Source organism: Erythrolamprus reginae, chromosome 2 (genome assembly GCF_031021105.1).
Source record: "Erythrolamprus reginae isolate rEryReg1 chromosome 2, rEryReg1.hap1, whole genome shotgun sequence".
In the NCBI taxonomy this organism is placed as follows: Eukaryota; Metazoa; Chordata; class Lepidosauria; order Squamata; family Dipsadidae; genus Erythrolamprus; species Erythrolamprus reginae.
Genome location: NC_091951.1, coordinates 181,713,706 through 181,774,653, shown reverse-complemented (window position 1 = coordinate 181,774,653; position 60,948 = coordinate 181,713,706). Strand labels below are relative to the sequence as shown.

Genomic DNA, 60,948 nt, shown 5'->3' with positions numbered 1-60,948 from the left:
GAATGTCAAGAATGCAAGAGATTTCAGAAATCATGACAACACACTAAATGTTTTCTTTGAAAACTAGCTTTTAAGTGGGGGAGTTTCTTTGATAGCGGTTCACACAGCACTGTGGCAATTTTATCTATCGACATACACTGTACTTTCACTGCATTAGTCAACTCCAGCTATGCCTAAAAATTGCAACATACAACCGCTATTCCAATTGTTGATCCAGTTTCAAAGAATCTAATGCAGATTCTTCATATGATATCTGGATCATTAATGAAGCACAACTATGGAATGTGAGTGATTCATAGCATGGGCTAAGAAGACAATTATAAATTATTTACTTAGTGTATGGCATGGACTAGCAATATATATTGAAATTCCATCTAGATTAAAACAGTAGTAAAACACAATAAAATATAAAAATTTTATAAAGATCTATGTTCAAATACTAATGCCTTGACCATCTCATTGAAATGCAGCATCATTTATATTTTTAAAAAATCAGATACTGGACCAATGTATGTCTTTCGTCATGATGTGATCTATAATTTGACGGGATTCCTCATAGTGAAGGGGGGATATGCCCCATATATACAGAGAGTCCCAGCAAACGCCATGGGAGGTGCAAATCCTATTGTCCAACACAGTGTATTGTTCAAAGCCTGGCATATATATGTGTTCCTAACCATCTCAAAAATAAAATCAGCGTTTACAGATTGAGACTCAAATCAATGACCATTCTTTTGCCCCTATGTATATTCTCTGTGCATAAAAGTTTTGTCATTGATTTCCAAAATACCACATTATTTTGAATTATCTACAATATAAAATCTACAAAAAGACTATCAAATGCAAGCTACAGAATTCAAAGGAAATGTAAAACGGGTAGAAGAGATAACAATTTCAGATCACTCAATTCACTTCTCCCTTGGGGATGAAGGCTTTATCACACAATTATTTTAAAGAAAGCAATAACCTTAGGAAGCCATTGTAGATGCTCTCCAATTTCAGATTGGTTTTAATATGATTTGCAAAATAAGGTATTAAAAATGAGGATTTTTTAAAATGAAAAATGAAAAAAAAAACTGGATAAAAAGATCTCTTTTTTAAAAATTTCAGTTTAAGCACTATAGCAGTGGTTGATAAATAGGATCCACTTGCTCTAAAACGATCTGCATTTATGTTACCAGAACAGCATGTGACTTGCGTCACTGGATTTGATGCAATCACATGCACTTATAAACACTCAACCTGGAATGAAGGACTATGGCATAGTTTCTGGGATCAAGGTCTTGCAGCTAGCCCTCACCTTTGATTTCCAAAATACCACATTATTTTGAATTATCTACAATATAAAATCTACAAAAAGGCTATCAAATGCAAGCTACAGAATTCAAAAAAAGAGGCCAAAATTTTCTGTATCTCTGCTTCCATCTTCTGGCCATCAGGATTTTTGCAGTTTGGGTTGGTCTGTCCTACCATGTAGAAGTATTTTTGATCATGTAACTTTTCACACAATTACACAAACCCAGGAGTCTCATTTGAATGGAAAACTATGACTGGACTGCCACCGGACTGTTTTGCAGTCAATGTCTCAAGTCCCTATCTAATGCTAAGCCAAATTGCAGTTTAATACGAGGTGAAATGAAGCTGTGTGCAAGCAACTGTCACAAACGTTTTCATAGGAATTAAAGTATAGAATGCTTCTGACCAACAGTTGTGTTCATGGCCCAAAATGAACCCTATTCTATTCAGTTGGTCTTACTATTTTGGAAGCATGATTAATTTGCATTGTTATTTAATAAAACTGAAACAATACATCTGTTTATGTGCACTTTTAGTTTGGGGGTTGGTTTTTTTTGACTACAGTACTTTTGGGCTCTGCATCTGCTAAACCAGTGTTTCCCAATGTTGGCAACTTGAGAGTTGGGAGTTGAAGTCCAAATATCTTCAAGTTGCCAAGGTTGGGAAACACTGTGCTAAACCACCCACATATTGTGCTGAAAGGTTTATAAAACAGGAAGGGCTGTATTCCAACTACAAAAATCAGAACCTGAGGGTGACAGCCGCTATGATTTCCTCTTTCCCTTTGCTGCTATCTAGAAATACAGCTTAGATGTGGCATAGCACTTTTATTCCCACTTTTTGACATGTACAATAGAATTATTTTTCTATGCGCCTATACAATATCATGCATTCAGGATTTTTCAAATGGCACGTTTAATCATGTGCTTTGGGAATCATGAGTCCCTCTCAGGTGCAACTCAATCGCACCATTTTATAATAGAGCGGCCTTAAGTCAAACCAAGTGGGTATATCACTCTCGCCAACCCAAAACCGACAGGCGGTGGCCTGGCAAGTAAAACTGGAAATCTTTCTTTTCCGCGCATGCGCTGAAAATAGGGGTTAAAAACCCTCTAAACTAGGTCTAGAAAAAACGAGAACATGAGGGAAAGTTACAAACGCGCATGCGTCACTATCTGAATTGTGACGGCGGGCCGGGCAACAGAATGTGCGCGAAAGATAGCGTTGCGCATGGGTATTGGGAAGGTGAGGGGCAGAGAACGCGCATGCGCGGAATAAAACATCCGGCGGCTTTTGGTTAAGCACGCCGTTGAGGACGACCAAGCGGCAAGGTGGTGGCGAGTAGCGCGCATGCGTAGTTTAACATGACTGAAAGGGATAGTGACTGTGAGGCGAGGGGGTGAGTATTTTGCTGCGTCACCAAGCTGCCTGGGAGCCGCCGTTGCTGGAAGAAGGGGAGAGCGCGCGGGAGAGAGCGCGCGCACGCGCGGCATTGTGGGTAACAGGCCTTTCAGCCCCGAGGACGAGACGCCGCCGCTCCTACCGTCGCCGCCGCTCCCATCGCCACCCTGCCACCACCTCGTCCTAGCAGGGAGACCTTCCGTCCGGCCTTCGTTTTTTCCGGCCCAAGCCCTTTGAAGAGACGGAGAAAGAAGAAGGAACACGTAGGAGCCGCCGTAGCTGCTAACATCGCTCGCCATGTGAGTGAGTGAGACGGGCCGGGAACGGTCGAAGTGGCTTCCGAGGGTCCCCGGCGTGTGGCAGCCGGATGGGTTAATGTCTGGAAACGGCGAAAACCTTTCCCTCAGAGACCCGCCGGTGCCTTTGATTGAGCCTAGATCTGGTAGAGGAGCGTGTGTGTGTGTGTGTGTGTGTGTGTGTGTACAGTAGTATTTAATCATGGAGCGGTGAGAAAAAGGCGGCCTAAGGATGGGGTCCCCCCCCCCCGTTATTTCTATTACCTGGGCGTTGTTTTCTTTAAATCTGTCGGAAAAGAGTGCCTCTGTGCACGTGCGGAGCTCACTTTCTTCGCCGCTGCCTCGAAGAGCTCGCCACCATCATAGGCTCTAACTTTAACCGACCTTCCCTTTAATCTGTATCTAAATTACCGACTTAAGGTGTTTCTTGCTGAGGCGGTCAAAATCCTTGGGAAGGTGGCGAACTAAAACCTGGTTGTGTTACGTAATAACTTAGTACTGTATAGAGAAGTAAAAAAGCATGTGCCGGGCGAAATTGTGAGGAAAATGGTTACTTGTCTAAACCGGGGGCGGGGAGGGGGAGTTAGTCGTAGGGAAGAGAGCTTTAAAGCAGCTTTTACTTTAGAAGGCAAGAGAAGGTCATACAGGAGACGAGGTTTCTGTGAAGGGAGGGAATAAGGCAGCTAAGGAGATCAAAATGTGAATGAAAATAGCGTGGAGTTTTTATGGGTTAGATTTAGAACATAACTGGTCCCCCCCCCTCCCCGGTATTGTACTGAATTAAATTTAAATATTGAGAATAAGACTGGCGATCAGGCTGAAGAATGTGCTTGTACATATTGTACTAAAGGGGGGGGGGGGGCTCCCATGAGCAATAGTGAAAATGAGTAGTGAAACCAAAGGCAAATCCTATTCACTGTTGCCTGGAGTGTGCTAATGGGTAGACTTATAAGAAATGAGAATACTTGGGGCTGAGTTGCAGTGCTGGTAACAGTAATCTCAAAATAAATTGTGGATTCTTTTTTTAATGAGTTTTTATTTGTTTGTTTATTCATTTATTTATTAATTAGATTTGTATGCCGCCCTTCTCCGAAAAGGGATGGCTCACAGGAAGCTCTGGAAATAGTTTGTTCTGATATTAGGTGATGGAAATCCACCTGGCCTTTTAAGGTTCTTTAGAAAGTTTTAAAGGACTTGCCAATATAAGAATTTATGTTTTGCTCAGGTTATGGGCAGTATCTAGTTAACCTTACTTTATTTTAAAATTAAATAGAATCAAATCTGATTAGTCTCTTGATTCCAGGTGACCGCCTGGACCATTGAGATGTACCAGAATTGTATGCTAGATGGAAAAATCAGAAATCCTGGAAAAATGCAATTTGTATCATACTCCCAAGAAAATTACATAGATATATTCATGGAGTCAGCAAGAATTGTGCTATAGCTGAAGACTTAATCTTAATATCTTGAAGTTATATTACAGTTTTGGTTTTGCCTAAGGTTTGCTATAACAATCTTATGACTTGAACCTAACCATTTTCATTTTTCCTATAGTGTAAGGAGGAGGCCTGACCTTCCAAATACTCCAATGAAATTGCTTCGCATTAATGATTTAGGGACATTTTAAAATGTTCTTTTTAAATATGTTTTGGGGCTAAATACTTTTTAGAGGGGGGAATGAAGATTTTTGTATTTAGAATATATTGCTGTTGCTTGATTGGGAATGAAGCTCAGCTCAGTCAAGCCAGAAAGTGTTTTGAGAATGACATTTGACAACATAAATTAACATTAACAAGAATGCAAAATGCTGCTTGCTGTGCAGGTGTAATATGCAGTTAAACATACTGATTTAAAATAGTTCTGAAATTGTACCTGGAAGATCTATGATACTGAAGTATTTTGGCTTAGTACAATTGGTAGTGGCCTTGACCATTTTTTGTTTGCATCACTCTCAAATAATAAGATTAATATAAGAAATTTTATTGATCTTTGGTGAAAACAGGATCTACAGCAGTGATGGCGAATCTATGGCACATATGCCACAGGTGGTACGTGGAGCCATATTTGCTGGCATGGAAGCCATTGCCCTAGCTCCGCTCTGGTGCGCGTGTGCGGGCTGGCCAGCTGATTTTTGGTCTGCACTGAGGCTCTGAGAGGGTATCTTCAGCTTCCAGAGGGTCTCGGGTGATCAGGGAAGGTGTTTTTGCCCTCCTGTGGCTCCAGGGGAGCCTCCAGAGCCATTGGGGGGGTGGGGTGAAAAACGGGCCTACTGGGACCACCAGAAATTGGGAAAGAGGCCGTTTCTGGCCTCCAGAGGGCCTCTAGGGTGTCAGGGGAGGCCATTTTCATCATCTCCAGGCATTGACTTATGGGTGTGGGCAATCCCACATATGCAATGGTCCTCACTACAGTTAGTCCTTGACTTAAAACACTACAGTTAGTCCTTGACTTAGTGACCATTTGAAGTTACAACTGCTCTGAAAAAAGTTACTTATGACCATTGGGAACTGACTCATATTTATGACCCTTGCATTGTCCTGGAGTCATGTGATCTTTTGTGATCTTCTGATTAAGTCAATTGGGAAGCCAGATTCTCTTAACAGCCAAGTTACTAACTGAATAACTGCAGTGATTCATTTAACTGGCAAGAAATGTGATAAAATGGGGCACACCTTATTTAACAAATGTTTCACTTAGTAACAAAGTTTGAGGTCGATTATGGTAAAAAGTCAAAGATTACCTGTATTGTTTAAACATCTCTTGTCTGCAAGCTCATATACTCCTACTCTCCCCTCCCTGAAAATATAAGTGTGAAATTCAGCTCTCACTTCTTAGTAATATCCATGCTGAAATAGGATTTCTGGAAATTGAAGTTTGTGGGAGACCAAATTGGAAAAGTCTGCAATATTCACTTTTTGATTTGATAAACCAGTACATGGTATATTTGAGTCATTCTGTCTTCAAATAGAACTGGAAGCCATTTTCAAACTCTGGTCTTCATGTTTTATGGGTAAGATGTTACATAAACTATGGTCTGTGATTTAGATGCAGAGACAAATTACATATTCAGCATATCAAGAGATGAACTGTTCATTTGGGACTAACTGCAGTTCATACATAAGTTTTATATTAGTTATGCTTACACAGTTAAAGCCTCCCTTAAAGTTAAATTGCCATAATTGATAATTGAAATTACCAACAACTAAGTCCTATGTAGGATTTTTTTTATAGGAATATGGAGTCTTTATAATGGAAAATACATTGAATCAATATCTGCTGTCATATAATGTTAGAAACATAGTTGAGAAATAGGATGCTCCTGCATTGTTGTACATACTTGTGGCTTTAAGAACATGGAGTTTCTGTGACAAAATAACATCTCAATGTTAAACATCAAAAATTGGAAATGCATAACTAGTAAGGAAAATGGAACATGCTGGGGTGTCACACCTTCCCTAATTCACATGCATCACAAATTTAAGATTTACTGTTGCATTGAATTACGACTAACTATTTGCTGCTAGGTATTCCAAAATGAAATAGTAATACTGTACATAGCAGTTCAAATGATAAATTTAGGGCGATGAGAACTTAGTACCTTATAAAATGGCAGTTTGTCATTACATAAGAATTTTGCAGTAATCCTTACATTTAAAGTATTGTTCTTAAAACATAGGGTGAAAAGTAACTTCACTTTTTTGAGGTTTAACTATGGATAACACCTATTTCTTGCCATTTGCTTTTAAATAAGATTGTTGCTTGGTAGTTTGTTGAACTCTTCCTGTAACTGAATTTCTACTGACCAGATTTAATTTTATGTTTTATTCCAAGCAAAATTTGTGTTCTTTGGGATGTTCAGCAAACAGGAAAATCAGGGAATTCATGAAAAAAAAATGGAATAAATCGGGGGGAAACCAAACTGTATTAAAATGTTTAAAAATCAGGAAAAAACCGTTTAAAAAAGGAGGGGATCACGCTGCCTGGCAGAATCAAGCAAAAATGAGCAAAATTGTGGCAACAACTTGCTTCCTCAGCTACTGATATTTCTCCACGGGTTAGCCGTTTGGTATGATGTCATCTACGACTGCGCCTTAACTAGATTACAAGTTACAGAGAAATATCGGAATTTCAAAATGCTTTCCCCCTGGACACCCTGATTCTTGTTGTAAGGATAATTGTAATGATCATCTACTATTCTTAACCCTACTGAATGCAAGTCCAAGCATCTAAAAGTTGATTCTTAGCTATATAGAGTCTGGTGCTTTAAAGTCCAGGAAATGAGCTCAGTATATACCTTTTTTGTTATTTTATGATTAGATTTGTTACATTGAATTTTGAGGAGACAATAGATAAACTGTTTCCGAAACTACATAAAGCATAAACGAAAATAATGCCTTTCTGGCACAATGATGTTGAATTTGAATTGACTATCGGCACATACATTTCTGGAACTTGGTTAATATATTAAATTCTATTTTTGCCATGTACATCAATATCTACAGTGGGTTTCATTGTTTTATATTTTTTTAAATCTCATTTGAGTGCTTAAAAATATATATAAGAAAGTTATTTTGAACCATTTTGGAAAGTCCCTTCACTGAAGAATATCAGTAATGTTAGATAAGCTTTCAGAAAACCCCTTGTTATTAATGCTCTTCCTTGCAGTACAGGTAGTTCACAGTTACGATGACATAACAAAATGACTTATGACCATTGCATACTTGCAAACATTGCAGCATCCCCATGGTCACATGATTAAAATTCAGGCGCTTGGCAACTGACTCATTTGTGATAACTATAATGGGTCATGTGATCACTTTTTGCAATGTGACAAGCAAAGTCAATGGGGAAGCCAGATTCATTTTACAATCATGTTATTAACTTGACATCAGTGGTTCACTTAACAAATGTGGCAAGAAATATCATTAAATGGGGGCAAAATTCTTTTAACAAATGTCTCACTTAACAACATAAATTTTGGGCTCAATTATGATCCTGAGTCAAGGACTACATGTATACATCTAAAGGGTGCTATATAGGTGGGTCCTATGGCAACAGGGCCTAACAACTCAGAAAAAAATCCATATACTTTGACTATTTAATACCATAGTAGATATCAAAAACTAATATATTGCACAAATAATTTCATTGAGAAAAGGGGTAAAGGAAATTAATTGCATGATGCTGATGTCAAAAAACAAATTGTCTAACTATATGAGCATCTGATTGTTGATTGTAATCTGAATGGCTTCAGCTTTTAGAATATAAATCTTTGTCAAAATATGAAGGACCTGCTGCAACACCAACATCAGTCCCTACAAAACTTTGGCTAAGTCTCCTCACAATCTATCTACAGACATTTGTTTTATAGACTACCCTTGAAATCAACTAGGGTTGTATTTACACTATAATTTATAACATAATTTTACCATCTTTTACCATTTTTTATAACCCACAGATTGAATTTTTATTCAGTGGGGGTTTGGGATGGAGGCTTATATTTTAGCTGTAAGCTGCCTAGAGTCCTTAGGAAGTTGAGCGGCATACAATGGATTAGTATGCTAAAAATTTGTGATATTCTAGTTTTGCCTCCTATTCAGAATCTGTATGTATCAGCAGTGGGTTGTAAATAATTTTGCCACCAATTCACTCACACATGATGCGTCCCAGGCAGGTGAATGGAACTTTCCACTACCAGGGCTACCAATTCTAACAACCACTCCAAACCGAGAGCAACCCACTGCTGTATGTAATGGTATACTGTATTTTCTGGAGTATAAGATGCACCTTTTTACTCCCAAAAAAGAGGATTAAAAACTAGGGTACGTACTGATTGCTGGGAGGCACAGGCAGAATTTTTTTCCTTGTTTTCCTCCCCCAAAACTAAGGTATGCCTTATTACTCTGAAAAATACCACAATTTGTCTCCTGGGTAAAACTTAGGATCCCATTGTGAGTCCTTTATGAACATAGCAGTAATCCAGTCCTAAAAGTATTTGCATAGGTGTTCTTGGCTCGTATATTAATGCAAGGATTGTCCAAATAATTGCCATGCATTTGCTTCATTGTAGAGCCAAGAGGTTTTATTACCTTAATGTGAATCACAATAGCATAAATGTGAAGGAGTGCTTCATCTCTCACTAGTAGTAACTAACTTGGTAAGAATTGTGCTATAGTTCTGTAGCACTATCATTTTGAGTTTCCTGAATCAGAAATCTGAAGATACATGGAGGTTTTGGTGCTCTTTGATCTTGGCTGCTTTGTTATATTTCAATATCCTACTAGATAACATCATTAGTGCTGGTGAGTGTGGTGTTTGCTCCTTTCTTATATAAAGTTGCAGAGTGGTTTTCTCTGTGGTAGAATAATCTACTGTATTTTTTGGAGTATAAGACACACCTTAGTTTTGGGGAAAGAAAACAGGAAAAAAAGGCATCTGCCTCCCAGCTTTGCTGGCTGAGGAGCTCTGGGAGTTCCTCAGTCCACAAATCATAAAGTTGCCAAGGTTGGAGACCCCTGGTGTATAAGATGCATCCATGTTTTCACCCTCTTTTTTGTGGTACTTATACTCCAAAATTACGATATATCTACTTTGATTGTCTGGTGTTAGCTGCTGTAAATACAGTGATACCTTGTCTTATGAACTTAATTGGTTCCGGGACGAGGTTCGTAAGGTGAACAGTTCGTAAGACAAAACATTGTTTCCCATAGGAATCAATGTAAAAGCAAATAATGTGTGCAAACCCATTAGGAAAATCCAAGCTTTAAGGCTTAAAAAAAAAGCGACAGGCTGACAAAGTGAAGTGGAGACGGACAGCGAGGAGAAGCGAGGAATGGAGGTCCTAACAAAGGCTAACGCCACCCCAAGTCTCTCCCAAAATCGTCCCTTCAAAGCCTTCCTACGTTGCCCCAAATTCTTCTAAAAATTGCCACTCCAGCCACTTCCTACATTGCCCCAAATTCCTCCCAAAATTGCCCCTCCAGCCGCTTCCTAAGCCACCCAAATCGAAGACAAATGGAGTGAAGAAAGGCAACAAGGAGAAACGAGGCATTTTGAAAGGAGAGGTGATTTGGGGTGGCTTAGGAAGCTTTTGAAGTGGCGATTTTTGGGGGAATTTGGGGCAAGATAGGAAGCTTTTGGGGGAGCGATTTTGGGGGCAATTTGGAGCAGTGTAGGAAGCTTTGGAAGGGTGATTTTAGCAGCGAGATGGGGCGAAGAAAGCGGTAGGCTAGGGGGGGTTGGCAGCAGGATGGGGGGGCGGCTGCGCAGAGCGGAGGGCTAGAGGGGAAAGTGGCAGGGAAATGGGGCAGCTCCAGCGTTCCCCGCCTCCGGTGCAAGTAAAAGGGGGCGGGGAATTCCCATGCAAGCAAATGGGAAATCCCGGTGGTGACCGTCACAAGGCAGGGGAATCCCTTCGGCAGTCAGAGAGCGCATGTGCAGTACGAGACCATAGGCATTGTAAGAGACCCCACGGATCCAGGCTCAGGTTCGTAAGACGGAAAGTGTTTTTAAGACGAGGCAAAGAAATCTTAAACCCCAGGTTCGTATCTCGAAAAGTTCGTATGACGAGGGGTTCGTAAGACGAGGTATCACTGTACTGTATTCGGATCTTTTTGATTCCACCTTAGCTTTTGAAATATTTCCTCTTGAGATAGGTTCAACTATCAATCGACACATAAATCATATCCACACACTCTAAAAGAGACAACAAAAAGGTAAGAATGATTAACTAGATGGGTAATGAAACATCTGCAAGGAAACAAGCAAGTGCCAAGACCACCAAGTAACTCCACAATTCAGCCCTGAACTACATGTATTCTCTTATTGAATATGATGTTTAGAATAAGAAAAAAAATCTACCGTATCTATAGTTTAGAAGTTAGCATTTAGAGAAAGACACAGTGCTATGTGCCACTTAGGATAAATTGGCTATAGATTCTTGTATCTTCAAAATTCTGACAAATTGAAAATAATTGGATATATTCCTAACATTATAAGAATACTTGAAGCAAACCAGAAAGAGAATTCTAGATCTAGTAGAGAGAGGTTTTGGGTTTATCATCTTTCTCCCTCTCCCTCTTAATTTCATTCCTCTGCTGTTTAGATAAGTTGTAAGTTTCTTATACTTGAGAAATCAGTACAGTGGTACCTTTCTACTTACGAACTTAATTCATTCCATGACCAGGTTCTTAAGTAGTAAGAAGCAATTTTTCCCATAGGAATCAATGTAAAAGCAAATAATGTGTGTAATTGGGGAAACCACAGGGAGGGTGGAGGCCCTGTTTCCTCCCAGAAGATTCCTAGAGAGGCCCCACAGAGGCTTCTCCCCGCCTTTTCTGGCCCTGTTTCATTCCTGGAGAGGCCCCACAGAGGCTTCTCCCCGCCTTTTCTGGCCTTGTTTCCTCCCAGGAGATTCCTGGAGAGGCCCCACAGAGGCTTCTCCCCGCCTTTTCTGGCCCTGTTTCCCCCCCCCCCCGGGAGATTCCTAGAGAGGCCCCACGGAGGCTTCTCCCTGCCTTTTCCGATTACAGTTTCGGAGGCTCTGTTTTGTAAGTGGAAAATGGTTCTTGAGAAGAGGCAAAAAAAATCTTGAATACCTGGTTCTTATCTAGAAAAGTTCGCAAGTAGAGGCGTTCTTAGGTAGAGGTACCACTGTAACATTATTATTATTATTATTATTATTATTATTATTATTATTATATTTGTATGCCGCCCTTCTCCGAGGACTTGCGGCGGGTTATATTATACTTAACTATAAAAATGGTAAGATTCCTAAACATATGCTGATATCTTTGGAGAGGGGCAGCATACAAATCTAATAAATTATTATTATCTTTAAATTTAGCTAAAAATTATGGTACTTCCCCAACCACCTACCATAAAGGTCCACCCGATAATGGATTATTTAATTACCAAACTTTGGAAATTTAATTGTACCTATAATAAATAGGGCCAAAGTAGATGGTTATAAATTAAATATAAATTAAGTCTTATTTCAATCTCCATTTTTTAATGTAATAGTCTGCAGCCCGCCAGGAACTGGGCCGTGCAAATGATTAAAGCCTTGCCCATGCACCCTCGGGATCTAGGCAATGAGTTAAACCAGCCCCCCCCCCCCCCAATCCACAGAAAAAATGCCCTCCACAGAACCATTCCCTGGCTCCAAAAATGTTGGGGGATACTATTTTAATGCAAGCCTCAATATTCAAAAGTCTAGAGACGAAAGAAGAATGCGGGATGTGGTAGACAAGCTTGTGGTTAATGAACAAACTGCCCTTTTCTGTTTTCAGTATTCTCATCTACATTATTCCAGTTTCTATATTTTAATAGTTTGACCTAGAGCAGTGATGGCTAACGTTTTTTTCCCTCAGGTCCTGAAGAGCACCTGACATGCTCAAGAACCCACATCCATAATTCAATGCCTGGGGAGGGTGAAAACAGCCTGTTTCCCAACTTCTGGTAGGCCCAGAAGGCTGGTGTTTCACCCTCCCCTGGCTCCAAAGACTTCCCTGGAGCCGGGGAGGGTAAAAACTCCCTCTCCCATCCCCTGGAGGCTCTCTGGAAGCCTAAAATGCCCTCCCAGAGCCTCTGTGCATGCATAAAATCTGGCCGGCACACACATGCACATTGGAGCTGAGCTAGGGCAACAGCTCACATGCTAGCAGATATGGCTCCGAGTGCCACCTTTGGCATCCGTGCCATAGGTTTGCCATCACTGACCTAGAGGGATCAACTGCAAATCATTTAAATACATCTATAGATTTTGGTCTACCTTTATGCTTGATTTTAAAGCAGTTTTTTAAAAATAAAAACACTTCCCTTTATTGCATTTAGCCAAAGCTGCAGGGAAGACCTAACTGATAGTCAATATAGTCCAGTTCCAAACTGCAAGTTTCCATAATTGTTTACTACAGAAAACTAAAACCGAATTTGTAAGCAATCTTAATTTCATGTAAAAATGTTAGGGCTGTATGTAAAAAAGCTAATCTGAGAAAATAAAAAATTAGTAGTTATATTAGCAACCAATATTGTATAGTAGTATTGTATGTCAGATGGTTGTTGGGTTAATAGTATTAATCTAATTCTCAAATTATTTTTAGGCAGCCTGCTTCAGCAAAGTGGTATGACCGAAGGGATTACGTCTTTATTGAATTTTGTGTTGAAGACAGTAAAGAAGTTAATGTAAAATTTGAGAAAGTCAAACTTACATTCACGTAAGTAAATCATTTTGTTTCATTAAATTTATTTTAGCTGCCCACTCCCAACAGACTGCTGAGCATGAACTGCATTGATATGAATAAATTGCCTCTTTTGTTGATATTGAGAGTACTTGATTTTTTTATTTTCTTGCAGTTGTCTTGGAGGAAATGATAACTACAAACATTTAAATGAAATTGAACTTTATAATTCCATTGAACCAAACGTAAGTTCCTTTCTTAATCATACACTTAGTTTTAGCATTTTACACAGCCAAGGTGATAATTATGTAGAATAGTTAAGGTGCCAAATTCTCATCCTTATTGTTTATTCTTATTTATTAGTATAATGCCAAATTTTTAATAAAGCACATTATACATACCTGCTTGTTTGTAAAATTCCTAGACATACCTTACCATAAGGAATTGTGCATACATATTTGATTTTTTTTTTACTGCTGTTCATTTCCAGGGCACTTTAATTTGAAATCCTTACACTGATGCACTTGAATTAATATTTCTTCTTCATCTCCATTACTGCCATTCCTCTTAGAGAGATGGTGACCAATTACAGATTGTATAGTTATTTTATTCGGAAATAAATAATTGTAGCTGCCTCTGTTAATACTGAGGAATATACATTGAAGAGTTTATGCTGTTTGGGAGTTCATTTAAGCAGAGCAGGCTCTTCCATACAATTGAAAATATAGTTTTATTCTACCATATGGTATACAGTGATCCCCCGAGTTTCGCGATCTCGATTTTTGCGAAACGCTATATCGCGATTTTTCCACCCGATGACGTCACTTCCTTCCTTTCTCATCTTTCTTTCTCTCTCTCTTTCTCTATCTTGCTTCTTCCTCTCTCACTCTCTTTCTCCCTCTCTCATCTCTTTCTTTCCTTCTCTCTCTTTCTCTATCTCTCCCCCTCTTGCTCTCGAGCGGCGGGCGGCACCCAGGGAAGGTTCCTTCGGCCGCCCACCAGCTGATCTGCTCGGCAGCGCAGTAGCAGCGAGGAGCCGAAGATGGGGTTTCCCCTTTGTGTGGGCAACAGGGAAACCCCATCTTCGGCTCCTCGCTGCTACTGCGCTGCCGAGCAGATCAGCTGGTGGGCGGCCGAAGGAACCTTCCCTGGGTCTTCAACTCCCAGAGCAGCGGACAAGCGGCGGCCGGACAAGCGGAAAAGCGGCGGACAAGCGGCGGGCGGAAAAGCGGCGGGCAGACAAGCGGAAAAGCGGCGGGCAGGCAGGCGGCTCCTCAGCTGCTGGGTCTTCCCAGGTGCGGAAGTAAAAACACCATCTGCGCATGCGCGGCCATGGAAAAAGGGGCGCGCATGCGCAGATGGTGTTTTTACTTCCGCACCACTACATCCCGAAAAATCGATTATTGCGAGGGGTCTTGGAACGGAACCCTCGCGATAATCGGGGGATCACTGTATTATGTTTATGCATTTGCATCATTTTTATTGTACCATATTATGGGCTGGGAGCTATGTGATTGAATACACTTTCATATTAAAATGGTCTTTTTTACATTCAGAAAAACCATGCAATGACAAATTATTTTTAAAAAACCTAATATATGGTGGGAGGGCATTTAATCGGGTAAATCTGATTTCTTTATAATATAACCCAGGAATAGCTTTACTCATATGTTATAAGAAGTAGACATACACTGATTATAAAGGAACTTTTTAATTTTTTTTTAGGAATCCAAGCATAAAAGAACAGACAGATCTGTTTTATGTTGTTTACGAAAAGGAGAATCCGGCCAGTCATGGCCACGGTTAACAAAAGAGAAAGCTAAGGTAAAAACTTTCACTGTACCATTTTGTACCACTCTTAAACTATTAAAACAAGCCCTCCTTCTAAACACACTTTGTATTTTTTGAATACTCAGCCCTACACAATATGTTGGGATATGTATAAAATAGAAGATATATTTTAATTGATTATTTAACAGAATAGCTAAGCTTCAAAATTTAAAATCCTTCAACAGTTACCTCTGGAAATCAGGACTGCCCCCACCATGTTGGCCTTCCGAAAAGTAGTTCAGACCTGGCTTTTTTGGCAGGCCTAGGGCAGTTCTTGCGGTTGTAATCTGCGATATCCAACCATAGAATGATATATATGGGTTTTAATTATTTTAAATGTTTAAGATGTTTTTAATATTTTATTCTGTTGTTAAACTGCCCTAAGTCCTTGGAAGTTGGGCAACATAAATTTAATAAATAAATAAAATAAATAGACCCTCTTTTAGAGGGGAAAAGGTGCTTCCTGTACTCTGAAAAATACGGTAAGTACCTGCCCCAAGCTCTAAATCAGCCAGCCTGACACATTTTGAAAGAAGTAATAATATAGAATGCCTAATGACAATTCCACCGTGATATTCTTCAGTCTTGGATATACTGTATTTAAAAGCATTTTAGAAATTACAAAAAGGGCATGGAAATATACCTAGCGTGAAGCCCACTTAGTAGAACAAACCATTCTTTTATCTAAGAATGTTCAAAAAGTACATGTTAACAAAGCTCAACAAGTCAACCAGGCCAAACTTTGCATTTACACAACTTTAAAGTGTATGTCTTTGTGTTTGAATATAAAATATTCCCTGCCTTGGAAATAAGCCATAGCACAATATACGAAACAACTGCTTTGTTTCAAGCTCAGAACATTTGAAATGGTTGTTTTGAGATTATAACATTTATCAGTTATTGTACAGCTGTCCTTTATGTGTTTATTCCATGTCTTTTATAAGCAGTCAAATGTGCAAAATCATTTCTTGTATGTTCCATGATGCATATTCAACATTTCATTCTCTAAGAAAGAGATTGGCTGGTCTTTGGTCTAATTTTTCCTTTCCTTACTTGTTGAACATATTTTTAAGTATAAATATTGAAGCAGGCATATTAAAGAATGCTTTTCCCAGTCAGATTGAAATTATAAATACTAAGGAATTGCAATACAATGGGGAAGACATTAATGAAGTGAAGACTTTTAATCATTGGTGATCTATAGGCTTACTCAAACCAGCAAAGTGGAGAGGACATCATTTTGTTTCCTTTTCCTCTTAGTTTGGAATGGAAAACATACCAGTAGAAGAGAAGAAAATAAGCATTTTTCCATTCGAAGGTTCCTGAACTTTTCACATTATGTAACATGTTCACTTGATTACAAGGAGCCTGAATTAAATGTTTACTTTCTATATCCATAGCTCAATTGGCTTAGTGTGGATTTTAACAACTGGAAAGATTGGGAAGATGATTCTGATGAAGATATGTCCAATTTTGATCGCTTTTCTGAAGTAAGTTGAATATTTATATAAGAATAATGCTGATTGGAACCTGAAAAGGTTTCAATGCTTTCGGATGGCTTAATTGATACTAAGCTATTATTGATGCTAAAGTTTAATTCTTGGTATAAAAAGGATCAAATCTTCCTTTAGGTTAGGGGATCAAACTGACGGCCTGCAGGCCGGATGAGTCATGCGCAGGTCACACCTTCCCCAGTTCCGCGAAGGGGGAAAACAGAAATGTCACATGACAGCAATGTGATGTAGCGAGTTTAACACCCATGCTTTAGGTTGCTCAAGTCCAAAATAACAATCTGAAACTTTACTGAATATTATATTGCTTTTGCAATTAGATGATGAACAACATGGGTGGTGATGAAGATGTAGATTTGCCAGAAGTAGATGGAGCAGATGATGTGAGTAGCTTTCTATAAGGCATATTTTACCTGAAATATTAACTATGAATGTTGATAACATCATGTAAACATTCATAGGAATTTCTGTGGGGATCATACTAGAAATTTCTTTTGGAAATGTCTACATGAACTTAATTTGAAACAAAGGTGATATTTGCACATTTTGCAATATTAAATTTGATGTTAAAATGACTTTTTACGGAGGCCACTGAGATAATTTTTTATATTTACTGTACTGCTATATGGCTTTTTAAAGTAGTACATTGAATTTACTTTTTAACTTTGTCTCTTTTTGTCACAGGATTCACCAGATAGTGATGATGAAAGTAAGTTGATTGCTTAAGAACATTCATTCTGTTTCTTGTAAAATTAAGAAAATACTGGGAACATTTTAATATTTACTGGTTTGCCTCTTCCATACTTCATCCTTTCTATTTCAATCAAGGATAGTTAATGTTGCTCTTGTAGATATTTTTTTAAAGGTTTCCTTTGTACAGTGAATATAAAAAGTTTACACACCTGTTAAATAGCACTTTTGAGTTGTTAAAAAAAAAAGACCAAGATAAATCACTTCAGAATTTTTCCACCTTTAAAATAACATAGAAGTGGCACAATTCAATTGCAAAACAAATTTCCGTTTTTGGGAGCGGGGAAATGACAATAAAAACATACAATAACATGGTTGCATAAGTATGCTTGGGACTCAGAATTAACTAATCACATTCAAACAGATATTAACTAGTAATCAATAGACACCTGCCATCAATTTAAGTCACTCAGTTGCTTCAGGGATCTTCTTGTTGGAAGGAAAGCAAGGAAACAGTGAAAACAATCATCAAGCACAAATGTACCTCCTTGTTTGTAAAACAAGTCCCCCCACCCAATTCCGAAAGGTTCCCCCTACTATTAACTCCGCGTCCGGAGGTCTCGCCTGTGCAAAAGTAGGCAAGGAAGAGGGAAGATCTTGCTCAATGGAGGGGCTCTGCTCCCCTCGCCTTCCAAGCAGCACTAGCAGCAGCCATTCATTGTCAGCGGAGCCTAGGCAACTCAGCGGACAGCAGCGCGCCGCCAAGCCAAAACTCCAGCGCTGTGCTCCAGCTGCTGACTCGTTCGGGGCAGCATCACCACACCGAGAAGATGGCATACAGCACGGGACAGCAGGCCAGGCAGCCGGAGCTGCTTTCCGCTGCATGCGCTGCTCCATTTCCACTACCGGAACGGCATGCCCTGCCCTGGTCAGAAAAGCAGCCCCTCACTGCTTTTAGGTAGGGTGGCTTTTTTCAAACAAAGTAAAAAATCCAAGCCTGGTTATATTTTGAAAAGGCCTACATCAAATAAAAGCAAATGGGGAAATGTGCTACGGTCCAGATAAGGCCAATGTTGAATTTTTGGGCCAGAACTCCAAAAAGGATGTTTTGTGTAAAAACAACACTGTACGTGATCAAATTACCCGCAGTGAACCATGATAGTGGCAGCATTATGCTTTGGGGCATACTTTCTTCAACTGGAATTGGGATTGTAGTCAAAGTGAAGGAGATTATGAACAGTTACAAATATTGGTCAATTTCACCACAAAACATCAGGCCTCTGCTAAAATGAAGAAGGATTTTACCTTTCAGCATGACAGTGTTCCAAAACACCTCCAAAACTAAGCACCTCCAAAACGAAGAAAATAATTTTTAACCAGTTTTTTATTTCTGTTTATTAAATTTCTATGCTGCTCATCTCACTGATAAAATGACTAGGTGGCATAGAAATAAATTCTATTGCTGAGGTCTAGTTGGTTACAAATCCTCAAGTGCTGCAATCAGTTATTTTCAGTTTTCTTCTGACAGTTCATACTTCATGGGAAGAGGTAGTACTTGAGGCTTACATTCACCATCACTCTTGCTCACTGTGGTACCTTACGTAGGGTTTGAGTGGATATCAGTATATATACCAGATTAGACAAGGTTGTTTACATAATATAGTCACTTGATTGATTGAATCGCTTTCACCACCTGTATTTTTCCTTCTTTGATATTTAATGAATTCCTTTCTTTATAACCGGACAGTACCCTTTAGTGCCCAAACGATAGAATTCTCTTTTGATAGCTAACTGCTCCTCCTTCCAAATATTTTATGAGGAGTTGGCTTTTTTCAAGTTTTGGTTTAGCAGAGGTGATATCATAAACTATTATGTATTACCCATCAGTGTAATAAACCTTTTGAGTTTGTTGGATTTATAAATTACCAATGCAAAATCTATAAAAATCTATAATGACTGCCTTTGGTTTTTAAATAGCCTGTCTTGTATTTGCATAACAATCTATTCTTCCCTGCCCCCAATCCTGAGCAATAGAAATGCTGGAGGAATGGGAAAGAATTAGTGTGTTTTGCACTGTGATTGGAAAATGTAAAGCATTGTGGGAAATTGCCAGTACTGTATATCCAGATCTTAGCACATTTGGGAAAGAATATATGGGTAATCATTGATTTACAACTATAATTGAACCCACAATTTCAATCAGAAATTGTGACAATCATAAAGCGGGTCATTACGTGACTGCCTGATTTTACAACCTTTTTGGCAGCAGTCATTAAGAGAATGCAGCAGTTGTTACACAAATACCACAGTTGTTACATGAACTCATTCTTCACCGCAGGGTGGTTTTTGCTGGAAAATAGAAGTAAATGGCCACAAAAGAGGGCCGAGCACCCATAATGCAGTCATGTGGTCATGGGTTGGTATGAATATTGAAATTCTGGCTCACAAATCTTTTTTGGGGTTTATCGGAACTTCAAATAGCTGTTAAATGACCAGACATTAGTTGAGGATTACCTGTATGCAACTGGACATATTCTCATTAAGGGTAATAATCCAGATATCTAAAAGCTATCAAATCTTGTATAACTTAACTACGAAATGGTATAGTGTCATTTTTCGAGGTTGAAAGTATTAGATGTTTTTCTTGACAATAATTAGGCTAGTGCTATAAACCACAATATCTTTTTCTCTTTTTTTTCCTTTAGAAATGCCAGACCTGGAATAAAAGAAACTGACAGATGTTGGGGTTTGGGGAAAGACTTCATCACAACATTTCATAATTGAGATAAGAATTCCTGAGTTGATAGCTCTAAAGACAGAAAATGCATCCTTTAATTCATCTTCAACCCATTTTAAGCAGCTTCATTGATTGGTGCATACCATTGTTCAGGGCAGTCTTAAGCTACATGAGGCAATAATGTTAGCATGAAAGTTTTCCAGACTTCCAAAAAAAGGAACAACAACAACTTAATCACACAAATATCTGAGGTATAGGCAATCAAATCAGTTGCAATAAATGGGTTTATAATGCCTCTTTGCCTCATCGTATGATGTTAAATGGGTAAACGCAATTTATATGAAGTGGTAAATGTATACCTTTCCCCCTTACATTGTGGACTGCGGACAACTCAAGTTCCCGATTTTGTAGCTGGAACAAAATTGGCTGAAGCAATGTTCTAATTGGCTTTTGAAATTTAAGCTGGTAAAATGCTGTACCTCCAGGGGTGTCTTCAGGGTATGTTCCACTAATGTTTAATGCTTTTCACTTTGTTGTATTTAATCACTAGTTAGTGTTCAAGATATCCTAGCTAAAACTAGCAATCCCTTTAAAACTTAAAATGGGTGAAGCGTGTACACTTGGTTTTTTGATCCTCAGAGCTCACGAATCTCTTGCAATGGAGATGGGAGCATGTACATTGTTGCTTATCAATCTGTACATTTAGACCAAATTGTATTTGCACTGTTGGTATGAAAGCGAGTGACAAAATGTTAATACACTATTGGATCTTTTGTTTTTTGACCAGCTTATAAGCCTAAAAACCTCAATTTGTGTTCAAAGCAGTGGGGATTTTTTAATGTCTACATTATTTCTAATAAACTGTTGAAGACTCCATGACTGTCAACTGTCTGGCTGGCTGTAACTTCATGTATTCTTACTGTGTGTTGGAATGAAGTACTTTTTTTCGAGTTTGGGATAGTAATATACCGGTAGGATTGTTCAAGCTGTTTGAAGGAGGGAAAAATTAATATTCCCAAATGATTCCCCTTAAACAAAATTGGACTTGTAAGTTTTGAATACTGACAGCAATTTAAAAGAAGTGTTGTAATTTGATTAAAATAAAAACGGTCATCCCTTAAAAATTTGAGCTTCTGCATTTCACACATGATTTATGCAATTCTTATTTTTTTAAATGAGCATATGTGACTGCAGTTTGACCCCCAAGAATTTACAGAAGAATATTGAGTATAGTTACTAATTCTGAACGGAGAAACATTTCTAAATGTATGTTTCAATGCACTCTGCCCCCAAGATCCTGTCATATGCTGTTTCCAGTTACATATTTTGGTTAATGTTTTTGGTGTTTTCAGTTAAGCTGTAATCTTATGTGCATTTTATGGAGGTCAAACGAAAGTATTTGGAATAAAATTACTTGGAAATCAAGGGGGGAATCCTGTCTTTTCAGCTGGATTTGTTTCATTCTATAGTCAATTTTGAATGTAGAGTTGGCACAAGTCATCTCTTGACAAGCTGGCAAATTTGGTCCTAGCCAGAACAAACATTCTTCCATTTCAGCACCAGCAAGTTAGGCAAGAAACCTTTAACTGTAATTTAAAGTAAGAATTGAAGAAACTATAAAATTAAATTATGGATTGGGGTAGTTTATATTATTTTAGTTTGAAGGTTAGTCAAGTCGATGTTTTGCTGGACTTAATTTGTGGGATAAACAGCCTGCATGTATTGACCACCAAAAAAAATCACATCTCATTTAGGTATCTACCATCTAAGCAGAGCTTATAAACAGTATAAATTATAAATTTGTTAACTGCCATGACTTCCATGAGAGCATATTCAGTAACAGCTTGGCTTTTATTCTCTGGCTCAACAAGACTACGTAATGTTCAATTGCTCGGTGTTGATACAACAAAGGTGTACTGTATAGTTCAGATTTAAATTCCTCAGAAATAGACCCTCTGTCATGATCATCTATCAAAATCCTGAAATGTCTTGTTGCAGAATTGGCTGTTTAAGGGGACTTGTAATTCTGTTGAATTACACATTCCTTTAACTTCTGGATTCTCATCCAGCTCTTCTTTCCTTTTAAGCACTAACCTGAAACCCCAACAGTTGTAATCGGAACTCTATCCACTGTGACCTGTCTCTGAAAATAGTTGCTTTGAGGAATGATCATTCAAAACTGATGCCATTATCATAGCCAATTTCAAAGCAATTGTTTCACTTAAAATCTAATTATTTTAACCTAAGCAGAAGTTACAGCTTGAGCAGCAAAATACAAGGCACTCCTTTAAACCCAAAGTTCACATTGTGAGTCAGAATTTTCCTCAGCTCTGTGTGTTTCCTAGTAGACATCGATTCAGCCCACACATTTGCAGGTTAGTTGACTAGAACTTCCCTATTGTGTTCATGCTGTAACCCAAGTAGTGAAAAATCCTGTCTGTACCTTTCTCATACCTCCGTAACAATGTTCGCTGCCAAACATCTAACTCTAAGATTCCTCCTACCCCAAATCAGTCCTTCACTTCCTGTAGTCTACAGATTGCTAAAATAGGAAGTCAAAACAATCACAATAATGATAGTAAGGATCCAACTATTATTCTACATGCATCAAAGGCAGGGGTGGGCAATTAATTTTGTCATGGGGCTGCATGAGAAATTGGGACGGTTTTAGAGGGCCGAACTAATATAATTAACTCAGTTCTACCCAATACTGTATACAGTATACATATGCTATCTTTTCATAAACAGTATGTTAATGCAAAGATTTACAATACAATGAAAATACGGAGGACCTAATTACATCATTATTTAATGATGAGATGATGAATTGCAACCAGCTTGTGATTGTTCACTTTAGAAAATGGTTAACTTTAACTGTTTGGAAAAACTTGCTATTTTAGGTCAAGATATCATGTTAATTTTTTAAAGACCGGCATACCTGTACTGCTCACGGGATTTTTTCAGCGCTGACCACTCTAAAGACCCAGCCCCTGGCCTGACCTAAACATCCAGACCCACTCTACAGACCCTTAATTGTTTGCTTTACAGTAACGCAGTGCACCCCAGTCATTGCGCTGGAGTGTTTGCGTGGTTTCTGTGCTTGGTCGCTCTCAGTAGGAGGTCGGGTCTCCGCTCCAGTGCGAGGATGAAAGAGCTCACCGCATCTGCCGGGACTCCTCCGGTTCCTGCTTTCTTCATGATTCATCGGGAAAGCAGGAACCAGAGAAGTCCTGGCAGACATGGTGAGCTCTTTCATCCTCACACTGGAGCGGACCCCGACCTCTACGGACCGGTCACAGATAGCGGGCGGGCTGGATGCGGGCCACCCCTTGCCCAGGTCTGATCAAAGGGATACCAAACTAGTGCTTTGATCTCTTTGAACACAGCCTCCCTATAGCTGCACCAGAAAAGGCATTTGGAGAGGAAATATGACTTTGTTTATGATATGCAAATGCTATCATGTAATATATTTGGATCAGTTTGCAGTATTTTGACATGATTTGTTGCAGTATTAGAGCTATAACAGCTCTTATGGGAAAGCTAGTTCTTACCCAGTCAAAATTAAACGGCCTGATACATGATTGGACCAGGATCAGATTGAAAATTTACCTCTCACCCAACAGAACTTGGCTTCAGTTTGGAATGAAAAATCTCAACAGGTATTAGTTTGCATATGGAACATGACATTTGCTGGAATTTTTTTATAATGATTTCAGAGTTCTTTTTTTTTTAATTTGCATTCCTTGTATCCTGACAAACATACCTTAATAGTGTTTTCTCTTTTTAAGGAAGGCCTGACACCTTCCAGTTTGAGAAGATAAGGATTTTGCTCCAATATTTTTGGAGGGCAACAAATATGGGAGATCTGATAAATATGACCACTGTCATTTGTTAACTGCATGCTACACTACCAAAAACACTTGTGTAAAAGAAAATCTACTGAATCACTTAACAAAATTCTACTCCAAAATAAACCCACATAATTTTGGATTTGTCAGTCGCAGGGAAACTATAAGGATACATTTGAGATTGGCTATAATAGGATCTTGCAAGTCCTCTCCCATTTTATACTTGAGTGAATCAGGGAAGTGTCCACCTGAGTTCCAAATATTGCCTTTCTGTTTCAGCCTCCTTTGCTTTGTTAATGGCTTTTGCATATTTCCATCAATATCATGTTCCTTGTTGCCTACAGCAGGACTGTCAAAACTCATAGCCCACATGTGTCACGTGCTGGCCATGCCCATGGCTGGGTTAGCAAAGGAAAACAGGTTTGGGTTTTTTGGTTTTTATTTATTTTATTTATTTATTCGATTTTTATGCTGCCCTTCTCCTTAGACTCAGGGCGGCTTACAACATGTTAGCAACAGCACTTTTTAACATAGCTAAGCTATTGCCCCCACAATCTGGGTCCTCATTTTACCCACCTCGGAAGGATGGAAGGCTGAGTCAACCTTGAGCCGGTGATGAGATTTGAACCGCTGACCTTCAGATCTACAGTCAGCTTCAGTGGCCTGCAGTACAGCACTCTACCTGCTGCGCCACCCCGGCTTTTGAAAGGTCACCATACTTGGTCTGTTGTATAGATGTTTGGTTGGTGCAGGGTGGGGAATTTGTAGTGGGTGGGGAATATTTATTTTTTGGGGGGGATTGTTATGTGTGTTGGGACTGGTCTCTGGGTGTCATGTGACTCGTCAATGACAAGTTCGTATTAACAATGACAATAAAGTATATATTATAAAGGAAAAAAGTCGCAATAGATTACATGACAAAGTAAGTTTGACACTGCGCTCCATAGGAATAACCGATGTTTTAAAAAAGGAATAGGAAAGGACACACTCCCTAGTAGTGCTCAGTCAAAATATGACTTTGTGGCATTAATACCAAATGATTACCTAGAAATTGGCTTTCAGATCCAACAAAACAAAAACGGGACCTGGAATGAGAATTCAGCATTCAAAAAGATGCAGCAGACAAGACAGGAATATGGGTTTTATTAATATGCCCTTGCTGTCTTCCAATTTCCACTAACGGAGAGAAAAAGATTCAGTTTACAGATCTTTGGACTCAATAGGAAAAATCCCTATTCATCTGAGTTGCAAAAAAACCCAAACATCCAACAATTTTCACAGATGTTTGTGCTAATCTCGGTTTCCAAGAGTAATCCTACCAAACACTTGAATATTTCATGGTGCTATCTTTGAAGAGCATTATGAAGCTACAGCTGGTGCGGAGTGTGGCAGCGCACTGCTGGTTACCAGTCTGTTTCTGGATGCAATTCAAGATATTGGTGATCTTTAAATGCCTTCATAGCATGGGTCCAGGTCAGGGGTAGGCAAAGTTGGCTCTTCTATGACATCAGGACTTCAACACTCATGATTCGCTCAGGAATTATGGGAGTTGAAGTCCACAAGTCGTAGAAGAACCAACTTTGCCTACTTCCGGTCCAGGTTACATGAGGGACTATCTCACCCCACTGGGATTGGCTCATACTGAAAGAGGAAGCATGTTGTGGGTCCTGTCCACTGGCTTATTCCAGCTGGCTGGGGAAGGGCCTTCTCTGGTGTTGCTCCTGCCCTCGGGAACATCTTGCTCCCCTCCCCTCTCTGGGGGTGGGTTCTACTTACCTTCCCTACCGGTTTGCTTCATGATGGAAGTGTGTGTTTTGCGCAGGTGAATGCCCCCGTCATGTCACACAAATACAGGGGTGGGCTGCTGCCCGGACGGTGGGGGGGGGAACACAGTGGGGTAGCGAAAATGGAGCTCCACCCAAAAGCACCCAATTTGCACTGAAAGATGTTGAAAGAAAATACAGGGCATCCTGCATAAGCCATGCCCACAGTGGTAGTAAAAAATTTGGTAGCCCTTCACTGCACAAATGACAGCTGCGGCAACCAGAGAACCGGTTCAGGGGCGTGAATAGCTGGCCATACAAGTCAGCAGGTTTGTATGGTTGGAAATTTCTGCCACTAGTACACGAGAACCGGTCCAAATCGGCAGCAACCCACCACTGTACCCCCTCCAAATATGAGGTTGGCTCCAACCCTCCTATCTTTTCATAAGCCCTTCATGGCATCGGACCAGAATACCTCCGAGACCGCCTCCTGCCGCACGAATCCCAGCGACCGATTAGGTCCCACAGAGTGGGCCTTCTCCGGGTCCCGTCAACTAAACTGTCAGTTGGCGGGCCCCAGGGGAAGAGCCTTCTCTGTGGCGGCACCGGCTCTCTGGAACCAACTCCCCCCAGAGATTAGAACTGCCCCTACTCTACCTGCCTTCCGTAAACTCCTTAAAACCCACCTTTGCCGTCAGGCATGGGGGAACTAAGACATCTCCCCCTGGGCATGTTTAAATTGTGTATGGTATGCTTGTGAGTGTGTATGTACTATATGGGGTTTTCTTTTTAAATCTTAAACGTTTTAAATGTATTCAGATTATTTATGATTTGTTTTTCTCTGCTGTGAGCCGCCCCGAGTCCTCGGAGAGGGGCGGCATACAAATCTAAATAATAATATAAATAAATAAATAAATAAATAAATAAATAAGGGCTTAAAAGTGCCAGTGGAGGAACAGTGTAATGGAGGTGGTTGATTGAGTAATAACATCTCACTACCACCACTCTGCCCCTGCCCCCTCCATGTGACTTTGGTTTTAAGGTTTGATTTTAACATTTTGTTTAAATAAAATGTAACTAAGTTACCCTATAATAAGGTGGGCAGCCAATAAATTTTATACATAAAGTTTACTTCTAAGAAACAGAAAGGATTGGTCTAATTCCTATGTGTTGTTCTAGGTTTCAGAAATTGTCCAGGCAGGGTAAGCTATACCATCCATCTCAATTGGGTTTAAATTTAGAATTGCCGTAAACGCCAAAATAACATTGAAACAAGCAGAATGTTGCTTGAAGAGGCAAATGTAATGTCTGTCAAATGTTTTGTTTTGAGTCTCCGCTCTTTCATCCATAGATTTGGATACCATAAGCAAAATTCTGAATTTCTGCAGCTTGCAAAATAATACCAATTGGAAAAAAAGCAAAGATACTATTGCCTGAAAATGCTAAGATTGCTGTCCACACTCGGCAAACAACTGCAGCCAAGCAGGAGCACTTCCCATTCTTTTTCCTACATGGTTGCATTCATTCATTCACTCCAAACTTTACTCACTAGCTTCCATGCTGGCGGCATTCTGACTGCCTGGAATAATTGAGCCGTACCCTGGAGTTTTCAAAGAGTGATGACGTCTAGAGGCAGCCACCACCACCACCCCGCTCTCAGCTTACAATAGCAAACAATAAGGCAGGTGTGTGTACAGTATGTGTGTGTTGGTAGGAAAACATACAAAAATGGCATAAAATAAGATTATTGTTATCAAGATACTAAATAGAGATAGAAATCAGAAAGGGAAATAGAGTACTACTATGAATGTTATATAACATTCATAGTAGTTATATGAATGGAACCAACTCCCCCCGGAGATTAGAACTGCCCCTACTCTTCCTGCCTTCCGTAAACTTCTTAAAACCCACCTTTGCCGTCAGGCATGGGGGAATTGAAACATCTCCCCCTGGGCACGTTTAATTTATATATGGTATGCTTGTGTGTGTGTCTGTTAGTATATGGGGTTTTTTAAATCTTTAAAATTTTAAATTGTTTGATTACTTATGATTTGTTTCTACATGTTGTGAGCCGCCCCGAGTCTTCGGAGAGGGGCGGCATACAAATCCAAGTAATAAATAACTAAATAAAACATCAAAATCAGTAGATAGATGAAAGAAGTTGAACTATGATATATAATCATCTTTCAACTTCTTTCATCTATCCACTGATTTCTTATATAAAGATGTACAATGTTATTAGAATCATGAACATGATTGATGTAATGTTATCAAAATTATCAATTTTATTATTATTTGGTATCAAAATTAATACCCAGAAGCCACACTGTTCATGTATTCCATACATATACTATTCAACGGCACCACCGTTAACAACCTTTGCAGCATCCCCATGAGCATGTGATCAAAATTCAGGTGCTTGGCAACTGGCTCATATTTAAAACTTGCTGTGTCCCAAGAGCAGAGATTTCCAGAGTTAACACAGGAGCCCATATTCCCTTCAGATTATGCGATAATTAGTGATAATCTATATCCATAGCATCACATTATTGCACTTATTGTCAAGTCATGATTATATACAAAAAAGCCATCCATCATTAATGGGCAATACTGCTTTTGTCAGACTGATCTCTTTGACATACTTGCAGATACTATAAATTCAATATGAAATATGCAGAAAATCTAAAAAATTAGAAAGATAATCTCAGGAGATACCATTATACTCATTCTTTTGATAATGGAAATTATTGCCACTACAGATTTATAAAATAAACGTTCACTGGTTGGGCTCATAAAATGTGCCAAGCCATGAACTATGAATTACAAGCAACGCAGCTGGGCTTACACAGCATGCTAAATCAAAGTCACCAAATCACATTATGCCTTCACATATTGGGTGAAACACCATTGCAAATATTTTAGTCAAACATAACATGTTGACATAAAAGAGGTTAGAACCGTAGCCACAGTCAAAAGTACTGGGTTCATTCCACGTGTATTATTTCAGTTTGGCTTACCCTGAAGTTCATCTTACTTAATCTTGTTCACCAGTTGTGCCTTTTTTGAAGTCCTTTAGATGGTCAATTATGCCCTGGTCATCACACAACTATACAATTGCAATGTGCTACTCTTGAAAATCATCTGGAAAGTACAGCTGGTACAAAATGCAGTGGCTTGAGCGGTAAGGGACACTTCATATTAAGTCCACATGTCACACCTGCTATAGTATGTAAGCCCCAATGGTTGTCAGTAGGCTTTCTGGTGCACCTCAAGTTGCTGATTATCAGCTAGCCTTTCCTGATTCAGGATCTAGTTATCTGAGGGACAATTGTCACCAATTGCTTCTGCCCACCCTTAGAGAGTGGGTGCACTCCACATCCCTTCTGCCATCTGATGGACTGAAGTGGGCCATCATTGTTGCTGTCCCTCTGGAAGAAGCATTCCCCACTCCCCTACCCCGATATAAGGATGGTTTAGCAATAGCACCGAAGACTTATGTACTGCGGCCCTCTCTAAGCAGTTTACAGAGTCAACATTTTGCCCTCCAACAATCTGGGTCTGGATTTTACTGACCTTAAAAGGATGGAAGGCTGAGTCAACCCCGAGCTGGTGAGAATCGAACTCCTGGCAGTGAACAATGATTTAGCCTGCAGTACTGCATTTAACCAGAGCATCAACACGGCATTGTATCGTCACATTACATAAATGCTTAAGGCTTGCCTGTGTTCCAGGCTTGAGGTTAATGTATTTGCAGGGTCTCCAAGGTACAGTATGTGTGCTGTGTGGTTTATTGTTCTGGTTGTTTTAGTCCATACTACCTTTTGATGTGTGTTTAATTGCTTTTACTGTTTCCTGGGTTTTTTAAGCTGCCCCAGTGTCTAATGGGGTTCACAATTACAACAAATAGATTAGATTAAAATTATGTGTAAATTCAGGCATTATAATTTGTGAATTCTAATGTGTTTTGTGTAAGAATCAGGCCTCTGTGATGTATTCCAAAAATGAGTTTGACAGAAACAAGACCCTTTTTTTTTTGTACAATACAGTGGTACCTCTACTTACGAATTTAATTCGTTCCATGACCAGGTTCTTAAGTAGAAAAGTTTGTAAGAAGAAGCAATTTTTCCCATAGGAATCAATGTAAAAGCACATAATGTGTGCGATTGGGGAAACCACAGGGAGGGTGGAGGCACTGTTTCTTCCCAGGAGATTCCTAGAGAGGTCCCAGGGGGGCTTCTCCCCACCTTTTCCAGCCCTGATTCCTCCCAGGAGATTCCTAGAGAGGCCCCACAGAGGCTTCTCCCTGCCTTTTCCGGTTACAGTTTCGGAGGTTCAGGTTTGTAAGTGGAAAATGATTCTTGAGAAGAGGCAAAAAAAATCTTGAACACCCGGTTCTTATCTAGAAAAGTTCATAAGTAGAGGCGTTCTTAGGTAGAGGTACCACTGTATTTGAATTCAACCGTGATTTGCACCAGGTTTGTGGTGGAAAAAATAACTATATTTTCTTCATCAGAATACTGTGGCCCTTTTAATCATGTGCCCTGCACTGCAGTTGTTCCTAATGTGCTAAATACTAAGTTGCAATGACTCCCACACACATCTTTTTTATTACTCCCAGATATTTGGGAGAAGCCCCCAATATTCTTGCAAATAATGCTGAAGGTTTATGCTTTGACAATGTCAGATTCCTGTTTAATGTCTATTAGCTAAAAGTATCTTAAAAACTAAAGTCAGGAAGGCTGGTGAATGCCAATTAAGTTGTCCATTGGCACACTGCCTTCCTTTATCTATAAAGGGCAGATTACAGTTTCAAGGCAAATATTAGAAGAGATTAATCTTCATTTCTGCAGGACTGATTTTTGTTTTGACAAAATAGCTTTGCTAATGCTTAAAATCTCCTCTTTGACAGAATCTAGCCACCCTTCTTGCATTGACTGGGCACATTGTTCCCACAACTCCCAGATCATCATTCTCATCATTCCTATCACCCATTTCCTCCCATGTTGACTGTATGACTGTAACTTGTTGCTTATATCCTAAGATTTTTTATTAATATTGCTTCTTCATTGCTTATTTGACCCCTATGACAATCACTAAGTGTCGTACCACATGATTCTTGACAAATGTATATTTTATTTTATGTACTCAGAGAGCATATGCACCAAGACAAATTCCTTGTGTGTCCAATCACACTTGGCCAATAAAATTCTATTCTATTCTATTCTATTCTATTCTATGAAGATATGGGAGTTGATCTTTAAAAATGATCTTGAACTGCAGAGATCAGTCAAGATATTACCAAGGCAGGGAGATAAATTACAATTTGGTGCAATAGATAAATTACTGTTAAAATAACAGATAGGGACCGAAATGTTGGCAGTCAATCAATGGAATTACTATTGTACAAAACGAGTACCGTATTTTAAGGGACAGTTTTTGGACCGCTGCCTAATGGAATCACATTTTACAAGCTGATGTTGGCAAAGCATTCAGCAGAATCCACTTCCAAATATACGGCATATCTATGCATATATTAAGGATTTAGGAGTCAAAAACATTGAGTTAAAACATAAACACGTGAGGCTAAATATGGAAAATTATGTTTCTATAGCCCCTTAGCTTCTCAAATTAATTTTTAAAAATTATTACTCCAGATTGGCTACTCTAGTGAGAATTCTTAACAAATGTGGCATTTTTGCATCCAGCTATCTGGAACATCTGCTTCATGTGTGGTACTCATGTGTTGTCCTGCCAATCAGGTAAAAAAATATTAAAACTGGTAATGGAATTGATTTCAGAAGAGCCTGAACGCAACAAAAAATGCAACTTGCCAAGAATATTACACAAACAACATTCTTAGTGCCAATTTGTCTGAGCTGTACAAATGCCTGTTAGCTAATCTTCTTTTTCAAAACCTTTAAAAGCTTTTCCACATTTATTGAAATATTTATTTCTCTGTGGGTTGCCAATAATTTGAAGAGGGTGGAGCTTATATGCTTTTAACGAAGACATGACTAGATAATTATATTTGAGAGTTCATCCGCCATTGATGAATAGTACCATGGTAGTGATCCGGATGACCTCCACCCTATTGGCCTTTTCCGACAGGCCTGTGGCCATTGATCCTATGGTGGTAACCAGCGAGATCCGTCCATGAATGGTATGCAGGGGTTTAAATATATTGTAAATTGTTTTTAAAGGTTTTAGTACTATTATTTATGATTTTATATTTTCACCGCCTAGAGTCCTTAGGGAGTTGGGCGACATAGAAATTGAATGAATGAATGAATAAATAAATTGATATTTGTCAACTTTTTGAAATAAAAAAGAGGCATTAAGCGAAGGTTTTGCCAAATATTCAAATGACTCCTCTTCCTTGCCTTTAACTGTGGCTTGATTTGTGGCTTGATCTAATTTATCCCTCCAACAATCTGCACCTGTTAATTGCTGAAGATCCGGCTTCTATCAAAGGCCCAGTCACTAGTTTAAAAAAAATAATCCACAGACAAACAGTCATTCATCCACCCAATCAAATTGCCTTTATAGTGGGTCTAACAGCACACAAGTCATGCTAGCTGATTTAAAATTTATCCTGAAAATGTATAGCATGTATAAGACCTTCAGTTAATACCAGTTAAGGCTTCATAACATAAGCAATTACAGTATTCTTCACTGACTAGGAAGGGAGCAGGGGGAAAGATAATTTGTCCTGAAATTTGGTGCATGCTAGCTGTCTTTCAGAGCTAAATCTAACTCCATAGAAATTAGTTACTGAACCAATTAACCACTTCTGGGCATTTCGATAAACAGATTAACTTCCCATTGAGATTTTGGAAAAAATATCCATCTGGAAACACGGAGGCTGATTGGAAAAATGGTTCAATGATGAAGCAGAACCACCAAGCACATGGTTCCAGTGCAGCCGATCACATGGAGTTGAAAGCAAGAGGTTTTTATATCTTCTCTTGGGCTTTGCACTTGAACTTCCTGTTTTTGTGCAAGAACATGTATTCTATTGGCTGTTGCGGTGGAGGCGTAGTAACACGTGGACACAGTGGGTAAAAGGGGTCACCTTTAGTAAGAATTTCAATCAATTAATTAATTGAGCAATTAAATGATCTGCGGAGGTGCAAAAGACTAGAAACGTTTCTAAGCAACTTTTGGGTGAAAGCTCCTTGACCGGGCAAAGGGGAGTGGGTACCTTATCCATGCCCCCATCCCTGGGCCATGCCACTTGGTGTGTGGGATGGCTCACCCCCAGCCTCTGGGTAGCCCTGGCCAGAAAGCCCCAAGTGTGGTCCCCCTCCTCCATCCAGGCCGGCCTAGCCCTGTAGTGAGGCGAAGGGCCGTCCATCACCCCCCAAGGGGTGCCCTAAAGGAGATCATACAGTTGCTGCTTATGCCTCTTTTTGCCCCTTCCGACACCAAGTGACCACAGGGGGTGTTGTTAATATTAGTTGGAAGAACGTCCCCCTAACCACCCTTCCCCAGCGCAGTGTGGAGTAGGTGAAAAAAGGCCGTGGCGAAGCCAATTTGCCTTGACTGCAAAAAATTCCTACTCAGCCCCAAAAAGTGACCCAACATATGCACACTGAAACATGGAGCGGGAGGGCGGGTGTCTTCAGCTGGTCCCGGCTTCAAAAAGGGGCGCCGCGGGGAGGAGGCCTCCTAAATACCCTCCTCCTCTGGCCCATCCACAAGACAACCGGTGCCTGTGCGCCCCATGACATCATGTGGGTAGTCTCACTCCCTCACGTGAGACTGCCCACTCTGCCCATCAACATGGTGCCCTCCTTGCTCCCCTGTCCCCACCGCAAATGCCGCCGGCCAAGTAAGCAGCCAACGGTCCCTTGTCAGGCTGCCATGGAGCCATGTAAAATCCTAGGAGTTTGTCTGAGCTAAGTTTGGTTGACGTGTGGCTAATGCAATGAAGGTGCTTGTTGGGCAATTCCTATTGTGGTTGAGGGCTAATCCCACCTTTGTTCGGACTTTTGCTGCAGGGAGTTTTTGCCTATGAATAGAGCTACCTACATCTCAATAAGCTCTTTATCTGATAAGTGCTGACATCTGCTGAAGGTTATTAAGAAAGATGGGGGGCTGCTTTCTCCCTCTAAAAAAACCATGTTTTTCAATTTCTCATTGAAGGGAATACCTGTATAATATTCTGCCTTTTTAATAGTTCTCAAAATATTTCATTCTTCTAGTCAAGGAGTAGGGTGGGTGCTAGTTTTCTACAGCAATGTTTCCCAACCTTGGCAACTTGAAGATATCTGGACTTCAACTCCCAGAATTCCCGAGCCAGCATTCGCTGGCTGGGGAATTCTGGAAGTTGAAGTCCATATATCTTCAAGTTGCCAAGGTTGGGAAGCACTGTTCTACAGACCTATTATATTGCAGCAGCACACCCAATACTCTCAGACTCCATTATGTTTTTTTGAGGGAGAAAATGATGTTCGTGTTTCATGAGAGAAACCTTTTCCAAGCTTACCACAAAGAAGGTTGTATTTCATTTTGTTAGAATTGGGATATTTTGAGACAATTCTATTTATCTCAAAATGCTTCATTCTCAAGCAATTAAAGCCTAAGCAGAGACTAAATTTTTTCAGAACTGGAATTCTCTTTTCTTTGGGGCAATGTAAATACCAAAACTCAATTGCAGCTCTTCTTTGTGTTGCTATTACAATCGCCCATTGGGTGAGTCATTGTCTGTAAAGGTTTAAGGTAAAATCCTAAACTAATGATACAGGATTTGGAAGAAACATTCCAAGTTCCACCATCACTCCATTCCTGAAATGAACTAGGATTATTTTCTGGGTTAGAGATGATAACATTAATCTACCACTACCAGTGATCCTACTTTCTCCACCAGAATCTTTTTGAAACCACATAATTCAGTAGAACTTTGGAGAAACCGTTATCTGAGTTATAGTCCCCGTCATGCACAAATAGAGAAGTATTGTGATGAAAAAAAACCACACCTTTGTTCTAATTTTTTTGGGAGGGGGGATAAAAAATATATAACTTGATCATTACGTAGGGGCAAGGTTAACAGCATACTTGCCATAGGATAAGTCCTTATCTGTATTAATGGAAATATTGATCTCCTAGTACCGTGGTACCAGGGGTGGGCTACTGCCCGGATGGGGGGTGGAACGCAGTGGGGTAGCGAAAATGGAGCTCCACCCACAAGCACCCAATTTGCACTGAAAGATGTTGAAAGAAAATGCATAAGCCATGCCCACAGTGTGGTGGTAAAAATTTTGGTAGCCCTTCACTGCCTAGTACCCAACTTTTGTGGCTTGGGACCCCAGAGGTGGAGCCTGGGTGCTGGCCCATGACCCCGGGGTTGGGGGCCCCTGTTCTAGTACACTTGCATTCAGCCCTCTTACCCAAGGATGATATTCCCATGTCCAAATAAAAAAAAAATTCCACACTTGCAAAGTATCTGGCTTTTCTTGTAGCCACAATTGAAATGGATGAGAAGATGACCAGTCAATATCTAGAAAGGTGAGTTATCCAATAGCAGAGCTACCAAAGCAATTAAAGCTCTGTACTGTTTTCTAAAGGTTCCTTCTCCTCCCCACTGTTGACGCAGTCCTCAGTTTATAATCATTTGTTTAATGACCATTGAAAGTTAAGGTGGTCCTGAAATAAGTAACTTGCTGTCCATCCTTGTCCTTACAACTTCACATAATCAAAATGTAGGCACTTGACAACCAGTATGCATTTACAATGGTTGCAGCATCCCGGGGTCACATAAATTACTATTTGTGATCTTCCCAGCCGGCTTCCAACAAGGAAAATGAAGGGGAGTGATGTTGCTTTAATATTGTTACAGCAAGGAATGACTTAAAATTCTCTCAGTTCTGGGTTGCGGATGTGATGGAGGCAACATCATAGAGAATACTGTACATAGAAAAAAAAGCATGCAGTAATAAATTTATTTATTTATTTATTTGTTGGGTTTGTATGCCGCCCCTCTCCGCAGACTCGGGGTGGCTAACAACAATGATAAAAACAGCATGTAGAAATCCAATTAATAAAACAACTAAAAACCCTTATAATAAAACCAAACATACACACAAACATACCATGCATAACTTGTAATGGCCTAGGGGGAAGGAATATCTTAACTCCCCCATTCCTGGCGGCATAAATGAGTCTTGAGTAGTTTACGAAAGACAGGGAGGGTGGGGCAGTTCTGATCTCCGGGGGGAGTTGGTTCCAGAGGGCCGGGGCAGCAACAGAGTAGGCTCTTCCCCTGGGGCCCGCCAAACCACATTGTTTAGTCGACGGGAACCGGAGAAGGCCAACTCTGTGGGACCTTATCGGTTGCTGGGATAAAAGAAGCACATGGAAGATTAAAAGGAGCGATGTTGGCAACTTACACTGAACCTAAAAACAACCTTATCAGAGAATAATTGAGAGGTTTAAAATATACATTGTTGTTTTGGAATAAATATGTGGTATCCGTCAATTTCAAGAAGTTGCTAAATTTAGGTGTGCTTTGTGCAAATGATTATGGGGGGAAATTGCTTACAATTTTGCTTAATAATGCACGCAATAAGTTTTTCCCAACAGTGCCTGCTAGATATTTTCCTCACTACAGTGTACTGGTACATCTTTTTTCAATCTCCACTACATGACAACTTTGATCAGATTCCAGATTTCATATCTTGGTTTGAAAAAGTGAAATTATGTAAGTGTTTTCAAAGCAGATGAACCTTCCCCTATTGTATCCTTCTTTTGGGAGAGGTTTGTTATGAGTCCTCTAAACCTGAGCAGGATTGTATAACATCTCTAAAAAAACAGAGGCAGTGCAGCCCTCTGCCCATAGCTGGAAGATAATGTGAAGATAATGTGTCCACTTGCAATTGCATAAACCCTCCCTGTATGACTCTGAGTCACGATCCTACTCAGGCAAAAGGCTGCTGAAAGGAACCTCAAGCAGAAGAGGATTCTGTTGCAGATTATCCCCTTGATGATGAATAACTCTTTCTCCACCAAGAACTCTTCCTCTTTTGGGACAGTTCCCCCCACCATGGACTCTATCTTGACATCTTCTTACTTTCCAGTAAGGGGGATCTCCGAAGCCGAAGGAGGACAGAAGAACCAGCCAGTAGCCAAAATGGTACCAATCGCTGTCTTGTGTGTACTCTGCCTTACGGTGATCTTTGGAGTATATTTTTTAGGTTGCAATTTGCTGATCAAGTCTGAGAGCATAATCAACATGCTGAGGAAGGACAGGAGACTCTCCAAGGAATCAGAAGTGGTGGTCATTGAGACTTAAATCTCAGAGCAAATGAGATATTCCAACAGTTCTTGGAAATTCAGAGATGGCTTTAAAGAGTTACCTGCTTCAATCTTAACCACAGTGCTTTACTGTTGCTAGCAAAAGAGTTCACTGCATAGAAGCAGATATAAGGTGGGAACGAATTCCAGATGTTTAGTGTTTGTGCGCTTTTGGCATTATCTGGATTTTATTGTATATTGTTCATGATTGTTGTTAGCCGCCCCGAGTTTTCGGAGAGGGGCGGCATATAAATCCAATAAAACTTGAAACTTGAAACGTGTATTCTTTGTAATGGTTGTTTTTGTGGTTCCCTGCATGCTACTAAGATGTCAAAGCTTCTTTGCTTATTTTGCCACATTCGGAAATGCTAAAGAGGCAATTGAGTATTCTAGGAATGCATCATGAATTATGGGTTGGGGCTTTTAGATGGTCTATCAACAATGGTTCATATCAAAATGTATATATGATGTAGAGCTTGGATTTCTTTGCTGCAATTGAGACCGTGAGATGAAGTTCAGGAGAAGACGAGAAGAAAATCTACATAAAGACATGTGTGAAATTGGTTGATCTCTGCCAAGCATATCAAGATTACTCCCATTTTTATCCTAACAGATAGCACATTTGGTCATTTCTCTGGCAACAGAGCCACAGATATTGTAAGTTTTATCCCTATGAAATTTTGTATAAACCTAGTAAAGATTTACAGCTTGTGTCCCCTGCCCTTTTCTGAACCTATTAAACGCATGCAACCATATTTTACCTCTTTGTTCTGTTCAAATTAAAATGAGGCTAAGCGTAGTGAATATTTCATTTCTACCAACTCCACGGTAAGTACAGTACATGGGGAAAAGAATGTTGATTGGAAGTGGTGGAGGGCTGGGGCTGTAATTGTTTTACTTACCCTTTATTCCTTATTTTTGGAAAGAGTTCAGACATTAATTTGTACCTTTCATAAGAATCTTCTTAAAGGAGCACAATTCTTTTCAATGTGTTAACGTTGTCTTAAAAAGGGGGATGAGTCTCATTCCATGATCAGAAGTTTGGGGGCTTTTAGGAGCTAGGTAAGTTATCCTCTCAAATCAAAGTCTAAGATAGTTGGCTGGTTTTCATTAGTGGGAGCTCATGATGAAAGAGTGATCCCTGCCAAGTGAAACTCACCCTTTGCTTTTAATATGTGACTAGATAACTATATAGACCATTGGGTCATCCTTTACAAGATATCTAAACAAACAGAATGGCCGCTGGCAGGCAAAAAAAACAGAAATGCTAAAGAGGTAGCAAGTTCCTGCTGATTTCCCCATTGATCTTGATTCTGGGAAGGGAGCATCAGAAATCACAAACGTGCACACACAGCTAACCACTGCAGGAGATCATAACTTTGTAAACACCACTGATGTTACAATCCTTGAAATTTTAATTACCTAGGGGAAACGAATCCCAGATTTTGTATGCATTCTTTAAGTTAGCAGATTTGAAGTACGTTGATTCCAAAATGTTGGGTATAATGCACTGTTTGGGCTAACTGAAGATGGCAAACCACAAAAGAATTTTTGGAGGCAAAGCCTTGAAAAGAAGGTGCATTGTTCTGCACCCCAATGCAGGCCTACTACCTTGTTTGCTCACTGCAAATAAAAGCAGATATTAGAAAAATTAAAAGCACCTAATTTCAGTCGTGTTCACATAATGGATCAGGGCAGAGCATTTGTCTGCAGAAGGCCAATTTTTGGGGATGATGGTACTTTTGCATATATAGACTATATAGACCAGTGGTCCCCAAACTACGGCCCAGGGGCCGGATGCGGCCCACTGAGGCAATTTATCCGGCCCGCGGCAGCACACGAGATTTTACATGGAGCCGGGCATTGGAGTTGGGGGCGGGGAGCGACGAAAGTGCAAGGCCGGTTAAAGTTTTTCTTTTTTTGAGTGGCAAAGGTTTTTCTTATTCTGAATGTTGCACGTGCGTACGCACCCCTTGTGGGCTGGCAGGGGGATGGGGCCGGAGAGACCACAACCGAGAGGCTCGACACCCGCCCATTCGCAGCTCCCTTTCCTTATTGCACTTTCTATGGCTGCCTGGCGGGGCAGTGGCAGATCCCGCTCGAGGAACTCGCGGAGACTGCTGCCGGCTTGGCTGGAGGCGATGGTGGTGGGTGAAAGAAAGAGCCGTGCCCGCGCCCGCCCGCCTGCAGGGTTTTTTTTATAGTCCGGCCCTCCAACAGTCTGAGGGACAGTGAACTGGCCCCCTGTGTAAAAAGTTTGGGGACCCCTGATATAGACCATTGGGTCATCCTTTATAAGATATCTAAACAAACATGAGTTTTTTAAAAAACCAGATGCTTCATTGAAATTCAAAGTTAGACACACTGATGGGTGGGTGGATGGGGGCTGCACTGTATCCTAAACCAGTCCCCCCCCCCCCCCCCCCCAAAAATGGTCCTGATTTCTAACAGACTCATTGAGAAGACATGGTTCATTCACAGAAATATCTATTACAAAATGGTCTGGATAAAAGGAAAGAGATTTTCAGCATCCTACTTTTCCAGAGACAAGAACAAAAATAATCACAATGAGAGCCTTCTGGAAAGCTCAGAGGAAAATTTTGATTTTTGACCTATTTCTTCAAGTCAAGGCCGATCTTACAGACGCCTACCCAAACTGCAAAGATGTCCAGGCAACCTCTCTAATGCCATATCCTCAAGATTCATTACTTTTGTGGGCTTCATTTGGGCGGGCTTCAAAAATTTTAGTAGGGGGTTCTTTGTCCAGTTGCTTGGGTGGGCGTGGCCATGGTGGGTGTGGCCTAGTTGGCCTTTTGCACCACGATAGGGAGGGTCCGTTTTTACCATCCCTGGGCTCTGGAGGCTTTCCTTGAGCCTCCAGGATGGCGAAAACATTCTCCCCAGGCTTGGAGGCCGTGAACGGGCCAAATGTCAAGTAGGCTTGTTTCTCTCCGAGCCTCTGCGCATACCCTGCATTTACCTGCATCCAAAATGGGCCGTGTGAGGACTCCTGGGAGGGGCGGGGTGAGCAGGGCCAGGCAGGAGTGGGATTTGTGGGTTCTCAGAACTGCCCAGAATCTTAGCTAGAGGTTCTCCCGAACGCCTGCGAACCCCCAGCAGGCCACTCTTGACCTCACTTGTAAATTGCAAAGCAAATGCTCCTTAGAGGGAAAATATGTATATTTTCTGCACTCTTTTGACCCAGCATTAATGCATTTCTAAAAAAGGTGCAATGGTATGTTTTTACAGCAAAGAATGAGAAAAACTTAAGAGTGCCTGCTGTGTTGATTGTGAAGACTTAAGGCACCACCTGCTGGCAAATGTGCAGGTAACTACACAGCTGGGGGTTTTTTGGCCAGGATACTCCTGTGTACTAAAACAATTTCCTTTTTCTAGTGGACTATGAGCAGTTGAAAAAAAATGATTGCTTTGTTTTACTGGCCATTTTGATAGGACAGTTTTCCAGTCCAGCCTTTCCCCATAAGGATTAAAGCAAAAGCCACTTAAACAAATGACAGAATGGGCTGGGATATGCAGAGGGCTGCTCTGCACTTCCCTACTTGCCACTTTGTGTTGAACAGGGGAGGAATAAATGCTGTCACCCTCAATCCACACTCACACTGTTGGGAAGATGTCCTCCACCTGGGCTTTTTTAGTCTATATCAAAAGTAGTGTCCTGCCTCTTCAGCTAGCAGGAACAGAAAGCTCTGAGCACTTCGTTCTGTTGTTTTAGACCAGGAGTAAGCAAAGTTGGCTCTTCTATGACTTGTGGACTCCAACTCCCAGAATTCCTGAGCCAATCATGCTAGCTCAAAAATTCTGGGAGTTGAAGTCCACATGTCATAGAAGAGCCTACTTTGCCTACCCTGTTTTAGACAAATATGTGCCTAATTGATTAATATGTGCCTACTTCTTTAAAAAGCTCTCAACCACCATAGCAGAATCTCTTAGCATAATCTATGAAATATTCTTCGGAACCAGGTCTCCTAAATCATGCTCACTAGCCATGGTCATCCCTATCTTCAAAAAGGTTGAGCCCAACCTAGTTGAAAGTTACAGACCAATCTCTTTGAGTTGCATAACCTGCAAAGTCATGGAATCATATATAAACCCTCCACTTAGAGACAAACAACCTACTCTCTAACAAGCAAAGTGGCCTCAGAAAAAAATTGTCCTGCAATCTGCAACTCTTAACACTGCAAAATCATATGGACTTCGCAACTCAACCAGGGTAAAACAATAGACACAATTTATATAGACTTTTGTAAAGCCTTTGATTTAGTGGTATACAAACTACTTCTAAAACTAAAATTTTAGGGCATTTCCGATTCCCTGTATAAATGGATAGCTGCATTCCTATCAAACAGGCAACAAGTAGTCAAAACACCCGATCAAACACTGCACTTGTTGACAGTGGAGTCCCCCAAGGAAGCATTCCAGGACCCACACTCTTTATACCTGTAATAGGTATTTTTCAGAAATATATAAGGACTTGCAAAAATTACCTATGAAAATATGCCTGTCTGTGAGATTCCATACCAGAGAAGTTTGAACCTGCCTAAGTAAGAGCTGTAAAATAAGATCATTTTATAAAATTTACAAAATGCATGATTGTTGTTTTAAAAATTGTTTTTAATATATATTAGCATTTTCAGAATTTCAAAATAGGTAATCAAAGTAAATGTGATTTAAGAAAGTTCAGAAACCTTAGAATCTAGGCATTTAGGAATATTATGGTGTGTTTTAAATTTACACATTACATTAAATCACAATGCACTACTGTACATTTGTTTTCAAATTTAGACTTGATAGCCTCATGAAATGTTTCAGAGATGCTGCCACGACATCACCTTGATTAAAACAGGATGGAATCAAATTTAATAAAATCCCGATTCCCATCTGCAGTTCAGAAAATGTGGCCAATAAATACAGAAACAATAAAAACTAACTTTTTTTATGGAAGTCTTTTATTTATTTTTTACATATTCCACTTTCAAAACGCCTACTTTATACCTCATAATTCACTGGCAGCTGAAACATGTTTTGGTTTATAGAATAGAATAGAATAGAGTAGAGTAGAATAGAATTTTATTGCCCAAGTGTGATTGGACACACAAGGAATTTGTCTTTGGTGCATATGCTCTCAGCGTACAAAAAAGAAAAAGGTACATTTGTCAAGAATCATGTGGTACAACACTTAATGATTGTCATAGGGGTCAAATAAGCAATGAAGAAACAATCAATATTAATAAAAAAATTTAAATAATTGATAGCTCATGGTAAAACCTCTGTACAGCCTGGGAAAGTGTGACTCATCCCTCCTTCCTCCCCAATTCCGCAGAACTATCCTCCCAGGTTGAATTGGGATGCTGCTCCGACGCAGTCGGTCCAAGAAAATATTATACATAATAAGGACATCCTATCTGTCCCAAAGGGGAGAACTCGATTTAATTCAGCTGTTTCTGCTTTGGTACGAAACGTACGGGAAGAACCATTGCAAACCACGAGGCTCCGGTATTTTAACTACTGTATATGAGAAAGGGGGGGGGGGGGCGCAGAGTTGGGAAGAGAGGAAGTTCCTCTGCACATGCTCAGAGGCATGCCTTCTTCCCCGCTTTTTTTTCCCGAAGGAGAAAAAGAGAAAAAAAAGAGGCTCGGCTTCAGGTTGGCTGAGACCCTCCGCTCGCGCATCCCCGGACTTGGCGGGGAAGGTTTCTCCTTGCTGGCCCGCTTCGCCCCCCTCCTCTTCGTCTTCCTCCAATCGCGAGCGCCGTTATTGCTGGGTGGGCTGTTACATGGTAACCACCTTCCCCCAATAATCTAGGCCTGTATAAGGCAGTTTTTAAAGTTTTGATTTCAAGCAACACCCCCCCCCCCCCCCCCCCCCCCCCCCCCCCCCCCAGTTTTTTCCTGATGCAGCATCTTGAGCTATCCAGGGCAGACTTAGTACTGTATCCAAATATGCAGCCGCGGTTGTTCATCACAATACATATAGCCATACCTTACAACTACTGTATGTCTATTACTATAAGCTTTTGTTTTGTTTTGTTTAAATCTGGTGTGTCACAAGCCAAGAACTATCCTTGGTCTTTGAGAGGTATGCAGGAGGTGGTATTATTAGCAAGATCTGCAGTTCTAAGAAATATGATTTACTTTAATGGAAATTACTTTAAAATTATTTAAATGGAATAGTTTGTATGATTGCCTTTATTTAATTTTATCCCATTTCTGTTTTATTAAAAATAGTAAGACTGTCAATTTTGAAGATTTCCTGGAACTTGCATTTTTATGTACGGTATATACTTTTTATCTACCGTAGTTTCCTTCTGTTGGAAGAAATATCCAGGTCCAGTTCCAAGCTGGGAAAAAAGCACTGATGTCAAAATGGAAGCTGACTGGAGAATGGAATGGGATACGGATAGGACAGGATAGGATAGAATATAATTCTATTATTTACTAAGTCTGCACTATTCTTACAATTAGTTTTTTCTCATCATTCCCATCTCCTCCCAATTTATGACTGTATTACTTTAACTTGTTGCTTATATCTTTAAGATTTTTATTAATATTGTTTCCTGATTGCGTATTTGACCCCTATGACTATCATTAGGTGTTGTACCTCATGATTCTTGACAAATGTATATTTTCTTTTATGTATACTGAGAGCATATGCACCAAAGACAAATTTCTTGTGTGTCCAATTACATTTGGCCAATAAAATAATTCTATTTTATTCTATTCTGTATTGGTCAAGTGTGATTGGACACATAATGAATTTATTTTGGAGCATATGCTCTCAGTGTACATAAAAGAAAACTTCCTCAAGAATCATAAGGTACAACACAATGATAGTCCAGGTAAAAATAAGCAATCAAATCATTAGGAACCAGTTAATGTAAATTGTAAGGATACAAGCAAAAAAGTTATAGTCATACAGTTATTTGTGGGAGGAGATGGGTAATGGGAACAATGAGAAGATTAATAGTAGTGCAGGCTTAGTAAATAGTTTGACAGTGTGAGGGAATTATTTATTATTTATTTATTTAATTAGATTTGTATGCCCCCCCTCTCCGAAGACTTTGTTTAGCAGAGTGATGGTGTTCAGGGGGAAAAACTATTCTTATGTCTAGTTGTTCTGGTGTGCAATGCTCCTCTATCTATAATGTCATTTTTAGGGTAGGAGCTGAAACAATTTATATCCAGGATGTGAGGGGTCTGTAAATATTTTCACAGCCCTCTTTTTGACTTGTGCAGTATACAGCTCCAACGTGCATGTGTGTGCCGGCAAACTGATTTTTGGCTCACACAGAGGCTCTGGGAGGGCATTTTTGGCTTCCAGAAAGCCTCCAGGAGGATGGGAGAGGGCGTTTTTACCTTCCCCCAGCTCCAAGGAAAACTTTGGAGCCTGGGGAAGGTGAAACACGAGCCTACTGGGACCATCTGAAGTTGGGAAAGAGGCCATTTCCAGCGTCCAGGGGGTCTCTGGGGGCCCAGGAAAAACTGTTTTCGCCCTCCCCAGGCATTGGATTAAGGGTGTGGGCACTCAGGCATGTGTCTTATGTGCCCATGTTCTTTCGGCATCTGAGGAAAAAAAAGGTTCACCATCACTGGCCTAGAGACTGTTTCCTGGCTGCCACAAGAGGGAGACTGGATAGGCTTCTCAAAGGACATACAAAGGCAACAGGATTGTTGAGCACCTCCTTGGCCAAAGAGGACAGGCTGTGTGACATTTTGTTCATCATTTTAATTTTTTATATTATTGTGATGCTTAATTTGATTTGATTCTCGTGTTAATAATAATTATTGTAATTAAAGTCTATACCTCCCTCCAAACCGTGTTGATGTGCTGGGCCAGGTCGGGCTGGTCACTTGGCAAAGGGATAGAAGGGCCCAACTGCCAGCAATCTTTTGGGAAAGGAGCACTACATATCTATGAAAAAAAATACTTTGGGAGATTCCTTATCAGAGAAATCTATCTGCTTAAAATCAGTTCAGCGTGATCATTTTGTGATATTTACAAGATGAATCTGTGATTTTAAAAAACAAATTTCTAGTATCTTTTAACTTTTTCAGAAGTTCAAAATAGCTAATCAAACCAAATGAGATTTAAGAAAGTTCAGAAACCTGAGAACTAAGTCAAGGCATTAAGGAAGAATATGGTATGCTTTAAATTTATACATTGCAGTAAATCATAATACACTACATTTGTTTTCAAGTTTAAACTGATAATGTATTAAGTTCATAGTTCAAACATCATCTTTGCTGGCTTGGTAACTAGATTGTTTGGAGGTTTTTTTCTTTAAAAAAAACCAACACATTTACTAGGGATTAGACTTCACACGATCTTCCTCATTGCCAAATGAATGTATACTGCTCAAAAAAATTAAGGGAACACTCAAAATAACACATCCTAAATCTGAATGAATGAAATATTCTCATCGAATACTTTGTTCTGTACAAAGTTGAATGTGTACAACAACATGTGAAATTGATTGTCAGTCAGTGTTGCTTCCTAAGTGGACAGTTTGATTTCACAGAAGTTTGATTTACTTGGAATTATATTGTGTTGTTTAAGTGTTCCCTTTATTTTTTTGAGCAGTGTATTTTCCTCATATGTGCTACTCCTGCAGCCTATTTTTACTATACCTGGAAAAGTTTAGGTAGTATTTCTAACACCACACATATTATTGTAAGATAGTTTTAGGGAAATATTGGGTAAATTCTCTGATGGTATTTCCCCTTATCCGGCATTTCCAATTGACAATCACTCTCCTGAATATTATAGCAGGGCAGGTTGGGGTCCAATTGATTTAGCCTTTATGTTTTATTATTTACTGCATGCTGCTTCTGATGGGACCCTCTCAGGAGGCTGCTCTATCAGAAGACTGATAGCCTTATGAATTTTTTCAGAGATGCTGCAGTGTCATCTTTGGGATTATAACAGGATGGAATCAAAAAAATTAATAAAATTCCAATTCCCATCTGTTGTTCAGATAATGGTAGCAAAGAAATGCAGAAAAATCAAACTACGTTTTTGCAACCCAGGTATTGGAAGTCTTATTTATTTATTTATTTATCACACATTCCACTTTCACAAAACCTATTTTATACTTCATAATTCACTAGCAGCTGAAACATGTTCGGTTTAAACAATTGATAAGTAATAGTAAAGCGTCTGTACAGCCTTGAAAAGTGTGACACACTTCATTCTTGGGGATTGAAATTAGGAGAAAGTCTAGCGCTAGAGCAGGGTGTCCAGGGGGAAAGCATTTTGAAATTCCCTGACATTTCCCTGTAACTTGCGATCTAGATGACATCATACCAAACGGTTAAGCCGTGGAGAAATATCAGTAGCTGAGAAAGCAAGTTTTTGCCAGTTATGCTCATTTTTGCTTGACTCTGCCATGCAGCACAATCTGGGTTTTTTAACATGATTTTTCCTTGCCTTTTAAACATTTTAATACAGTTTGTTTCCCCCCCCCCCCCATCTTCCCTGATATTTCCTGAACCGCCGATTTCCCTGATAATTCCCTGATTTCCAGGTTTGCTGGACACCCTGTAGAAAAGCCAAGTCCTTGCTCATCACCCCTCCTTCCTCCCCATCAGGTCTATTCAGGTTGATTTGGGATGCTGCTCCGACGTAGTCGGTCCAAGAATATATTATTTATAATAAGGACATCCTATCTGTCCCAAGGGGAGGGGAATCTCGATTTAATTCTTCTGTTTCTGCTTTAGTGTGGAAGGCATAGGAAGAACCGTTGTACACTAGTCAAGATACAAACTGAACTCAATAAATAAAAATCATCCTTTTCCTCCCACTTAGGACTCTGTGACTGTAACTTGTTGCTTGTATCCTAAGATTTTAATTAATATTGATAGTTTCTTCATTGCTTATTTGCCCCCTTTGACACTCATTAAGTTTTGAACCACATGATTCTTGACAAATGTATCTTTTTCTTTTATGTACGCTGAGAGCATATGCACCAAGATAAATTCCTTGTGTGTCCAATCACACTTGGCCAATAAAAATTCAATTCAAGAGGCTCCGGTAGTCTAACGATATGGAAGAAAGAGAGAGAGGGAGGGAGGGGCAGAGTCGGGAGGAGAGGCGATTCCTCTGCACATGCTCAGAGGCATGCCTTCTTCCCAGCTTCCCCCCCCCCCCTCCAAAGGTTAGGAATGCCTCCTGACGTAGCCGAAAGGTCGTGCCGCAAAGGAGGGGGGAAAAAAAGAGGTTCAGGTTGACTAAGCCGGCGGGCGGCATGCACTCCCCTCGCTCGCCCAGCCCGCCTCTCAGCCACCCACCCCCCTCGCGCGAGACCTGGAGCTTTGGCGGGCAAGGCTTCTCCCGGCTGGCTCGCTTCGCCCTCCTCGCCTCCTCCTCCTCCTCCAATCGCGAGCGCCCTTACTGCTGGGTGGGCTGAGCGGCTCGCCTGCACGCCCAGCTGATCCGAAGCTCAGCCATGGTAATCGTGTTCCCTTGCTTTGTTCTTCCTCCAAACCCCCCACCCTCCCCCGAAGATCCGGGGCGGAGATCGGTTCGGGGGCGGAGGGGGGGGGCAATCCAGGCCTGCGAGGGGGGTTGGGGTGGAGAGGCGTGCACTTTCCTCTGCGGGCCGTTTGTCTGCCGATTCGCTCTCCGGATAAAAAAAAAAGCCCCCGTGCGCCCCCCCCTTCTGCTTCCGTCCCGCTCCTTCCATGGAGTCCTCTGGGCGCCGGGTCTGTAGCGGGACGCGTATAAACGGGATGGGAATAGCCCGGGTCGTGATGGAGATGGCGGGGGGGAGGCTGCCAGCTCCCGCCTCTGGCAAACGGATGGAGCCCGAGAGGGATTGCGCGCCGCGCGGAGAAATTGCAGAAGCATCCCAGCTCGGGGCAGATTCACTAAGCAGCCGCCTTTCAGCCCGTGAGAAGAAATAGGTGCACACATCCGCTAAATAGAGTAGATCCCTCGCCCTTTCTCATTCTGGGTGCAGGATCTGAGTGGGCAACGTTCCCTTGAGCGGGAGGATAAACATAGAAGGAGTCGAGGCAGCCTTTTGGGGTCGAGGCCGCCAAGGATCTGAACCCTCAAGCCTACTGCATTATTTATTCTATTCTATTTCTGTGCCACCCAATTCCTAGGGACTCAGGGCAGCTCGCAGCAAAATAAATATGGATCAATATAAAAAAATGTAATTTAAAATAATTGCAGCCATCCATACATTCAAGGGCCAACCGCTAGTAGCCAGTTGGAGGTCAGTGGCCCCAGGTCTGTTGGAAAAGCCAGGTCTTTACGGCTCTCCAGAAGGCCAATAAGGTGTGGGGTAGTGTGGATCTCAGGAGGTAGCTGATTCCAGAGAGTCGGGGCTATCACAGAGAAGGCCCTCCCCCGCAGACCCACCAGCCGACACTGTTTAGCTGACAGGACTCGAAGACGACCAACCCTGTGAGATCTAATTGGTTGCTGGGAGATATGTGATAGAAGGCGGTCTCTAAGATACCCTAGCCCTGAGCCACGTAATTTAATTTAATTTATTATATTTATATTTAGGGCTTTAAAGGTAATAGCCAACTCCTTGAATTGTGACCAGAGACTGATAGGAAGCCAGTGCAGCTTGCGAAGAATTGGTGAAGTGTCTGTGTATCTGGGTGCACCCACCACAGCTCGTGTGCTACAATCTGGTACCAGCTGTAATCTCCAAACACACTTCAAGGGTAGCCCCATTTAGAGCACATTTCAATAATCCAGCCATGAGGTGATAAGGTGATAATTTTGTCAGTTTTCTTCTCTATCTTCAACCACCCACAGACACCTCAAGCCCAGCAGGAGGAGGCAGAGGGCAAATAAATTAGACGTGTGGGAATGTCTACATTTAATAATGGTCATGCAATCAAGACCGTATGCAGCCTGGGCAGAGACACTGGCTAAGAGGCATTGATGTGCAAGCTCACACGAGTGTGTTTTTTGTACATGTGCATGCATTTCAATATGTACATCAATGTAGGGCCATATGAAAGAGTGTGCTTTATGTGGATGCCTGTTTACTGTAAAAGGTTCAGAGAGACACATGGCTGTATCAATGTGAACTGTATGTATAACTTAAACATAGATACATACATTAAAGATGCATTTTAAAGAAGACCGTTCCTCGCAGTGCAATCTAAAATGCTGTGACTGAATTTTCAGAACAGCTTTTGGAGTGAGAAAGAATATTATTAAGATAAGGGAGTTGAAGATGCACAGAAATAGATTTCTAGCTGATGGGTTGTTAAATGTACCATGCAAGATATTTTAAAACCTATGTGAATCCTAGTCTGGTCTTAGATGAATTCTGAGGATTGTTCATGAGATTGTTCAGTGGAGAAGTATTTGGTTGTCAGTAGAAAATACACTCTCCAAGAAAAGCAAGAAAAATTGATAAATTGGCTAGAAGGTCCAAGAATCTAAGCCTCTATAAGGCAGCTTTTAAGGTTTTAATTTCAAGCAAAAAACCCAAACAAGCAGCCTTTTCCTAATAGACCTTGACTTCAGGGCAGATTTATAGCCAAATATACAGCTATGATTGTTCATCCCAATATATATATATAGCTATACCTTACAACTGTCTGCCTATTATAAGCTTTTTGTTTTGTTTTGTTTAAAGGAAGGGTTTTCCCGTAACATATTTTGAAGGCCAGGAGCTATGCTTGGTCTAAAAGAGGTAGTATTATAATAAGATCTAGAGCACCAGGAAATATTATTTACTTTTATGTAAATTACTTTAAAATTATTTAAATAAAATAGTTCATGTGTTTGCCTTTATTTAATTTTATCCCATTTCTGTTTTATAGAAAATAGTAAGACTGTTAATTTTTGAAGATTTCCTGGAGCCTGCTCTTTTGCTTTCTCTATATATACTTTTAAATCTAGTTTGCTTCCAAAATTTGATTAGCACACAACAAGAAAGGGCCATCCGTGGGCTAGAATATTTTCCAGGGTAAAATGTATTTATGAAAAAACATGTTTATGAACTAAATCAGGGGTCCCCAAACTTTTTACACGGGGCCAGTTCACTGTCCCTCGGACTGTTGGAGGGCCGGACTATACAAAAAAACTATGAACAAATCCCTATGCACACTGCACATACCTTGTTTTAATGTAAAAAACAAAATGGGAACGTACTGTTTAGAGGGGGGAGAAGATCTGAAATTCATATATGTTTATGTTTTGTTTTTAATTTTCTTTTGTTAACCTCTGATTGGCTATACAAGGTTTTCTTGGCTTATGAAAAATGTATAAAGAAAGAAGGAAGCACTTTGGCATAATGGTTAATAAGTTAGAAATATAATTGGTGTTGTACTTTTTGAAGGAACATTAAGGAGGGAATTTATTTAAAAGAAAATGAATGTAACTGGATGTCCCTCCATTTCATTCTTCCTTCCTTCCTTCCTTCCTTCCTTCCTTCCTTGTTCCCTCCATTTCTCCTTCCTTCCTTCCCTCCTTCCTTCCTCTCCACTTCTCCTTCCCTCCCTCTCTTTCCCTTTTCTTTCTTTCTCTCTCTCTCTTTTCCCTGTGCTCTTGTCACTCACTGGCGGGCCGGATAAATGGCCTCAGTGGGCCGCATGTGGCCCGCGGGCCGTAGTTTGGGGACCACTGAACTAAATGCTCAAGGAGAGGGATAATGCGGCAGGCCTAGAAATCTCTTTTCTCTTGAAGTCGCCTGACCCATAGGTGGGAAATGTGTGTGCCTGGAAATCTGTTGGACTGCAGTGCTTAAGACTAGCCACCAAGGACGTTTATTGAGTATGGAATTGCAGCTGAGATATCTGAAGAACAGGTTTGCCAAATGAGATATGAGAACTTAAAATGACTCTCTGGGTGTAAATTTAGGAAAATGCTAGAATGCAGGAATGTGCTCCTAATCTAGATTACAAAGAATGTACTTCTAGGAATACAGAGATACTGGTGTTTATATGATTTATTTGCGTCTAAGAGATGGGGCAGGGAACTGGTGGTGCTTGACAATGTTGAGCTTCAGTCAATACAGTGTGTGGGTTGACAGGCATAGAAAAATTGAGGGAGAAGAAGATATACTAGTAGCTGTTACTCATAATAGCTAAGAGATTCTTCAGTAGAAAGGAAAAATGATTGCCAGATACTGAAACCAGGCCAAGGGAAAAGATATGTCCGTTTATGAAGCCTTCTGTCAAGTCACTGAAAGTTGCAGGATACTAAATGGGGTGAAGTTTTGATCTGACCCAACGTTTAATTATCTACTGGTATTTGTATTCATACTTTGCACTAGAGCAGTGTTTCCCAACCTTGGCAACTTGAAGATATTTGGACTTCAACTCCCAGAATTCCCCAGCCAGCAAATGCTGGCTGGGGAATTCTGGGAGTTGAAGTCCAAATATCTTCAAGTTGCCAAGGTTGGGAAACACTGCACTAGAAGACAGCAATTTACAGAGTTTTTTCCTGTTATTTTTCCCCTTTGGCTTCATGGAGCTGATGTTAATTTCTGTATTTGGGGAATAATTATTGGAGGAACACAAATGGGCGTACAACCCTTACCAAACACTACCGTCCACCTTTGCTAGAAATCTGAACTGGCGCAGTTGGACTTTTGAAGGTCCTGTCAATAGAATTCCCAGATGCAGAGTTGGAAAAATGATGGTTGAACTCAAAGATTTGGTACTCAACTGCTTTGAAATTCATCAAATTTGGGCCTCAACACATTTTGATTTGAAAGTTTTGTCCCGGTACTCATCATTCATTTGGTACTCAATGCATAACTTAGAACTTGTCATTGTCAGCTGCCTTGTGACTCTACTTTATTTCTTATGGGAAAAATTTTGATTGGTACTTACTGGTTTTGGTACTCAATGAACCTCCCTGAACCAATTAATGATGAGTACTAAGATTCCACTGCATTTCACTATAGTTTTGCTATAAAAAGAAGCATTTAAGCTTCTTTTTTATTATAAGCTTCGGTTTCTCCAGCTTGATTTTTTCCAGGCAGCTGAACTCCAGCTCTCATCATTCCCATCAAGAATGGGATATCTTCCAAGCATCAGTCATCTTCAGGGCTAAATAGAGATTTGCTCTATTCAAACCCAACCTCCAATGTTTTACATCTCAGTTGTCTTTGCCTTTCTTAACCCATTAATTATTCTTCCCTTCCACCTCCACTCATATTTTTATTATGTATTTATGCTTGCAGTCAACTCCAGATTCAGGCAGTCCTGGGCAGCCAGCTCCTTTTCCTTCTGCCCCACGGCCACCACCACCAATTCTACCCCCTCCATTTGTAAGTTCACCATAATGCAAGTTGTATTTAACAGTATCCTAAATGTTTTTATGGAAATATGAGAGGTGTCCTTGGTTTATTCTATGTTACGGTTGCAATGCTTAGAGCAGTGTTTCCCAACCTTGGCAACTTGAAGATATTTGGACTTCAACTCCCAGAATTCCCCACCCAGCATTCGCTGGCTGGGGAATTCTAGGAGTTGAAGTCCAAATATCTTCAAGTTGCCAGGGTTGGGAAACACTGGCTTAGAGAAATGAGAGCAAACCTGAAGTGTGTTTTGACTGGGTTCCAGTTTTGGGAGTCGAAAGCTCATGGCTTCTGCGTCTGAGGTTGGATCAGAAATTGCTTCTGCTATGTTTGGAAGCAGCCAAGTCAATTTTTTTAAAAATATATTTTCTAGGTGCTGTTATAAAAGGAAAATAACCAAGCTAAAAAAAGCAAAACATGAAATTAGAGGACTACCTCAAAAATAAAATCCAGATCTTAATTATTACACAAAAACTCATCCTTCCTATGACAACATGGGATTTCATTTGATTGTTTTATTATTTATTTCCAATGAATGTGTTTATGTAATTTGATTTGTGATCTAAATTCATCAGATGGAAAGGAAGCAAAGAAGTTGTGTGTATTTATTATGGCATTAATTCCTCTGCTGCAGTTTTATCTCAATCTGGTCCATTCCATGAATTTAAGGGGCCATTATGTACAGATTAGCCTGTAAAGGTAAATTGTAGATTTGGGATGATTATCTAAGATGCCACTAGCACACGACTTAGGATTATAAAAATGTAATGCTGAGCATAACAGCATCCTATCCTTGAAGTTGCCGGATTGAGACTTTGTCTCAAGAGAGTATATTCTGCTTTGGGGATAGACCTATGTGTTTTTTTTCTTCTCCCTAGATGCCTCCTCCTGGGATCCCACCACCATTTCCACCCATGGGATTGCCCCCAATGGGACCACGGCCACCTCCTATGCCACCTATGCCCCCTGGCATGATGCCACCCCCCCCTATGATTCCACCTATGCCTGGACCACCACCCTTGGGTCAGGTAGTACTGGTTCATGTTTTTCTTTGCCTTTTCCTCCTCCGGTTTGCAACAAGTATAATGGCTTGGTTTTCTCTTTTGTCTCTAGATGCCCACCATTGTGCCACCAATGTTGCCTGGGATGATCATGCCGGGGGTGCCAGCTGGGCCTGTCCCTGTATCTGGAGGAGTAAGTGTCAAAACCGGACACTGATTTAGGGATTTAGAATAGGATGTAGCACAAGAGCTTGCACACATACTGCAATGGCCTTCATAATAGGGTTGCCTCTTTCATTTGCAAGTGGATACATGATGCTCTTTGTTCTGGTTCATGGGCCTCCGGCAAATTCCAATCTCCGAAACCACTTATTTAAATAAAAACTCACCTTTTATTCAAAATCAAACATACATGAATGAAAATGCAGGGTTAAAATAGCACAGAAGCAAATACTTTTGAGCCAGCTTTGATCTTTGTCTGGGAAGAGCGCCAGAACTCATTCTTTATCTACATTCCTGAGATAAAGTCCCAAAGCCAAATTACTGAAACATAATAAATCTGCTCACCAAAGACATTGCTAGCACAGCGTCCAACAAGGATGATAGTTTTGCCACAGATATCGTGATTTTAAAGTTTCGTTCTAGCATACCCTCAGTTTCATGTCTCTCCCAAAGAATGGCGTTGAGTCTCCATGCCCCATTTCACACAATCCCATTCCTTTATAATGCCTGGAAGTGACATCACACCTTAAAGAGCTAAGGCTGTGAATTAATACCTCTTTCTCTGGAGCTCCTCTCTCCTTCAAAGCATTCTTCGATAGCGAGGATTTATCCAATTGTTTTCCACTAACATGTCTTCCTCACTGTCTGACTGGGACCACTCACCCAATGTCACATCAGCTCCCTAAGGCTCCCTCAAGTCACTTTCTGCCTCACTCTCTGCTTCAACTGGCAAACCCCCTGCTTCACAGTATCCAGAGGGGCCTGGCTCATCCTCCTCAGAATCTGACATGCCCTGAGATGGACAAAGGGCACTCACAACACTCTTTAACCACACCCTGTTGATGGATGATGAAATGATCAGGGTGTGGAGTTCAGTGCAGAGATATAAGCGTAGCTGATTGGGCTTTAGCATCACTTGAACATGGTAGGAAACAGGCATGTAGTAGAATTATAATCCTCCAATTGTTGCAAAACCACAATACCCAAAAGCCCTAACCTAGGCCATGGAGAGAACGATGAAAGATCTCATCTCTGTTTTAAAAATTCAGAGACCAAAATCCCCCAAACTGCTTGAAGAGAGAATGACTTAATATTTTCTTTTTCATTCATTTGTTTGTTCATTCATTTGTTCATGCATTCATTCCAATATACCATCCTTCCAAAGGTCTGTTTGACCTCATTCCTACTGTGCTTTCAAAACGGTGATAGGCCAAGGTGTGTTTCTGCATTCCCATTGACTCAGGAAGAATTTATTTATTTATTTATTTATTTATTTATTTATTTATCAGATTTGTATGCCACCCCTCTCTGCAGACTCGGGGCGGCTAACAGCAATAATAATACAATGTAAACAAATCTAATATTTAAGTTAATTTAAAAACCCCAATTTAGAAACCAATCATACATACTAACATACCATGCATAAATTTTATAAGCCTAGGGGGAGGGAAAGTCTCAATTCCCCCATGCCTGACGACAGAGGTGGGCTTTAAGGAGCTTACGAAAGGCAAGGAGGGTGGGGGCAACTCTGATATCTGGGGGGAGTTGGTTCCAAAGGGTCGGGGCCGCCACAGAGAAGGCTCTTCCCCTGTGTCCCGCCAAATGACATTGTTTAGTTGACGGGACCCGGAGAAGGCCAACTCTGTGGGACCTAACTGGTCGCTGGGATTCGTGCGGCAGAAGGCGGTCCCGGAGATATTCTGGTCCGGTGCCATGAAGGGCTTTATAGGTCATAACCAACACTTTGAATTGTGACCGGAAACTGATCGGCAACCAATGCAGACTGCGGAGTGTTGGTGTGACATGGGCGTATTTAGGAAAGCCCATGATAGCTCTCGCAGCTGCATTCTGCACGATCTGAAGTTTCCAAACACTTTTCAAAGGTAGCCCCATGTAGAGAGCATCGGGGTAGGGTGGGTGGGAGTTGTCCTTTCCCTAAATTTTTATTTTTATTTTTGTTTTTATTGTAATTGTAAGCTACCTGAAGTCTCAGCTTGCAGTCTGATAAATACATTATTATTATTTTTATTGTTGCTGTAAAAACTATTAGATTCTACTTCTACTATTTAGATTCCTTAGCTAGTTAATTCACTTTAATGAAAAAAATATTTCGTTAGTTTTAATATTAGATATTTTAATTTCCCCCTATTTATGGTATTATATTAAATTCTTTCATTTACTTCTATTGATTTTAAGATACTTCTATGCATTTTAATTTGAACTTTGTAACATTCTATAATTGCATAAAATGCTGATGAGTGGCTATAATGTTAACCAACAAATTAGCATGAAAGTTTAATTTAGTTATTTGAGGTTAAAAGGAACAAATAAAGCAAAGTGCAACAGAGAAAGATTGAACATGGCCAGCACTAGTTATAAGGAATGAAAGGAAAGATAAGAAAAAGAAAAAATAAGTTGAAATTGCTTGATCTGATTTGACTTTTTCTTCGATAGGCAGCTCCTGTTACTGACCCATCCAACAGTGAGTATCTTCGGGGATGTGTTTAAATATAGCTTTGATATGACCCAGCTCAAGAGATGCGTATTAAATCTGGTGTAGAAAATCATGCCATGTTTCCCCCAGCAATAGAAATCTGGGCCTTTTATCTTTGCATACTTGACTGAATGTAGGTCAATTGAGTTTCTCCCCCTTGTACAACTTTTAAAGTTCTGAATGGAGAAGAGAGGTAGGTATTGGCAACACTATCTGAGCTGGTTCTTTATTGCAACTCTATTTCTCCCTCTAGTTTGTATTTTGTGTCAGTAATTCCTAGATGTGGAATTACGCAATTATGTAAGGGATGACCTGCAGATCTACAGCCAGCTTCAATGGCCTGCAATACAGCACTCTACCTGCTGCGCCATGGTTCTCTTCCATCCAAAGCGAACCATCTTAATCGCCTTTCATACAATAAGAGCTCAGGGAAACCCTTAGCTTGGCTTTTCTGGACCCAAAAGTAGGACTAAACAGCCCATTGGCGTGACCCACCAAATTGATTTAAGATCTTAGGTTTGCCCTATTTGCTATCCCTGGCACCTGTTCCTTCTCTGCAAGCAGGAGGGTCTCTTCTATGAGTGATCTTTGACCCCAACTGTTCCACTTTTCTAAGCTCTGTTCTTTTCTTTTTTGTCTAGCCACAGTGACTCAAGGACCACCTGTGGTGAGTATCTGGACAAATGCTTTCCTAGATGTTGAGTTAAGGAGTTATGGAAGGAGTTAAATGTCTCATGAGATTTTCAACATAATAAATAGCTCTTCCAAGTATGGGATAACACATATAGTTTTCTTACAGAGATGCCAAAGTGTAGTTTGTTTTTAACTTTGCTTAAAATTGATTGGGTTCACCTAGTGCCATAAGCCTCAAGTATTTATTGGTCTCATCTATTCTATGAAGCTAACCATTGAGCAATCTACCCCGTTTCTCCCAAATTAAGACATCCCCTGATAATAAGCCCAATTGGGCTTTTGAGTGCATGGCAATAAAGCCAAGGGCTTATTTCAAGGTTCAAAAAAAAAATAAGACAGGGAAACACAGTACTTAAAACCGAAAGCAGGGTAGGTTGAACTGTTACCTACAATTGAAGATGACAGGAAGGAGGAAAGTCTTAAATTGTGTTTTTGGTAGAGACACTAGGGATGTGTTGGTACTTTCTGTGGTTTTGATCTAGCCTTTCGGTCTTTCTCAATTATCCTGGCTTTCTTTTCTGTCTTTTGCCACTCCCATTGTCCCAATAGGCATGGCCCTTAGTTGTGGCAGTAGAGGATTAAGAACATGCCAGGTGGGATAGCAGATGTAAAGGTGTGATCAAATTGGGGGAGAATGACTGGTAGGAATATAAGATTAGGCACTAAAACAATTATCCTGAGATAAGATGGTGGCCAATACATTTTCTAAACAAATGAATGAAACAATCAAATATCTTTCCCATCTTTATTTTCTCCTTCCTCTCTCCTTTAGCCAGAGATTTATTTTATTTTATCCCTCCTCTTCTGCTTTACATTTAAATGTCGCTTTAAATTTCAGATCCCCAACCCCCTGGTAGGGGCTATGCAACAAAATGTAATTCTTGGTGGATCTCCAGTGTTGGATACAGGCCGAAAGGTATTTAAAAGTCTCAGTGGAGAAAAGGCGTCAGGTTTCTTGATGTCATCTCTCTTTGTTCCAGGAAACAAAACAGGGTTGCATGTTGGCATTCCACCAGTCCAAAAATGGTTCACAGAAGGTGCACCATGGAGCTAAAGGGCGCCATTGTTTTTGACTGGGGATCATGACCAGCCACAGTTGAACATCTGGAGAGAATCTCCTAACTGTGTTACAGTTTTATCCAGTGGAGGGCTACCAAAATTTTTACTACCACACTGTGGGCATGGCTTATGCAGGATGCCCTGCACTTTCTTTCATCTTTCAGTGCAAGTTGGGTGCTCTGGGGTGCAGCTCCATTTTTGCTACCCCACTGCGTTCGCCCCTGATTTTATCCCAGGAAACAGCATAGTCTTCATTCTTTGCCTGGTTTCCCTGTGCTGCTTCTCTAACATTTAATGTTCAGATTTTTTTTAAAGCTACCCTTCCTCTCCAAGAAAATAAATGAAAATATGCCTTACAAGGCCCAGGGGGAAAAGCAAAGGTGTAATGCAGGGATGCATTACTAAATTTTAGCAAGGGGTTCTCTGCCCGGTTACTGGGTGGGTGTGTCTTATTCTGCCTCTTGCACCACTGGGACGGGGACATTTTTGTTTTCCTTGAGCCTCCAGGAGGGAGAAAATAGCATCTGCAGACTCTTGAGGCTTTCTGTAAGCCATAAACAGGTCCATTTCTGACCTTTCCAAATTTCCAGTAGGCCCAGATGTTTTTCACCCTCCCGGGCCTCCATACGCACCCTGCATTTAGCTGCATCCAAAATGGGCCACATGGCAACTCCTTGGAGGGGCAGGGCTGGGTGGCCAGCCAGGAGTGGGATTTGGAGGTTCTCCGAACTGCACAGAATCTTAGCTAGAAGTTCTCTTGAACCCCTGAGAACCCCCAGCAGCCACCCTTGGATGTATGTAAGCTCTAGATGAAGGCCAAGGACTTCAGTGGATCGAGAAAAGGGGGAAATTAGAAGAAGCATTTTGCAAATAGCAAAAGGGGATGGAAAATCCAGTGAGGGTTTTTTTTTCTGGGCTAAAAGAAATTAACTCAGAATTCACACCCTACTCCCAACTCGACATATCTTCTCCAGAATAAGCTCACGAGAATCACAAGAGAAGAGGATGAGGTGTTGAGTTAGATTCAGTTCCATTTTGAAGCATAAAACGTTCTCTGGAGGACTTGGTCCCAGTCATTATGTTTCAGCCCAGCCTATCTCATCGGGTTATAGACAAGGGGCAGGGCTTGTTTGAGTGCGCACAGAAAAGGAAGATCTAGGTCATCAGTCGGCAACCTTAAAGAGCCACAAAAATCTTAACCGGAAGCCCCCTGTTCAGTTCTGGAGCCGACCGGAAGTCTGGTTCCTCCACCATAGAGTCTCCTCCTAGCACAGTATCTTTTTTTCCCCATGCCAATTGGAAATCCGAATCCCCCACCATAGAGTCTCCTCCTAGCGCGACATTCTTTTTCCTCTGCCGACTGGAGGTCTGGTTCCCCCACCATAGAGTCTCCTCTTAGCACAGCATCTCTTCCTTTTACCGACTAGCAACAGAGCCGCAGCAAAGGGATGAAAGAGCCACATGCGGTTCCAGAGCTGCGGGTTGCTGATCCCTGGTCTAGGTCATCAATCTAGATCTAGAATTTTCATATGGTCGCTGCCGCATTCTTCATTGTTTTTCTGCCTCTTCTAGGAAGATCCAGATCCTGGCTTTTCCATTTTTGTACTTTTAACAGTGGGAAGTTTCTTACTAACCTTCCCTAAATATCCCCTTCCCCACCAGGATATTTTCTTTAGATGTTGCTCACACAACTTCATAAAAGCTAGAAAACTGCTTCTTTGTTTTTGTGCATTCATTGGAAGTAAACACTGTGATTCACAGAATAGTGGTTTCTGTTCTCTGAATCCTTGTCTGTTCGGGGTGTCGTGGGGGGTTGTGGGTTGTGGATATTTGCCCAACTGGGTCTTGATTTGGTTTGGTTTGAATTTTCTTTACAGAAGCCAGCATGGAGTGATCATAAAGCCCCTGATGGGCGGACCTATTATTATAATGCTGAAACCAAACAATCAAGTTGGGAAAAGCCGGATGAACTCAAGTCTAAGGCAGAGGTGAGAGTTGTTCCTGTGCTTGGGTGTTGGAGCAACGTAGACATTGATTTCCCCCCCTCTTGTATTGGATCTCTGATAAGCGAAAGTCAGCCATCTCAGACAGCAATCCCATCTGTGTTTCTCCTGAAAAGTAGGGCTGTAGTCATAATCCTAAAAATTCCAGGAATATAAACAGAGGAGATGATCAGGTCGATAAGGAACTGTAAAACAGGCACTCTGAGGAAGAGTGGGATAGCATGGAGAAGATTTAGGGATATGGGATACAAATGATTAAACTGAACTGAATAGCTTTGTTGCCTGTTCCAGAAGATAGGGACCAGAACCAGCACCTAGAATTTGTAAGTGGGCTGAACTTGACCAATATTTGGGGAAAGTTTCTACGAGCAAAGAGTTGTTTCTGCATGAAACAGTCTTCATGGATCAGGATGGATTCTACTTCATTGTGGGTAGCTAATTGGAACCTGGACAAGCCTCTGTCAGGGAGGTTGCTATTCCAATATTCCTGCCTTCAGCAGTTTATAGGGTTAGAATCTTTTTCAAGTCTAACCATGCCCATCAAATTCTCTCAGATTGTCCCATGGAATCTGGGAGAATTTGTTGACTACAGGACTGTGAACCAGATAGATGCTTTAGAACAGGGGTGTCAAACTCACGTCGTCATGACAGCGGCACTTGACATATTAGACTCCCCCCCATTGCTCAAATGGGTATGGGCATGGCCAGCATATGACGCAACTGGTCCGCGGCGCAGGACTTTGACAGCCCTGCTTTAGAAGAAGGCCATCAGGAACCTTACCTCCAAGTGAGGAAAGAATTGTTGAATTGTTAAATGAAAAACGAATCACATGGCCATTAGCAAAATAACTCCCTAGTGAAGGTGATTTGTAAATGACCCTTTAATAAGAACCCAAACTAGTTCTTACTCAAAATTTGGTTTCTCAAGCAGACAACCAAATGCTTTTTAAGACACAGGATGCAATTGAGGGGTAATAAAAAATAAGGCTTTTGTGGTTAAACATTTTGGGCATTTGATTAATGTTATGATTTCAGGGCATTGTATAAATACAGAAAAGGAACCAGTTCATTAAGTGAGACAGGCAAGCCTGATTATAAGTACAGATTCATCCATCAGTGCATAATTTTTCAGAAAAGGATAAAAAGTTCTGGATCTTTACCCCAGATTTTTACACACGCACAAACACACACAGAGAGAGCTTGCTAAGACTGTCTTTTTTTGTTTCTGCAGATCCTACTTTCACGCTGTCCCTGGCGTGAGTACCGCTCAGAAACTGGGAAATCCTATTACTACAACACTCAGAGCAAGGAGTCACGCTGGACCAGGCCACGAGAGCT

The 60,948-nt window shown here is 40.7% G+C and overlaps 2 protein-coding genes across 9 annotated transcripts in view; both read left to right on the top strand.

Annotated features, from left to right (window-relative positions):
- Positions 1-2,526: 2,526 nt before the first annotated feature.
- Positions 2,527-21,364, top strand: PTGES3 (prostaglandin E synthase 3). The gene is made up of 8 exons (XM_070740669.1): positions 2,527-2,996; positions 13,094-13,207; positions 13,347-13,416; positions 14,897-14,995; positions 16,402-16,491; positions 16,833-16,895; positions 17,197-17,221; positions 19,908-21,364. Coding segments are annotated over exons 1-8 (483 nt in total). The 5' UTR covers positions 2,527-2,994; the 3' UTR covers positions 19,928-21,364.
- Positions 21,365-46,963: 25,599 nt separating this feature from the next.
- Positions 46,964-60,948, top strand: part of PRPF40B (pre-mRNA processing factor 40 homolog B) — a 36,090-nt gene continuing 22,105 nt past the window's right edge. For 4 of the 8 annotated variants that reach the window (XR_011558113.1, XM_070740663.1, XM_070740668.1 and 1 more), the window contains exons 1-9: positions 47,225-47,308; positions 52,025-52,111; positions 53,017-53,166; positions 53,252-53,332; positions 55,816-55,843; positions 56,497-56,522; positions 57,387-57,464; positions 59,485-59,595; positions 60,842-60,948. The exon at positions 60,842-60,948 is cut by the window's right edge and continues 14 nt beyond it. Coding sequence is in view for 6 of the 8 variants with exons in the window: in XM_070740663.1 (XP_070596764.1) it covers positions 47,306-47,308; positions 52,025-52,111; positions 53,017-53,166; positions 53,252-53,332; positions 55,816-55,843; positions 56,497-56,522; positions 57,387-57,464; positions 59,485-59,595; positions 60,842-60,948 (671 nt within the window). In the remaining 2 variants the exon portion in view is untranslated. Of the gene's footprint in view, positions 47,309-52,006; positions 52,112-53,016; positions 53,167-53,251; positions 53,333-55,815; positions 55,844-56,496; positions 56,523-57,386; positions 57,465-59,484; positions 59,596-60,841 lie in introns of those variants that run through there. The other 4 variants (XM_070740666.1, XM_070740667.1, XR_011558114.1 and 1 more) reach the window with 4 other exon arrangements.

Bases quoted from the DNA above. Each gene is read 5' to 3' on its own strand.
- PTGES3 (XM_070740669.1), top strand. The intron at 14,996-16,401 runs GTAAAAACTTTC...CTATATCCATAG, and splicing joins TAACAAAAGAGAAAGCTAAG to CTCAATTGGCTTAGTGTGGA. The intron at 17,222-19,907 runs GTAAGTTGATTG...TTTTTCCTTTAG, and splicing joins ACCAGATAGTGATGATGAAA to AAATGCCAGACCTGGAATAA.